The 56918-nt window shown below is 30.5% G+C and overlaps 5 protein-coding genes and 2 long non-coding RNA genes across 20 annotated transcripts; 2 read left to right on the forward strand and 5 right to left on the reverse strand.

The window, feature by feature from the left end:
• Positions 1 to 4570: 4570 nt before the first annotated feature.
• On the reverse strand, positions 4571 to 7879 carry LOC126837313 (uncharacterized). The gene is made up of 9 exons (XM_050571168.1): positions 7726 to 7879; positions 7496 to 7646; positions 7213 to 7289; positions 6963 to 7134; positions 6849 to 6907; positions 6534 to 6690; positions 6044 to 6108; positions 5299 to 5491; positions 4571 to 4829 (listed from the first exon to the last, which is right to left on the reverse strand). The coding sequence occupies exons 1-9, from the start codon at positions 7780 to 7782 to the stop codon at positions 4756 to 4758; spliced, it is 1005 nt and encodes a 334-aa protein (XP_050427125.1). The 5' UTR covers positions 7783 to 7879; the 3' UTR covers positions 4571 to 4755.
• Positions 7880 to 14855: 6976 nt separating this feature from the next.
• On the reverse strand, positions 14856 to 16750 carry LOC126837344 (uncharacterized). The gene is made up of 2 exons (XM_050571219.1): positions 15709 to 16750; positions 14856 to 15117 (listed from the first exon to the last, which is right to left on the reverse strand). The coding sequence occupies exons 1-2, from the start codon at positions 16746 to 16748 to the stop codon at positions 14946 to 14948; spliced, it is 1212 nt and encodes a 403-aa protein (XP_050427176.1). The 5' UTR covers positions 16749 to 16750; the 3' UTR covers positions 14856 to 14945.
• Positions 16751 to 18244: 1494 nt separating this feature from the next.
• Positions 18245 to 21815, reverse strand: LOC126837307 (uncharacterized). The gene is made up of 4 exons (XR_007685499.1): positions 21595 to 21815; positions 20173 to 20263; positions 19974 to 20104; positions 18245 to 19261 (listed from the first exon to the last, which is right to left on the reverse strand). It is a non-coding gene; the product is annotated as an uncharacterized LOC126837307 (long non-coding RNA).
• A 226-nt stretch (positions 21816 to 22041) lies between these two features.
• LOC126837321 (uncharacterized) lies at positions 22042 to 24025 on the forward strand. Its single transcript, XR_007685502.1, has 3 exons — positions 22042 to 22268; positions 22822 to 23271; positions 23364 to 24025. It is a non-coding gene; the product is annotated as an uncharacterized LOC126837321 (long non-coding RNA).
• Positions 24026 to 24448: 423 nt separating this feature from the next.
• On the reverse strand, positions 24449 to 37094 carry LOC126837345 (uncharacterized). Of its 14 annotated transcripts, none has more exons than XM_050571230.1 (10): positions 36824 to 37094; positions 27038 to 27351; positions 26789 to 26939; positions 26542 to 26621; positions 26297 to 26468; positions 26166 to 26224; positions 25802 to 25967; positions 25322 to 25392; positions 25058 to 25226; positions 24449 to 24734 (listed from the first exon to the last, which is right to left on the reverse strand). In XM_050571230.1, the coding sequence occupies exons 2-10, from the start codon at positions 27092 to 27094 to the stop codon at positions 24658 to 24660; spliced, it is 1002 nt and encodes a 333-aa protein (XP_050427187.1). In that variant the 5' UTR covers positions 27095 to 27351; positions 36824 to 37094; the 3' UTR covers positions 24449 to 24657. The 14 variants fall into 14 exon arrangements, with proteins under 14 accessions (XP_050427187.1, XP_050427188.1, XP_050427185.1 ...); XM_050571231.1 differs by having other exon boundaries at positions 24449 to 24910; XM_050571228.1 differs by having other exon boundaries at positions 24449 to 25226; positions 27038 to 27147.
• On the forward strand, positions 29880 to 32897 carry LOC126837347 (uncharacterized). Its single transcript, XM_050571235.1, has 5 exons — positions 29880 to 30193; positions 30551 to 30698; positions 31940 to 32007; positions 32307 to 32463; positions 32725 to 32897. The coding sequence occupies exons 1-5, from the start codon at positions 30107 to 30109 to the stop codon at positions 32790 to 32792; spliced, it is 528 nt and encodes a 175-aa protein (XP_050427192.1). The 5' UTR covers positions 29880 to 30106; the 3' UTR covers positions 32793 to 32897.
• A 7322-nt stretch (positions 37095 to 44416) lies between the features above and the next one.
• Positions 44417 to 51373, reverse strand: LOC126837317 (cryptochrome-1-like). Its single transcript, XM_050571176.1, has 10 exons — positions 51306 to 51373; positions 50854 to 51015; positions 48667 to 48839; positions 48420 to 48581; positions 48223 to 48330; positions 47063 to 47307; positions 46468 to 46741; positions 45518 to 45765; positions 45287 to 45443; positions 44417 to 44687 (listed from the first exon to the last, which is right to left on the reverse strand). Exons 2-10 carry the CDS (start codon positions 50975 to 50977, stop codon positions 44526 to 44528), a joined length of 1653 nt encoding a protein of 550 aa, XP_050427133.1. The 5' UTR covers positions 50978 to 51015; positions 51306 to 51373; the 3' UTR covers positions 44417 to 44525.
• Positions 51374 to 56918: the final 5545 nt, after the last annotated feature.

A 56918-nucleotide genomic window follows, 5' to 3' on the forward strand; every position in this document is an offset into this window, starting at 1 on the left:
TCGTCGAACCTATTAAGAATGCCGACAAAGTGGTTATATAACGTGGTTATTGTAGCTGATATCGAATTGAAAAACGACAGGGCACTTAACATGCGCAACACCAAGATTTCCGGCTCGAATATTTGTCTGAACTTATCCAGACAATCCTGTCCGTCAGAAGACAAAGGCTCCATGCCGACGCACTGGGCGCCTAGACCGTGCAAATATGTATTATATGTCAGAAAAACAGTAACGTACTGACAACTCAGGAAATGGTGGGCTTGCCGGATTTTAACGTCTACGTTTGTGGATGTTACCGTACCGCGACCGTCGGCCCCAAGCAAATCTTTCACCGTGTACTGTGTATTGTTGTCGACGATTTGCAAGGGATGCAAATCGGCCCACGTCGGAAAACTCAAAAGTTTGGACATCTTATCCACGGGGTTTGCCGCGATCGAACCGGATAACATACTGTTGCACAGCACAAGAAACGTCAAACCGTTGAAAAAGCGTCGAGCTACCATTTTTATTTATTTTGCGAAAATTTAAATCACTTGCAAATAATGGACTTTGAACGAACCGACCAGAACCGAACGATCCAGATAGTTTACTAGGTATGACGTGTGTGATGAATACTTTTTGCACGTCAACATCAAAAGTCCACAGACCGACGGTATTTACAAAAAAGAAAACCGTACACGGTGTACAATGTCAACAGCCACATTTTCTGAGTAAATACTTTTCAACGTTTTTTTGCCAACAACATGTAGTAAATTTATTTTTTTGCCGTCCGACACCACAATGATTTACCTACAAAGCGATTTAAGAATATATATATATATTTTTTTTTAGGTATGTAAGACATACCTAAAAGACGGTATGTCAGACATACCTAGACATAGGTATGTTTTGGATATCGCATTTAATTAGAGCTTTCAACAGAATTCGTGTACGATTTAGGATCCGGCATTGTTTATATTATTTGGAGACACTGTTGCAATACAAATGGTCTTTATTAGAGTTATCAAATTAGGCTGCATATAATTTATCTGAGATATCAATAAAAATCGAATTACAGTAAAAAATCTTGTTAGCTATTTCCTACGAAAAAAGTTGTATCGATTTTTTTGTATTAAATAAAATTCTGAAGTTTTTCGACACAGCGTTCGATAATTAACCGATTTACCGATTATACTTAGCCACGTCCTTGAAATATTTAAAATCTAAAACCTGATGAGGTATTTAAAAAAAAAATAAATGGAATTTAAAAGAAATAGTTGCAAATGAAGAGGTATTAGACAGAATAATAGTTATCGCAAACTATTCAATCTACAAGTGATAAGGTGATAAGGTATTATTATAAATACAAAATATAATTTCGAAAGAAACATCAGATGAGGTAGACCAAGTGAAACGAAATAAATGACAAAAATCATGATGGACATGCAAATGCAAAGTATAATTGGCGTGTTAACTGTGATATTTAGTATAGATAATAGAAAGTTGTGCTTAGCTATAGTTTTTTTACATGTGGTAATATAATATAATACATATAAGTATATTATACTTACCTACCTTCTACCTAGTTTTCAACTCGTGAAAATCGTACCTTAAAAAAAAAAATCATTGAGGAGGGGAGGGGGTCAGATCGACCAGAAATACTTTCTTCAGAAATGTATTAGGAATGTTAAAAATGAGAGATTTTATGTTTTCTCTCTCATAAACGAACAAAATCTTATTTCATTTTAAAATATGTACGTTGAAGGGAACCTTTACGGATTTGTTCACGAAAAGTGTATAATAGGAAATTGTTTAGGCTTCGTGTGTCTTTCCCCCAACTACACTCCAATACCGGACCATTTTTTAATGCATTTTTACATAAAGTGTTAAAAATGAGCGATAGCTACTCTGTGCTAAAAACCAAGAACTCTGATATGCCTATCAGTGTAGGCTACCATCAATACTCTATATGTTTTCATTGTTAATAACTCTTATCTAAGCGGGAAAAAAACAATAATTAAAAATATAATTCAGCATACAGCTGAAGCGTTGTATACTTGTATGATGTTAGCAAAAATCATAATACTTTTTATACTTTTCAGATATAATATGCACTATGAAAAACGAATTTCTAGTACTATAAAATATCATAATAGTATTTAGAGGTATACAAAATTGTATTACTATATAGTTATATCCCCGTTATTACAACAACATCATTTAAACCGCTTTAACATCACAGTCATTAAAATTAATGTCTTATGAATAAACGTTTTAGTTTATTTTACAAAATAATATATTTTATACGACTTTAGGTACCATTGAAAATACTTTATTTATTCGACTTCAAAAGCAATTAGACACCTAACAATTGCCATTAAAGGTAAAATGAATTCAGACAAGAAAGTAAAATTAGTCTCAAGATAGGTCTAACTTTTGTGAAAAACAATCTGTAGTCAATTTTTTTTTAACCCAAAAAGTTACTCAACCACTATAAATGCAGGCTTTGAAGACTATTATGGGTTAGCAAATTTAAAATTTAATATACAACTAAGAGTAAGTAATTAGAGTATTATCACAAAATAAGTAAACCAATAAAAAGAAAACTATAAGTATAAACCAGCATACTTTAATCCCGGTACAGTTAGAAGTAAACAAAGGCGAGTCGAAGCAATAATTACAAAATCTGAGAAGGGATTTTATCACAGTCAAACGCTTTGATGCGAAATTGCGAATTTTTATTTTTGTAAATTTCAAGAGTTCAAAAAAAGTCAAATCTGTCAAATATCATTAAAAAAAATGACCTAAACCCGATTTGTGTACAATTTAATAATAATTATTTTTTTTATTTTGTTTTCATGTATTTCTTCGACACCCATTTGGTTATTATAATATAATATATTTGGATATGTGCAATCGCAAACGTTTGAAGTTTTAATAGATCTATTTAGTGTAAATGTACGTCGCGTCGTAGGTATGAGAACGCGTAGAAAAAGTATTATATGTGTAAAAAGACAGCATGCAAAAATTGCATAAAAGGTACATAGTTATAAGTATTATGCGCATTGGTTAAAAGTTTTTTTTTTAAATTAAATATAATATTTTGTTTTGTGAACACTCAAACGGTAAAGCAGTAGAAATTTTTTTTTTTTAACATCTGTGTGCACAAATTCCATAGTAGTATGGCCGATTCGAGAATACCGACAGCTATTGTGGTTTATTGTGACCTTCGATTTTTTTTTTTTAAGTTAAACTGCGAAAAAGAAAAACAACAATTGTAGGCAATGATTTTATACATAGCAAATTCTAAAAAAACAGCTATTTCGAATAAATAACTAAGATTCGTACAATATTTATATGAAATTGGATTGAAATATTTGTATGTAAAAATACCTATACAATAATGGGTTATTTAGCCAGATCGGTGGGCTTTGATCAAAATAATATCAAATACAGAGGAGGGGGACTTTTCTAACAGAAAAAAAAATGAAAAAGATTTGCATTAAGCGTCAAAATTAAGTGTTTCTTCTTCTATTTTTATTTTCAACAAACCAGTATAAATTGTAGCTCTTTAAGACACATAAATAAATTATCATTCAATCGGTCGAGTAGTTTTTGGGGTAATATATTCATTAGAAAAACCACCGAAAAAAATGGAAAACGGTCTCAGTGCCGTATGTATAACATTTATAATTTTACTATGATACTATAAATTACCTATTCATGTCTTATGAAACTTTAAAACTTATTATTTTTTTTTAGTTTCAAGACGGAGCTGATCGTCGTTTTATACTATAATAGATTTTCCAAAACTACTTGTACAATTAGTGCAAAAGTTTGAATACTGTGTGCGTCGTTTTAGATTTAATAATGTTAAGCAAAACGACATTAACTTAGTAATACTGTAGATATCATCGTTAGGTGTATTGTAGTGTTTGGCAAAATCGTTACCGAGATAATAAATTCGAATAACGAATAAAATATTAAAAGCCAGTAATGTGGGGTCGAGGCATAGAAGGGACGGGGGATCGCAGGTCTGCAGGAATTGTTATAACTGAAAGAGATAAAATCACTTTTAAATAAACCCTTCGATGCGAATTTGTGGATAGTAGGTCCAAAGTCCAAACACAATAAAAAAATGTATTACAGGGAAGGGTGCAGTAGTAGTAAGTCAGTAAGTAAGAGATGTCCAGTGTTCACAGATAAAAAAAACAAATATCGATAGAAGGTACATTGTACCTAATGGAAATTATGTACTTAAGAATTAATTTTTAGTAATACGATTTGGATACGATTAGGGTTGATCGTCTGTCAATAAAAATGTACTACAATGGTTGTCATGGATAATTTTTTTTTATATCGTAAATAAAAATTAAAAAAAAAAAACCAACTATAAAATTGTAATTGTTTTCCTAGGAAATGAGTGTGGTGCATTAAACGGATTTTTAGTATGTACACTGGTTTTTTTGTGCTGTTCAGGAACTAGATGGTTTCCAAGGCCTAGAATAAGTGATTATAATAATTTTGAAATGAAAAAATAATTTTTACGGTATTACATTATTTATTTAATTTTTTTTTTTAAATACACAAACACCAACTTAAAAATCGTTAAAATCATTAAACTAAAAGTTATTTGTAAAATTAAAGATGCATATAAGAATCTTAACACATACAGTTTAAAACTGTTTCCCATAATTAAAGCACACTCAAAATATATTCATATGTAAACCATTTAATGTAATTTTTACAATACAGCAAAAACACTTAAATTTGTGATCATTCCTTTGACTCTTCAGAATCTGGCGACATTATCGCCAAGAAGAACTCAGCAATGTCAAAATGTTTGTCGCCTGAAAAGTACAATAAATTTAGTTAAGAATTTTTATTTTGTTTTGTCGCTAGATCTACTTCAACATTTTGGCCACTATAATATCATTTATTGTGGAAAAATCAGCAATCTCCCGATACTTTATATTGTTGTAAAAATACTCCTTTCACGTCGCGTCGAAATCATAAAAATATCCATATAGAAAAAATGTATTTACCGTATCCCTGAAATATTAACCCTAAGAAGCTAACTTTTCCTCTTTTTTTTTATACAGTTTTTGTATTTGATATTTTTTTACCGTGGAAAATAAAAGAATGATTTACCATCGTTTTGTGTAGATATTATCATGACGGTTTCTCGAGATTTAATTTACTACTGCCAATATTGTAGTACCAAGTAAAACACAAGTAGAACCGCATAGAACGCAATAATATGATAGTTATTTAAAAATAACAAGCCGATTTCGTCAACTCTATAATTTGTAATATTACCATTGGTATCGTGTGCTCTAAGTAGAGAGTTGAAGTCGGTAGTTGAAGCCTGGTCCTTGGAATCAAGTGATAAAGTAATTTTCTCAAGTTCGGATTCATCGAGTTTACCGTTTTTGTCTTCGTCGGCCTCAGCGAATTGCGATACAATGTCCCTAACTGTACGGATAGGTATAGATAAATAGTCGGTCCCCACCTGAAATATCAACAAAGCAATTAATATAATAGGCACCTCTTCAGATGCACTTCAGGACATTGCCTCCCCGTCATTAATAATTTCAGTGTGACAACAATCAACATGGTTTGTATGAATAAAATATACTGTATGTGCTGTGATGCTATTGAGTTCACCGGATTTTTATAGTGAAATAAAAGAGCATAACATCTACGGACATTTTTCTGGTGGATCCGATTATTTTTTTTTATGTTTACATTTTTAAAGTTTAAGTTTTTTTCTTATTTTCTAAAAAAATATTACAATTTAATCGAATTCGTCGAAACGTTAGTTTTGATTCGCTCGAAACAGCTATATTAATGTAAAAAAAATATGTAATGTTTTTCAATAAAAATTACTGTGATACCTGACAACAATAAAACTATAACACACAATCCCCATTGCTGTACTAAATGATGTGTACACTATGGTGAGTTTACCAAAAGTGTCCTACACTAAATTCGTTTAATAGTTGAGTGTGCGCCATGTAAAAGCTTATAAAAAAGGCAAACATAATAAAAATGTTAATATTACCTTGTCCTTTTTGGTGTATTCTGCTGAAACAACCAGCAGCTCTTGTACCTCCAAAGCAACTGGACCTTTAATAAAAATATTGAATACATTTTATCAAGACATAAATAATTATAGAATAAGAGTTGCAAAAAGTTTTTAAATAAAAAAAAAATAGAATAAATCTTAGTTAAATTACAGTTATTTTGTAAACAACCGATAACAGATATCGAACGATACATCATTTAAACATTTATTCATTTTATTTTATAGATGGCAAATTTTCTCGATTAATTTAAAAATAAATAAATCGCATAATTTTAAGCATAATATCGAGAAAATATATTTTGAAGCAAACAACTATTGTTGATTAATTTGTTTATAAAAAAATAAAATATAATTAAGTAAAAGGTAATTTTTTACTTCTTGCTTCGTATAGATAAAAAGTTATTTTGCCAAACTTCATAAAACGATATTAATAACAAACGAGATAATATCAACAATAAATTCTTACGAATGGGAGTAAAAACCAAATGGCCTTTGTAGTCTTCTTTAAGTATAGATAACTTTAGGAAAAAGGCTGTTATTGCTTCAGGATTAATGTGATTGCCTATTTGGTTATCTTTTAACTTGACCAGTTCATCAACCTGTGTCTTGTCTAGAACTCCGTCCTAAGTAAAAGTATTAAAATCATGTGAGTAAATTATACGGAAGTATATTGTATTACATACAATATACATTTTTATTAGATGTGTTTAAGCGCCACGGCTGGCAAAATCATAGTATAGGTGTACTTCGTCAAGACTTTAACGAAACCATAAATACTTACTTTTGGTTTTACATTAAAATAGGCTCTCACCAACTCCGCGGCGTTAATTGTTTTGTAATCTAAAAATCATTAACCTTAGTAATATAACTGACTGCTTAGCTAACTCAATAATACCTGTGCTAAATTCGTGTGCTAAATCATTTTTGAACTTTTCTCCGAGACTTAAAGCGGTAATGAGATCTTCTAATTCATCGTGGTCAATTAGACCATCGTGTTTACCCTTTTTGTCAAATTCTCTGAACACTGTCACGATAATTTTTACTTCGTAGGATGATACATTATTTTCCTATGAAAAAAATGTGTATAGTCACAAGAAAATCAGATTAATTTGAAATTTGTCCATATGTTTTTTATTCGTTATTACCTTCCAGCAGTCAGTTTTCTTATCGTTATCGGCCAAAAATATCAAAAGATCTTGTGCTTTACGAGCGTCAGACACATCTATAGTAAAAAATAAAATAGAAAAAAAAATATTCTAAACAATTTTCAATCGAGCTATCAAAGACGAGCGCGGTAAATTGAAAAATCTTTAAATACCTACTGAAATGACGGATATTATATTATTGTACAGACAGCAAATTTGTTTCTAAGTGGGAGGTGGGGTAACATTTGATTACAACCGAAAAGTTTAAAAGACGTTTTATTACCTGTGTTGTATGTAAAACCTGACTTGTCTTTCATGCCAAGTTCTTCTATAACGTCCAAGATAGCTTCTCTGGAAACATGGTTTGTCAATGATTCGTGGTCTTTGAATAAAATAACAATCCTACCGACTTGCCGCTCATTAAGTCCGGCACTCTATAAAATATCATAGGTACAATAAAAATAATAATACATACTGTTAACTGAAGTAATGTTTTTTATTAAGTACTTTTACCTGTGTCACGGTCACGAAGTACAACATGCAAAGAATAACGGCGCTTTTGAAATGCATAATGGTTGTTTTTTTTTATCAAACACTTTGTTGAACCAGAAGTAAGTCTTCGATACCAAAGTCGGATGAACAATGAAATACGATTCGACTCGGGGTGTATTTTATGTGGTGCGATTGATAAAAACAACATAAGTTTAGAAATGGTCAATATTGGTAGATAGTGGTTTTTCGTTTCATTTTATTTACATAATGCACACTTAAAGAGTGGTTTTTGACCCAATTTTACAGTTGTAAACACCGTGTAACCCGGAAAAAACACTGCCTATTTACCTATGCGAAATAAAATAACAATATATATTTATTTGCTTTACATTCGCACAATAACAAAAACAATATAGCCATAATGAATGTTATTAAATCTTCATATAACACGTATTGTTATTCGTTTAAATAAAAAATAATAATTTGCATACGCTATACTTTGCGTTTACATATTTTATTCAAGGGACGAGAAAGTCTTTCTAAAATATGAACAGTCGCCAAACTTGTCTACACAACAAACAAGGTTTCTTAAGGCCTAAGCAGTGTGTACACTGCTCTGGGTAAATTTTCCGGGTCTCCGTCTTTAAATATCCGATAATAAATCTATTGACTGTATGTTCTAAGAAAATAGAACCGGGATGATTTTTGGTCATCACGCCTAACGGTTTTCCTTATTTTACATATTTTTTCCCCGCGTCTTCTTATAAACAGTTATTGTTTTAAAAGCAAAAGACAAATAAACAACACGACTCGTGTGTTTTGAATACGTTTCCGCATTAGAAAACAAACAACACATCTAACCGTGTTTTTCCTTATTTGAACTAATTATTTTTAAAGCACGAGACAAATGAATAACACAACTTTTGCATTATGATTACGTTTCCGCGTTAGAAGACGAGTAAAGTCTTATTTAGAAAATAATACATAATATTTCCAAAAAGTCTTAAATGAATATAAAAAAAAAAAGGCTGCACAGCATATTAGGATGGTGTCTAACAATAATTTTTGTCGTTGTTTGCCATTTATAAAATATAATTAACAAATTCATGGAAATATTTTGCAATTTATTAACGTTAATGACTTTTGATTCACTTTCACATCACAAATTCTATATTTAACCTATAAAAAATAGTCGATGCTTCAGTTTAAATATGGTTTTTGATACCAAAATATGCTTTACAAACATTTTTAAAACATCAGTAAAAATATTTTTGAAATAATGTATATGGTTAGAAATACTGAGTCATTTACAAATTCGATTGTATTAGGTTTGGGGGGGGGGGGTAATTATTAAATGTTAAACCAGCCTAATACAAAAAATACATTTTTAAGCACATTATTGATGATGATTTTGTATATTATGATTTAAGATCGAATTTTCTAAAATACGGTTTTACAAATATACATGATACAGTTATTTTATAAATTCTTAGAAACATTGAACAAAAAAATTAACTGTTTGATGGATCAATCCTTTTCATTTGGAGTTTTTGTTTGTAAAAGTTGAATTTCCAGTCAATGTAAAATATGATAAGCAACAATTGACAGTTTATGTGAAATGTTTAATTTACCACGCCCAATGTATAACAGGCATTAAATATTTAACTACTTTAAGTATTGTAAATACTTTAATCATTTTTATAAATAACGACAAATTGTTACATCTCATTAAAGCAGGGCTATTTTGTTTTTTTTTGTCAAAATTAATTTACTAAGTATTAAATTTTGGCAGATTCGTGTTGAATACTTTCCGGGTTACTATGATTACGGTATCTCGGCAATATTTGTTTGTTGTTTTTCGCTTATTTTGCTCGGTCTGTGGGATCAGCTGTTGGTTTCTAGGTCAATGATGTATTTTTAATCCGGCCGGCTACAATAGTGCGGGGCGCATGGGATTTTACCGGCTGCTTGTTCGTGAGGTATGTGGTGAGATAGTGAGGTGAGGTGGTGGTGTGGTTGTCAACCGGTAACCCAGAAAAACACTGCATATTTACTTGTGTGAAATAAAATAATGTATTTTTATTTTCCATACATTTGCACAAAAACAATATAGCAAACGATGAATGCTATTAAACCTTTATATAATATTATAATTCGTTTAAATAAAAAATAATAGTTTTCATGCACTGCAGGGTGATTCATTAAGGACAAGACACTCCTTTTCTCGGAATATATTAATATTTTGAAAATTTTTATCACCAATCCTTGTTGGCCAAAAAGGGAGATTTTTGGTTTTTTTAAATGGTACCATATGTTTTTAATTACATAAATTTGTAGAAAAAAATAAAAAATATTTTAGCGTTTGAATTTTGAACTTCCATTTATTTGTTCATTAAAATTAATTGGTACAAAATTAATTTATTTGGTAAGTGCGTTAGGGTTTAATAGGTAGGTAATTCAATACAATACGAATTCAACTAGCGATTTAAATTTATGTTGAATGCTTTTTTCCGAAAACATTTCATCATTTTAAAACCAATGTTATGCAAGAGTTATCAACGGCTTAATGGTTTTGAGAATATCAATTACTATGGAAATGCATTTTCAATTGGACTTAAGACCTTATAATTATATATCAAGGAGTAATTTATAAATATAAAGCATTAATTTCGAATAATTATTGATACCTGAATTTGTGTATGTGAGTTAATTATAGTCAATATATCTATTTAAATTATTTTTAAATTATGAGTAATTAATAATTATAGTATGCATTATTTATATTACTACATAGTACTTACAAGTAAACACTTCTTGATAATACCAATATGTTTTTAATTTTACTTAAAAATCTATGTAAGTGATTTGATTAAATTTATCTAAGGTAGTTCTAGGGTGCCTGCTTTCAGTTTTGTTATTTCTAATGACCTTACCAAAATTTTGTATCTCTAACATACATTACGGAAATTTGATCATAAAGTTTTAGCTATAAATGAAAACAGGTATTGGATATCATACAATTATTTTCTCTTTAAAACGTTGTATTGCTATTCATTTGTATTTAATGAATTCAGTAAATAAAATAAATAGTTTTTTAGAAATGTTGAAAAAAAAAATTAAAATCAGTAATATAAAAGCAACATTTAAATCCCATATAGATAAAACTTTATTTCATCATAAACCATTATGAATTAGTTTCATAATGGTAATTTATTAATTTCATTAAAGCTTTTGTCCAAAATTGTGGTGTACAAGTGTAATTGTTCAAAGATTCAAAAAATTATTTTAAAAAAAAACTAAAACTTTAATAAAAATATCAATACTTTTTGAGTAACGAAACAGTTACTACCTTCGAGTTAGATATAATACAATCAAAGAAACTAGATACTTCACACATATTTTCAATTGTTACCGCCAACAGTAACCGCTGTTTGTTGTCGAACATAATAAAGTATTATTTCTAATTGTTTTACCAGAAATAATGTATCAAGTTACCGAGTTAGAATATCTTTGTATGGCAATCGCCTCCATGGCCGAATTAAATTTGTCACTATACAATCTGTATTCTTTGGTGCCTGAAAATCACCACGTATTATAGCCAAAGAAAGAACTATTTGGGTTAATTGACGCGAGGTAAAATATTATTTTACTTTAGAATCATTAATGTCAATTAAAACATATTATAATATTTAGATTTAAGTGATAATATAAATTGTATCTCGATTACCATCATTCTCATTAACATGTTCTTTTCCAAATCTTTCGAAGACTGAATGACGTGCGTCTTTCTCATAAGGTTCAAAATAGTCTGTCAAGTCTTCCAAGACAATATATTGTACATCGTCTTTTATCTTGTCGAATAGTTCCTATAAATAATAGGTAATAAATTAGATTAGCGAACTAGTCAAGACACCCGAGTGGGAGTAACCTCAAGTCATGTAAATAGTGTAAATTAGATTAATTTATAATTAAACAAAAAACATTTTTAGAGTCAATCCATTTATAATCAACAAGCTGTCTGACCTCGTTTTTTACCCCAGAGCTCTAAGATGACCTTAACTGGTTGACTCAGTCTGGTCCTCCAGGTTGGAGATGAAGCGCAGGGCAACCCTGCCTTGTAAAAAACGGAATGTACAGGTACCAATAAATTTGCCTCGGATAAGTGAACATAATGGATAAAAGACAGGAAATTTGCAAAATGCTTTACACATTAAAATATGTAACATTCGCCCATTTCACAAGACAGGAGCTGCACAGGTTGTGGTAGGTACCCAAAACTGTGATGATTTAAATGCGAGTACTGAGAAAGAAGCCACTTTGAGACCAGTAATAGAGAACGACCGTTTACATAACAAAAGTAATGATAATAATTGGCTATGACTTATTGATTTAGCAAAGGAAGAAAGAAGACTTGCAGTGTTTGAGCGAAAAGTTCTAAGAAGAATTTATGGACCATGTATCGACTCTGACACTGAGGAATGGAGGACACGTCACAATGAGAAACTGAAGAACTTTTTCCGAAGACCAGTCATTTTTGAAAAAATTTCAAAAATAGTATTAATGTGAGCTGGTCATGGGCTGGTGGTGGAGGAAAGAGGGCTTATTAATTAAGCAAGGTGCGATTATTAAAATACCGTTAGGTAGGCCGCGCTTACGATGGGAAAACCGTGTCAAAAAAAAAAATGTTAAAGCAGTGAAACCGAGTAAACAATGAAGAGAAGTTGCAAAGGATATGATACCAAAACCCTCAAGAAGAACAATAAAGGAAATAATAGTTTTATTACTATAAGAAAATATTAGTATTAAAGAATAATATCAATAATTATGAATGTAGGTGTGACCAATGTGTGACAAAAAAAGTTCAAATTTCAAAGTTTATTAAATTATAAGCTCAAATTTTTTTTTTCTAATGAAAGCTGGCATTTTCTTTAAAACTTGTTATCGTAACAAAAACATAAATCGTGATATTTCTATGCAATTTTAAAAAAGAAATATGATTTGTTATTCATGCCATTTAATTAACACTAGTTTTACATGACCATTGTACATTTGAACCGGTCGAACGCATTGTTTTATCCAATCCAAATATCATTATTGGCTTTGTACAGACGATAAAAAAAAAATAAACAAAAATTTAAGAACCAGTCCTCATTGAGCGTTTTATGAATTTATTAAAAAAATACTCTGACATTAAATCAATAATGAAATTCATATGTACATTTATATCATCATCATCATAAAATTATAAATATAATTACCTCATTGGTGAGAGGTCTTTCTGTTACACAACAACTTGTTAATGTTATAAAAACAATGTTCACGAAATTCATATTTATTTTTCGAACTGTTAAATGATCGTTCGGGTAAAAAACTTTTAACTAAATGATATTGTGTTATATATAAGTAAATGTATTATGAAAAAAAGCTTTTATTCCGATTGTTTTGATTTGTAACAAAAAAAAAATGCAGTAAAGTTGAAATAATCAAAATTCCATATTGTCAAATTAAGCTGAATAATACGCGATTTTTGAATCGTTATTTTTTTTCTCCTACACGATATACAAATCGCATTGCAATAGCTGAGATTTGTTTGAATGTTTGTTTTTCGGTGACAGTCGATCATTTGTATCAGTTTCATTCGCTTCGTTGTTTATTTAATTTCCACCAAAACAAATGTACATTTTAAGTTTCCCACCCGTTATTTATAATCTTCCTCTTTTTAATATTCACTGTTGTTGTTTTCAGCTGTCTCCTTATTCTCTTCCAATTTTACCGTGTTTTTGTAATTTTATTTTTCTCTCATTGCCATTGATCACTTGAATTTTCTCTTCTTCCCTTCTCGGCAATTACAAAACTATATGTTTTCATTATTTTTTTTTGTTATAGCCTCACTATAGATCTACCTTTAGCTGTATTTGTACACTTTAAGTACCAAAACTACAATCGAATATGAGAAATAAAGGAATCCACCATTGTTCCACATTTGATAATCAATATTTTTTTGTCAATTACCATATTTTATTGATTTTTTTAAATCAAGAAAGTAAAAATAATAATTACTATTATTCCAAATTATTGCATTTCAACTGCGGTGTAATCAATTTTAAATGAAGTGTTTCTATTGTACTGAATTTATTGGATTAATAAAATAATACAATTTTGAAACTATTTTAAAACCATAAAATATAGTTTACGGTTAAAAATTATATATCAATAAGAATATGACATTACCTATTACTGAACATTGTAAATGTAAACTATTATTCCAAATATTTTAACATGTGATATTACCTATAACTAATATACTAAAACAAAATAGCAACTGAACTTGTAAATTTCAGTCATATTACTTATTTGCTTTACTTTCAATATTTAAAAAAAACAACGTTGACTTCATATTTAAAACCACTGTTCGAATAAATGGTCGAAAACAACTCGTTTCATTTCAAACGTACTGTTCCTAAGTATACTTTAAGTTTTGCAAAAATATTTGAGTTTTTCAAAATATTTTCAATTCATTATTTCAGTTGAAAAAAGGTAAAATTTGCAATTTTTTATATTGAAATAATTAATTAACTGAAAATAATTTTAAAATTGTGCCAAGGCCGATGAATTGAAAATATTTTGAAGAACTCAAATATTTTTGCAAAACTTAAATCGTTGTATTCTTAAGGACAGTACCTACGTTTGAAGTAGAAACATGTGTTTTTGCACAAAAATGTATCCTATAGGCGTTATAAAAGTTGAAAAAAAAATTATCAAAATAGATAGGTACTTCTTTCCTATGGTATATTAAAGCTAAGACAAATATCTATCTTCTTATTATTAGTGTGTAGCATTTTGTTGTTTTCCTATTCATAACAAGCTCTATAAATAGTTTCGTTTTTTTTCATATTAATTACCATACTAACTTGATTTGTTTAAATCAAGAAAGTAAAAATAATAATTACTATTATTATTTGAATAATAGATAAGTGCATACCATCATTTTTGAATTTCAACCGCAGCGTTTGATCTATTTAAAGTTATAAAAAAGTAAACCGTGTACAATTTGAAATGAAGTGTTTTTATTGTACTAATTTCAGTGGATTAATAAAATTATACAGTGAATTAATTTGGAAATGATTATATAACCATAAAATATAGCTTAATATTATATATTATTAGATAATAATATGACTTATTGTTGACTATTGTAGATTGTTAACTATTATTACAAATATTTAAACGCAAATGCCTTACTATTCATTTTTTGATAAAATAACGTTGATTGTATCTTTAAAATGATAATAAACTGGGGCTTTTTTATGTTCTTCTTTGTCAGAATCTTCATCTCCAGAATCATCACCGTCGGACTCATTTTCAAATGAGGTGGTGAACGATAATTTCCGGAACGTTGTATTCGCTAATAGGCTGAAAATAATGATTAAATGAAATAAAATATGCAACGTTAATAGATAATTACCTAAAGACAATACCATGATGATTAATATGTGCCTATACTAAGTATGATATTTTAAATTTGGTTATAAAGCTATAGGTAACTAATATAGCTAATATAGTTTGTTTTTATAATATTGTTTGATAGAGAAATAGTGTAAAAAACATGTAAAGATTTTCAGTTGCATACACATTTTTTAATTGTAATTTATGTTATAAAAGTATAAAAAATTGACTCTTGGCAATCACTAATATAATAGCACTATAATATCTTCAACGCGTTGACAGATATAAAATATTGATCAGTCACTCTGTTATTTGAAAATAATATTATATAGTATAATTAAGTTATCCTAGAATTTATACTATCGAATGCGATCTAAAGTTCACATTAAAAAAACATTTTTTTACCAAATATCTTTGTAGATGTGACGTTCTTTATAAGTGTTAAATTTAATTTTATAGAAATGTAAGATTTATTTTTGATTTTTAGCTCATAACATTTCTTTGGTATCGTTACAATTAACATATTAATATTTGTTTGGTTGTTGGTTTTTTTTTTACCTATTTTCTTCTTCTTCGTCTTGGTCACATAATTCCATAGCAACCATTGTATTTCCGTCTGTAAAATGAACTTGTCGTAATGCATACGGGGCGTCACGATGAATGTTTTCCGGCGTAAAGAACAAGAGCATATCGTACAATTTGTCCACGTCAGCATCCAAATTAGAATCTTCATTTTCATCCAAGTCCTTCGTGAATTTGACGAATTCTTCACCGAGTTCTTCTGCTAAAGATTCATATGCCTTACCGTATTTATTATGGTGAGCCACGCACGTTTTTGCCAACTTCTCTTCGGTAGTTGTAAACGCATTAACTAGAATATAGACAATCTCGTACATGTCCACGACGGAAGGCGCGATGGCCGTCCCAAGAGGATTCAAATACGAATTAAACGCGCTTACATTAATGCGGTAATCAATATCTACGGCCGCTACGTTTCGTATGAAATTTTGCCACGCAGGATCCGCTTGTAATATTTTGGTCTCCCCCGATTTGCCCATTCCCCTGAGTTCGATTTTGTTCTTTTCCGATTTTATATTGAAATTCAAACGGTGTTCGCCGTAGACGTTATCGCAGCACACGGCGTTACCGGACGTCGCTGTCGGGTTGTTTGTGTCGACTAAACGTTTCAAGTGAGTCATTAAGTCGTTGATAACTAACAATGTAAACAAGTTGGTTTTCGTCAATCCGGTACAGGCGATGGCGTCTTTGATCAATCCGCGTGCAACGTCCAAACGTACCTCGTCATTCCTATCTCCGTCTTCGTTGTACTTCTGCAACGTGGCGAGCACGTTGAATTGTGTTATGTCGCTGTCGTCTTCAATGCCGATGTAAGTGTACAGAGCTCGATGTTTGTCCACGTCCAATAAAATATTTCTATTTAAAATATAACCCCAACGGTTGCCGTCGGATGTTGTTTCCGTGTCGTTTAATATTTTTGTGATTTCTTCCGGTGTAAATTTATGCGCCGAGGGTATAATTACCGAGCTGTAGGTTTTGGACACGAAGATTAAAAATAAAAAAATTAAATACGTGTTCATTTTTCTACACGACAAAATATTACATATAATGTTCTACAAAACGACAAGACTTGTATTGCGATACATTGTTTTTTTTTTTTTTTTCTTCCACAAAATTTACAAATGTTTTTATTCTATTTGCCATTGGCAAACGCTTATGTTATCTGTCGACACGTGCATAATGTTGTTCTTGTGGTGTAATTAGTGTTGTTGTGGCCAACAAAGTACAAACCGATTAGCGTCCCGTTAACACGCGGCAAAGAGTACATCTGTTTTTTAGCTTCGATAGCTATACGCTATTGGCTTAACAATGACGTGAGCTTTTTATGCACCTACACTGTGACTTGTTTAATACTGGACCAATAATTCTTTCGAGTAGCAACTCTAAATTGTATTTATTTGGCACTGTGGGGGGTAAAAATTTGAAAATGTTCACTTCTTCGCAGTCAACATTTGGAAAAACTAAAAAAAAATCATATCAGTTTTAGTTTCACCTTTCCCTGGCTATAATTTCGAGAAAAAGGGTCACATCGAGTTGAAATTTATTAGAAATATTTACTCGGTATGCCCTTATACGTCAATAGTATACAATTTTAATTATACCCATTTCCAACCCCCCAGGGGGGATGCGAGAATTTTTGTGTTTTTTTTTTACCTATAATTTTAGTTGAAGATTTGTCAGGAATTAGAATTCATATGTATCATAATAAACTAAGAAAAAAAATTTGCACTAGTTTTTTTTTATTTGCCGGAAACTGTTTAAACTTTGTTAAAATCTTAAAAAAAAATTATCAAATCATGACAATATTTTTATGGATATCTTTTTAGAGTGATTCTAGTAAGTTTTGAGTGCTAAAGTATACATTTTATCTCCAATCATTAACCGACGATATTAAGTATAATACAATTAGTTACACAAGGTTACCTTATGCGCAGTTCAAGTAGGCAATCTAAACAATTATGTGTATTTCCATTGGATTTCTCAATCTATGTACATTAATAAACTTTTGATTTAAGTGTGTATTCAGTTTCAATTTCTAAATCTTAAATAATAGACATTATTATTATTATTTTTTTTTTAATTGGAGTTGTGTTTGGTTTTTTTTTTTTTTTTGAGAGAGGATGGGGCTGTTAGTTTTTGCGGACTCAGGCCTTATTGAATCTAATATTTTTCAACTGATCGATACAACACATTGGCGCTCAATATGCTTATATAATGACTAATTTTCTAATAAGGGACTAAAAGCGACTAGTTTCCAACCCTGTATTTGTTTTCAATTGACGCCTCATGTTTGTTTTAAAGGCAGTTTTTCATAGAATATTTTTTAAACACTAAAACAATATAATATACCGTTAACACACTAGGTTAGATTTTTTTTTATTATTATTGTAAGTGGGGTAGAAGCACACACACTGTCGACTGTTGTAAAGTATTAACAATAATCTTAGGCCGCTTAATAACTACTAGTTCCTCAACTACAAAACAAATTGCTGTCACACACACATTTTTATATTATACATGAAAAAATGCTATATAATATTGAGTAAAAAACAAAAACATTTAAACAGATGACAGATCAAATTATTATAACTGACATAATTACATTTAGGTATGATAAATTAAAAACATAAAAATGTACAACACAAAATATCGATAAACAAATCTGGTTTAGCTACAAGTGACATTTTCAATTTTTGTTTTTTTAGATACTATTTTCAAATTTGACTGGTAATACTAAGTTTATGAGTTGGAGCCTTAAAATATGTAACGAGCAGTCAAACAGAAAACACCATCGTGTTCAATGTAAAAAAAAATACACATTTTTAAAATCATCACGCAGAAGCTAAACTAGATGTATTATACATAAATTCTAAAATATCTATAAGCTGTAGTTAGATTCACAACAAATCAAAAATATTAAATTATAAACGGATTAAAAAAAAATACATTTTTTACATCTAGGCCAAGACATCAATTGCAAATTGTTAAATGTAGGTGCCCTGAGCTAACAAATGATGTTAGCCTATTAACACATTGGAGACTAAACTAATTTTATGACATTGCTACGTTCAAGACGGGTGCCATGTCTAACGCGGTTTGTTCGTCCTCAACGTTGTTGCCCGATAATAATATTGCCATCTCATATAGTGAATAATAAAGACCGCGTTAAACACGGCAGTCATCTCCAATGTATTAACTCAAGTATTGGAGTTTGTATACTTTAGGGTAGAAATTTTGAGAAAAATACTAAGCACACATCACACTGGTAGGGCTTATCAAATGAATGTGGCCGAAACCGTATTAACTACCAATGTGACGTGTGCTTAAAGTGTTTTCCTCAAAAACCATATCTGAATTTAGGTTGGCTTATTTTTTTTTTGATTTCGACGACTTTTCATTTATTTATTTTCAACTTTGTCCAACTTTTCTCGTATCAGCCAATACATACATTCTGTGCGTTTCATTCTGATATTTTCAACGAGGTCTAAACATTCCAATTTGTTTGATTTCTCGGTTGCTTTTCTTGGTAACACTAAAACAAATAATTGAATTATAAATGGATTAAAAAAAAAAATTATCTCTTTTTTTTCTACACCTATATAGGTGACCATGAAGCCAATAATTTCAAGTTGTTGACTGTACGTGTTCAACTGACCCGCCGTCTACTGAAGTTTGGTGTTTTACTGTAGGATTTTTGAGGAAAATACTAAGCACACATCACACTGGTAGGGCTTATCAAATGAGTGTGGTCGAAACCGTATTAACTACCAATGTAATTAGTGCTTAAAGTATTTTCCTCAAAAATCACGTCTGGATAGGTTGACTCATTGTTTGTTTTTTTATTTCAAGGACTTCCTACACACATTGTATATGAGGGCTGCAATTTGATTTCAACTTTGCCTAATTTTCCATTACCGACTGTTACTTTTTTTGTTCATTTCATCGTAGGATATTTGGTGAAATCTAAATGTTTAAACAATTTGTTTAATTATTCTATTGTACAGAAATAAGCAACGAGTTCTTTTTTGTCAAGTAGTTTTTTGGTCCTTATTTTTAATTTTAGATTGACCAATATTTTATATAATTACTAAGCACGGCACAAATATACAATTAAAAACCTAGAATATTCAAACTTTTATGATGATACAAATTTAGATTTTTGACATTGTATATCTTATAACTCCAACCCGTTCTTTTCTCATCTTTAAAAATATTATTTATTAAATAAGTTATACAAAAATCACCTGCTTGATTATTTTCTTTGATCGTTTCTCGAGGGCAATTTTGGATTGCCAAAATACAATTGTCAGTTTTTCAAAATGATGGAGCTTATTTTCTCTGCTTCTATTATTTATTTTATCATCTAACAGTTATACTAAAAAACCCGAAACATATTTTAAATATAAACGAGGTGCTTTAAAATTTCATACATTTTAAACTTACTATGATGAATAAAACTGTACGATTTGGTCTTTATTATTTTCGTTTTCTTGTTTTAAGGTCACACATTCTTGTGGTGTATTAGCCGCCTGATCTAAAATATTGAAAAATTATCCATCAGTATACTTATTGATAATATAATTATGATTTCAGTTCTACCAGGAATTATTATTATGAGTGTACCTAATCATTATTATTTAGAATCCCGATTCCAAATAAAATCAATTTTAACATACACTGTTAAAGTCCTTCAGATCTTATAATTTAAAAAAAAAAAACAATAAATTATAAATAAACCTAAACAGACTCCTAAACTTTCAGATTTAAAATAAAATGTATAATATAACAAATTATCATTATAAAAGTCCGCCTTGTTGTATATATATAAAATAACATGTCCTGACTGAAGCTATGAGTATGAAATTTGGTCAGTAGTTTTGTTTTATGATGTAGAGACCCACAGGATTTTTCAATATAAGAAGGTAAAAATGGAAAACGTGAATTCGAAACAACACAAACTCTCCGTTAGCTAGGATCAAATTTGAAAAAATTGGCATATTGCATAATTCCGGGCGAAGCAGGATAACACAGTTAGTTGTATATAAAATAAATTATGATAGGTTGTAAAAAAACATATATCTAAAAAATACTGTTGGTTTGTATTTTATTTTCACAAAAGTTTTGTAATATTAGAATTGAACTATGCATGAAGTGAACCATTAAAAAATAATATTGGAAAACATTTGACTATAAAAATAAACTGGCATTCATTGTGTGTGGCCTACAAATCAGTGGTAACCAACCGAATCATTTGTCATGACTTACATGTAACGATCACAAAAAAAAATAATAACATTGAAATGTTAATATTTATTCATGTATGTTTAGGACTTTAACCTGCTGTTAGTTGTGCTATGATCGCAATCACATTTAGTCACACTGTGACTCAGGTAAGAAATGTACTTTGAGTATGACCAAAAATCGCGCCGCTACGGAGGGTTAAAAATTAAAATATTAAATAACACTTTTATACATAAAATAAAAAAATTCTTTAAATTTATAATGTTTTGACTTAATTTTAAAGTTTTGGCATTTTCATAGACTGAAGGCTGCAAACCTAGGATAAGGTTTTTAGTTTAGCGAAGCGAAGCGACAGGGCCAAATGAGCGAGTGCTTAACACTCGGTGAACTGCCGACTCTATTCCTATATAATACAATTCAAATTTTTAACATATAAAAAACCAAACAAATAGGTTAAACTTTATATTACACCTAACTTTCATCAAACATGAGATTAAATATTGTGTCTAGTTCGCGTAGTAATAAAGCGAAAATATTACTATAGGTCACACATGCAATGAATGCCAAAAAAAAGTACTTATATTTTTAAGTAAATTTAATGATGCTGCATTTACAACTGCTTACATTCGTTAAAAATCACGCCACGCCACTGAACCAGTCGAGTTTTGCTTAAGCCCGTTATATAACCATTCAAATCGAAATGGACTAACGGGCAAAATATGTATTACAATATAACGCTTTGAAAAATAACGTACATAGAACAAATTAATTAAAATAATATTTTAAAATTCAAATTTAATAAACACGTGACACAATACAGAAACTAGCATGATAAATAAGGTGAAATAACTAATAAGTATTGAGTAAACAAAAAGCCGTACTATTATCATTCACAAGAGTTCCTTTGGCAATAAATGATAAAAGTCACCAGTGTTCCCAGAGCGTTTAAAAAAAAAAACTAGAGAAATTTACCGCTGGCCGGGCCCTTACACTGTGATTCTACCGCAGAATAGATTATACCATCATGATAAAAATTCTTTGATAACGGTTTTATTTTTACATAATTCGGTAAATGGATTGGAAATCGGAATTTTTAGTCATTGATAGTAGTCAAAGAAAATTCACCGTAAGTTATGCAAATGACTAATTAGCTACGATTTGAACGAAATACAGTAATTTGTTTGCTTCTTGTGTCACAAGTAATTTACTTCTAAAAGGGTAATAAATTGTCAAATACATAATATGAATTCATTAACCCGGGAAAGTTTTCGAATAAATGTTGCCAGAAAAAGACTAGGGTGAGTAAAATTTTCAATAATGACATTAATAGAACAATTTTCTTGTCATTCATGTGTGACATCCTCAGTATTTCATATTTCACTGTAGTCCGCACCAAGTTCTGACAAAAATCAAAACAATTTCTCAAATAAAAAAATACACTATTAAGTTTGGGAGTTTTAATTTTTACCATATAGTAAATGAGTTTAAACATACTTAATGAGTTTAAAACAATCACTATCATCAAGTTTAACGGGCCTTTAAGGCCCAACGCTGCCATCATGAGATGATGGTTTCTAGATGGATTCGCCGTCCGGGACGGGTCGTCAGTCCGTCGCCAGTCAAAAACAATAAAAAATATCAATTATTAACATCTCCTGTCAAATTTATTGATTTGCTAAGACATTTGAAATGCATCATCCTTATTGCTAGCATAACTTTTAAGTTATAAGACTTATAAGTAGAAGCCATGCTTAACTAAAAAAATATTTTATTTTTTACTAGTTTGTTAACTTTTTAAGTATTTTTTTTACTTTCACTTTGTATAATTAAAATATGTTTTGATTTTTACAGACAATTTTGCAATGCCAAATTACATAGCTTCATTTTCTTCAATTTTCAAATTGAAGTTTACAGCTAAATTTGAACTATACTAACTTGCAAATAAGAGTTAATTTTTAAATGGGATTTAGAACAGCAATTGAATAAATTCTCTGCAAAGTCAACCTCACAAGTTGTTGGTTTCGTATTGTTCAAGTATGCATTTATTAGTTTAACAAATTGTGAGAAGTCAACCAACTTTTGAATTTATTGAGATTAAATGAAAATGCAAGAAGAATATTGTGTATAGTTGGTACAAACAGTTATTATTATTTTTACATTGTGCACCCACAAGAAGCAAAAAAAAAAAAAATCCTCACAGTAAGAAACACCGGATGAATAATAAATTTATAGAAAGCGATTATTTTCAAGCGAGTCTTCTGTGACTGATGGGCGTTCATCAACAACTCTCCTAGTTTTATGGTAAATTTTTAGATTCTTATATGTTACATTTTGATCATTAGCCCAAAATCATAACTACACTAGTATTAGTACATTTTAATTTGTTATTCTAGATCATTTGAGAACTATACATCAAGGAAGGATATATTAGCTTGTAGCCATTCAAATCCTTCGCCGCAACAATTACATCTCTCTCAACGTCTTCTCTGTTTGCTGCTGCTTCCACGCGTTTATTGTGCCAACAATTTGCAAACCACTTACTCTATCCACTTGTTAATGTTTCAGGACTTTCCTGTTTATTATTGTTATAATATGTAGGCATATGTATGGAACTACTTTTTTAATGAGTTAGTGCATCAAATACCTTTTATAGCATTAATCATTCTCACGAGTTCCTGAGTTTTAGCTTTTAATCAACAAAACACCAATACTGTTGCGAACCGTGTTGTTTATAAATCACTAATAAGAACTTAAAATTTCGGCCGAAGTAAATGTGTATAATAATATTATAATTTTGTTTATTATATATTGACCAATATCTTGTCCATACATGTAAATTGTCGAACACCTATTTTGTGTCACCATAAACGATTACTGGTAAAACCGGGTTGTTTGGGATTTACAGTTAACATGGGTCATATTTAAAAAATTCTGAATTATGCCGTTTGGTAGCATTCATTTACCTTTTTTTGTAATTTTAATTTATTCAAAATTGAGTCCCAAGTTATTATCTCTTGAGAGTTAAACGTGACATTTTTTACTATTTAATATGGTTATCCCTGGTAGTACCTATCCAAATGTCTTTTTTTTATATATAAAAAAAAAAATGACTAAGTAATTATAATTCAATTTTGACAGTTAGCTTATTATAAATAAGATAATATGTATATTTCTGTGCAAATCACTAAAATTATTATACTTAGGTAAAAGGTTTTACGTTATAGTGTCATACTTAAAATAAAACTTATTTTGAACACGTTCAAAGCAACTGACCAAAATCGAGTAAACCCCAATGATGTTTAGTAACTGGTTTTTTTGTACTGTTCAGGAGTTAGACGGTTTGCAAGGCATAGGATTGATAATTAAAACGACTACCAAATAAATAACATCATTTTTACAATAAATAAATGAATTCAATCGTTTTATAAAGAGACAACAAAAAAAACTTAAAAATCATAATATAATCAATATGGTTTAATATCTTTGTACATTCATTTACAGCATTGACCCATCAACGACGATAAACCATTGTAATCTAATATATTGTCGTCGTTGATGGGTTAAACTAAATAGCTTTGAAAAGAAACACAATACATCAATAATTACTCAATATTGAAGCACCCTTAAAAAAGTTATTGTAGGTTTGTAAATTATTTATTATATTATTATTTAATTCAACAAAAATTCTTACGCATTATGGCCCGCTTCCAAGTATGTTGTAATTATGGCCATGAAGAACTCTGCAATGTTCAATCGGTTGTCATCTATAACGTACAATACGTTTGGTTAAGAGGTTAATTTTTTATGTCTCTAGATCCACATTAATATTTGAAGTTTTAACCGCTATCATGAAATATTAAGTATGCAACTATAAGACATTTTTTTCTTTATAAAATTGTAAAACCACTCCTTCCTAGTCGCGTTAAAATCATGAAAATGTCTAAAAAGAGAGAAAAATATGTATTTTCCTTGTTCTTAAAATGTAAACCTTAACAGCTAAGAATCTATCTTATCAATAATACCCTAAAACTTATGGGTACGTAAGAAATTAAGCTAATTTCGTTAACGTTGTGCTTTGCAGTATTACCATCGGTATCGAATTTCCATACTATTAAACTACCATCTTCGTTTGGGAAATGATGTTTTGAAAGTTTTTTGAATTCGACTGTACCAAGTAAACCGTTTTTGTTATCGTCGTGTGTATTGAACTGCCATATCAAAAATCTAACTACCGCAGTAGTCAATACACTGCCAGCCTTAGAAATTATTAAAGTAATTCATATTTTAATGCCTCATTAGATTATGTGTAGTGCATAAAAGTCGAATCGTAAATTAAAATTATTAGTATTACTTTTATGTCGACATCTTTATTGTATTCTGCAGACACAACCGATAGCTCTTGCAACTCAAAAGCAGAGGTTCCTATAAAATTAAAATATTATTTTCTATCAAACCATATTCATAGTCAGAGTTAGGAAACATTTTTAAACATAAAATATAATCGATTGAATTTAAATTGTTCCATAAATAAGAAAAGACAACGAACAAAAACATTATTTGTAATTCTTTAAATAAATTATGATTTGTCTAATAGATTAATAGATTTTGATTAATAGATGACAATTAATTAAAAGTAAAATACATAACAAATAGTTTTAAACAATCGCAGCACCAAGTGTGGATTAATTTTTTGTAATAAAAATGATAGATAGGTATAATATAATTTTTTTCTCTATGCTTCATGTAGATAAAAAGTTATTTACCAACTCTGCACAGCAAAATATTGATAGGAATCGACGAGATAATATCAATAATAATAATATTTCCTTACGAATTGATTTGAAATCCAATAGCTGGTCTTCGTGGTCGTTTTTAACTATAGACAACTTTTTGAAAAACTCCTTTATTTTATCAGAGTCAATGTGATCGCCATGTGTTCTGTGATTATTATGTAAATCAATGAGGTCCTGAATCCGATCCACGTCTAGACCTCTGCCCTGAGTACAAGTATTAAAATCGTGTATGTTTAATAAAAGTGTATCTACGGCTAGAGTTTGATTTAAAACCAATGATTATGCTATGATGCGCTATAATTTACAAATATTTTTCATAGACTTGTTAAAATTCCAGCCAAACGCATGTAGCAGTAGCTCTATGTGTAAGTTGTCTAGCCTTTAACCAAACAATATCCTTACTTCTGTTTTTTCTCTCATAAAGCCCAACAAGAACTCCGAAGCGTTGATTGCAACGTCACCTGGAATTGCATTTGAAATTATTAACCTTGGCGACAATATAATAAAAAAACGCTTCGTTAACTCAATTATACTTTTGTCAAATGCGGCTGCTAAACGGTTTTTGTCGGCATCGTCTAGATTAAAAACGTCAATGACTTGTCTTACTTCATTGAAGTCAAGTAGACCATCGTGTGTGCCATTTAGGTCGTATATGTTGAACGCACCCATATAAACTTTTACTTCGTAAGACGATAAAATTGATTCCTATGTTAAAAAAAATAATAAAAAATGCAGTATAATTTTAAACTTATCGATACTTGTTACCCTTATTAGGTACCTTCCACCAGTCATCAAAGCGCTTATCGTAATTGGCCAGAAATACCAAAAGATCTTGTACTTTTTGAGCATAGGTCATACCTATAGTTAAAAAAAAAATGTCAATTGAACCAACCAAGATTGGAGGGCATTAGGTAGAAAAATACTAGAAGACATAGGTATATATATTTTTTTTTATTTAAAAGGGGAGAGGATACCATTTGATTACTACCGAAAAGTTAAAAACCTGTTCAAAGATAGTTTATTACCGTTGTTGTAATTCAAATCCGAAAAATTATTCATGCCGAAATCGTCCACCAATTTTTCGATACCTTCATTGGGAATTTTGCTAATAGGTTTTCCGTGTCCTTTGAAAAAAATAACAATCTTTTGGACTTGATCCTTATTGAGTCCGACGCTCTACATAAAGTATCCCAAATAAAACAACAATAATACTCTTAATTACCGATAGTTGTTTTGTTGCAATTGTATAAATATTATTAATGTTTTATATTAACCTGTGTCACCGTCACGAAGTACAAGGCGCAAAAAATAACAGCACTTTTGAATTGCATGATGGTTTTTTTTTTCCAACACTTGTAGTTCAGTGAGAAATAGGTCTTAGTAACTAAAGTCAGATGAATAAATTTGATTCGATTCGGAGTGCCTTGTATGTATTTGGTGCGATAGGTAAAAACAACGTACCCAGACGTAAAAATGAAAATGTTGTTTTTTATTTTATTTTATTTGCACATAATATTTCAAACAGTTGTTTTCGACCAAACGGCAAAGTTGTGAACACAATGTAGGTATGTAAGTAATTTAATGTTTTCTGGAAAAATACTGAGTATTTACTTGCGTGAAACAAAATAATACCTAATATCTTATTATTTGCTATAGACCGCACAAAAAATGGTGGACGATGAATATTATCAAATAATATTATTCGTTTATATGAACAAGAAAATGTCCGTACACTCACGAAAGACATATGGGATCCTCAATCGCACCCTTCCCCAAAATTCGAGCACTGAACTTTAGAATTACTAGACTGATTTCTTTGATCATAATATCTATAAAAATCGATGAGAAGTAAACCTAGGAAGTATTTTACAGTGCAGTAAAGCCAGACAAAATTAGGAAAACTACTATCAAAATTTAATCTTTATACAGTGAAATTTAGCTAAATTTTACGGCAAACAAGGTCGGGTAATGTTCAAATCAAAAATTTAATTTTAAAATTTTGCAAAGGATCTTATAGCATTAGGTGAGTTTAATTTGACAATAATAATAGAATGTCAGAACATTTTCGTTTTGCTTAATCACTAAGGAATCATCTGATTCGTCTGATTTGAATCGATCGCGCACCTCCCGCTTAGGCCTCTTCACAATATTATCTAGTTACAACATTTTAATAAATACATAAAAAAACAGCATAGTCCAAACCAGCACAGTAATAAATTACCAAAATGGGGTCCAGTGTCCACAGATTTACTTCGAAGCGTTTTGTCGGACTTTGCTTGGTTTAGTTTTTGCTTTGCTCGGACTGAGCTGGTTTATAATTTGCTGGTCTGGACTATGATTAGTTCAGACTATGCTCAGTATCTATGATAGAATCTTGCCATTTCCAAATTCCCATCGAATCGTTTGATTGTGATAAAATCCCCTTTTTTGTTAATAATTGCTTTGACCCAACTTTGCTAACTTCTATTGGACTGATTTATACTGTATTTAGTTTAGACTCTACTGGTTAATACTATGCTTAATTTTGATGGCATTAACTTTATGGTAAAAAAAAAACAATCTTAAGAAAAGTAAATTTCTTTTTCTTTTAAAGATAATGACCCAAATTTCTTTTTGAAAAAAATTATGTTAAAATTCAAACACACCTCAAAAAGACTCATGGGCAGAAATCGTGGCTAATAGAGTTTGAAACGTGTTTCTAATTTGTAATTGTTTGTTTTTTTTATAATTAATAAAATGTTAAAATATTATTCTATTTAAAAATGAATAAAATTTATATATTTTTTATTTTAACCATCTAATTTTTCAAATAAATTCAGACTACGCTGTTTTTTTTAACACTAAATTTAATTTAAATAAAACTTAGCTTTAAAATTAACAGTTTTCATATTAGCACTTAATGTATTAATAATTAAATATTAAGTGTACAATTATTGTGTACTAAACTAAACTTAACACTAAATAAATACTAAAAAAACCATAACTGAATCTAGAAAATATTATTCCCTCACTTTTTCCCTATAGTAAACTATTAAACTGTTCTTGAGAAAACTTATTTTCTTCAAAGGCAAAACACACCAATACTTGGAAAAATGTCTCGCAAAAATTTAAATAAACCAAATGAAACCACGGAGAAAAAAAACATCTCGCAAATAAAAATTTAAATACACCCGGAAACCGTCTAGGCAACAGTTCAAAAACACACGCAAATAAAACTGTAGAACAATTTATCACAAAAAACCGAAAAATATGGGGAAAATTTCCCATTAAAAATCGCACAAAAACCTTGGAGAACATTATCTCTTGAAAATTGAAATCTACCCGCAACTCTAAGGGAATATTTCAAAAACACACAAAAAAAAACCTTTTTTTCCCTAAAATAAAAATATAATGTTTGTTAAAACAAAGTTAAAGTAAAAAAAACGATATCAAAAAAATTTAAAAGCTTTAATTTAAAATTTTTGATTCACTCACACATAGCAATCTAGAAATTAACTGTATTTAACTAGTGTGATCTTCCCCACTTTTATTTATTTTTTTTTTTTTGGGGGAGGGGATGATTTTGTTATACTTTTTTCTTTTATTGTTATTTTTTTCCACTATGCGTTTTTAATATTTTTTAACTAATTTAAGGTAACTAAAATATATCAATTAATGTTAAAAAAGAAACTTAAGACTGTTTTTAGGTATTTTACAATTTATTGTAATAAAAAAAAATACAATAGTTTATAATCTGAGTGAATAATTTAAGTGAATACGGTTTTTTGAAATCGTAAATAGCTTATCAAAAATAACTCAATTACATTGTCTAAAGTCTTTGTTTCCAAGCAGGTAGTTAAATAAACTATTTAAATACAATTATAATAAAACTTTTAAGTTATATGACTAATAGTCGAATTAATTCAAAATTTGTATGGATATTTTACCTTTAGACATACCTAGTACTAAAGAATTCCATTTAGGAGTATCTAGCAATTATTTTAATATTTATGTGTTTAAATTCATATTTAAGTACATACGTGTTCATTTATTATTTGTGAGCAAGGCAGTTTTTTTTTATTAAAAACGACATAGACCGCAAATAAAAGAGTTCTTAAACATCTGTTGCTTATCTATAGCAAATGACAAAGCTGAATAGTTACAAGCTTGAAACTGTTTTCATTCCTCAAGTTTATTTTCGTATAGTAAGTCCTGTGGTAACTCACAAAGACAAATTATTGTAATACAATATTTCCATTACACTATAAAATTATATCGCAAGTACTATTATCAAATATTTTAAAACAGTTTTTTACATCCGAAAATAATAATTTAATACACTGTATCGAAATTTATTATTTAAAATGTTTTCGAAGATCATCATACTGTTTTTTTGGGTGGTATTGTACTTTTTGCAATGTCAAGGTACTGGCCCTAATGAAGAAACACGTGTAAGCATAACGAGAACTTATTATTTATAATTAATAGAAAAATGCTAAGATTCGTGGTTAACTATGTACATAATGTAATACATTTATTAGAAAATGTATTTAATATTTAAACTTTCTTCATTTTCGCATCGAAGTGTTTATTTTAAATGATACTTGCACTTAAAACCCAATTATTGATTACAACAATTAAAATGGCTTTAACTACTATGAAATGTATGGTATTATGCTAACAAAAATTCGCAACCCATATAAAATGCCTAGTAATTAAGTATTTTTTATTTCATTAAAGAAGGATCAGTTTAATTTGCAAATCGTTGTATACAATCTAATGACTAATTCATATTCTTAAAACAATAGCAAATAATAGAAAACATAGTCCGTGACCATTACAAGCCAAATGGTCTAAGCTACAAAGAGTTAAGGCATGTAATTGACGAAGTAACACGGAAAACGGGCGCAAAGGGAAATATCCCCAGCCGTGATCGATTGGAAAAGAGATTAGAAGGTAATAAATATTAACATAATATTCAATAAATGTGTCGATAAAATGTACAAATCTATTGAAAAGACATTTCAACAATCAAATCTATCATTTGTATAATGTATAACTTGTAAACTAGATAAATAACTGACAAAATATGAGACCTTTTTTCGATGATGTACAAAAGAAATTCAGAATCAAAAAAAAAAAAAAAATACAAATCTCACTAAGAACGTACAGTTAAATATTACATCATTGTTCTTTCGTTATAATAATTAAAAATGAAAATATTATGCTAGTGTGAAACAGTATGACTCTCCACTCCCCTTTGCTGTTAAATTTGCCTAATGTTATTTTTAGCTTCGATGCTATTGGTTTTACAATGATGTGGGCTTTTTTTTGTCTGTTTACACTTTTTTAACGCTGGACCAATTCCTTCGAGTAGCAACTCTACAAATGACAAATTTCATCTAGTTGGTACTTGGGTGGGAGAAGGGGGAGTAAAAGTTGAAAAAGTTTATTTATCACGGTTGAAAAAAAAAACCATACTAGTTTTAAGTTAGAACTTTTACTGGCTATAATTTCAACAAAAAAAAGTCCCCACAAATCAATAGTCTGAAATTTAAATTACATCTATATCCCTCAGGGGGTTGCAAGTTGTTTTTTTGGGTTTTTTAGCCGTAGTTTTAGGACCTTTAAGTCGAAAATTTGTCAGGAGTTAGAACTCATGTGTATCCATAACATATTAAACGAAAAAAAAAAATCGGGACTACAGTTTTTCTTTAATTACTGTTAAACTGTGTTTTTCGCAGATTTTGTATATTTTGACATAAACACCTTAAATCTTAAAAAAAAATTATCTCAAGATGATTTTATCACTTTTATTAATAATAACTCCTGTAGACCTGTGACCTCTCCGTCCTCTCTATGCTTTGATTATATTATGCCTCGATCCTACTGTACTAGTCCTCTCGGATAAAATCACTTTCAACATAACGCTTTGATGCTTATTTGTAAATACAGCACCTCAATTTAATACTTTCCAACTTTGCTGGTTTATACTGTGCTTGATTTGGACTGTACTGGCATGGAAATACCAACTACCGATATGCATCAAAGCGTTTTTTCGAAAGTGATTTTTATCACTTTCAGTTGTAATAATTCCTGTAAAGCTGTGACCTCCCCATGTCCACTATGCCTCGACCCAACCCCCCCCCCCACTGTACTGGCTTTTTAAATATATATTTATTGTTTTGTTCTTTCAGTCGATACATATTCAAAAGCCGAAGTTGTAAGCATCGTCCGATATATTGTAGGTGACGATAGTATGACGGTAAATAAAAAAGTACAATACTAATTACAGCTTAAAGGTTAGTTGTTTTTAAGAGGGATTTTTAAATTTCAATTATTCTGTGTAAAAATGGTTTAATTTATTCTTGTAAGTATAACAAGTACTTAATATTTATGATTATTAAAAAATCTGAGATTTTTGCTGTTATGTGCAAAATGTATGAATTGAATGTATGTAATGAATTACTGTTTAGAAAAACATTTTTTTTTTTTGCTAAAAAATTTTTTAATTGTAAATTTGAATACACATTTTAACGTCTGTTCTTATTCTGATAACAACAGGAATTGGTAAGAGAATTATTCGAAAAAAATCAATATCCATCTAGGATAAACTTTGTACATTTAGGTTATATGGTTCAAAGTGTAAGAATGGCAAAGGGTATGGATACACCCACTGATAATACTGCCCAATTGAAAATGGATATAATAAACAATAGAAGTAATAAACAATAGAAAAATATTCAATAAATATGTTGAGAAAATATTCAAAAACTATTAAAAAGACATTTTAAAAACAAATTATTAATTGTACAACTATAAAATATGATATGATTTTTTTATAAAAATGAAATGTATTATGTAATTTTACATTATTATTTTGCAACTACAATAATCTTCTGCAAATAGATGACATTTTCTCAAAATATTTGCTGTTGAATTAGCCTGATTCGTTTGATTAAAAAATGTATAATACTTTCAGAACGCATGTTTCATACTATGGACGAATCTGATATCATTGACTTCATTATCAATAATTTAAATTTTTGATTATATTATTAACTGTTATCAAATGAATGCATGTATGTACTAAGTAATATGTCACATAAAAATGTAGTTTTGATTGATTAATAAATCATTTTGCTCTTACATTTACGTTAGTATTTATTTTATTACATGTAAAATATTAGCTTTTGTAAACCGTAAAAGCTATTATAAAACCTACAGTGCAAACTGTGTTGTTGATGTCCTGCATTATCTGTTAACAAAACCCCTCCAAAAAAAAGATAATTATTGGGTAATTTTTTATAGGAATAGAGTTCCAGGCAGCAGTCAGTATTAGAAATGTTAAACTGTTAGTTGGGTTTTCGATGTCATCACAAATTTTAAGTTAAATACTTAAAGTTAAATTTGTATCAATAATGTTGCTAAAAGTTTCCCAGTTTGTGTTTTTATTTGTTGAAGTTACCGGATTGGTGCGGATTGGAGGATTGGTATTTAAAGCAAGAAGGACCGGAGAGTGATCAGAACAAGGGTCGAATATATTTTTAATTGATTTTTTAATGTTACTTGGCATGTTAGAAACAAAAATGTCCAGGATATCAGGAAATTTCTTGTTTGATGTTGGCCAGTAAGTTGAGCAGTGAGGAGTAATTGAGTATTTTTAGGCATGGATTCTTGGTTTAAACACATGCCTTTAGAGTTATGGAGTGACAATCCCAGTTAGTATTTTTTGCATTTATAACTTTCCGTGAGAACACAGCTGAACGACTCGTATTGGACTATTAAATAAAAACCAGACTTCAAGTTATTATAATTTATCCGACAGCATCGAGCACGCTGAACTGAATTGTTAAGTTTCCAGGCACTGCGTATAAGCTTTTCAAGGAACCGCGTCTAGATCCAATTATTCTATTTATCCAACAGCATTAGTATACGCTCAATATAATTGTTGAGTACCAAAGGCTGCGTTTTTAAGCTCCCTTGGGTGACGTATTTAAATTAGCTCTTATCGGACTGTTTGAAATAAAAACGAGAAATATTATGTAGATAAAAAAAAAATAATTAAAGACAAATTTGTTTGTGTTGTCGAAACAAGTACATATACACTGAGATGAGTAAAAACAAAAAAAAAATTGTGAAAAATTGAGATCACATTGTATAAAAACAATATGAAAAAAAACATTCAGTTATTAAATAAACCCAGTGGGATATTGACTGGTTCATGATACAAGAATCACCCTGTATGGTTAAAGACTGGACGACTGTGGGTTTATTACAACAGGTTATTAAGGGGAGCGTTGACGCTTTCGTTCAGCGCTAATGAGTGGAGCTATGGTGTACGTCATTTTCTAGTTCTCTGATTGGTCTACTCAGTATATAAGTATTTTAATTTTATTTTACGTTATTTGTATGTAACATCTTATAGTCTAAGCAAGTATATCGTGTGCATACAATTATGAAATATCAATGAATCATATTACATTTATTAAATAAAATAATATAGAATGTTTACACAGTGGTAACAGCTTATAGTAGTTTAATTCTTCCCCCAATTGAAGAATTAAATTTTTCAAGTATTATTATTAACAAAGAGAATATTTGTAAATAACAAATGCTCTAGGCATGTCAGATTTTTTTTCATTAGTATTTTTCAAAAATCGTGTAAGCGATTTTTTTATTAATATATTCTAAAAATTATGGCAAATTATTTTAGTCTACGTGTACATGTATAAAGTTATAAAATAAAAAGCCACGTTGGCACATTTTGATATCAAGTGGTCAATACATATTTGTCATAATAAGAAAGGCAGATATACACAATATTATGTTAATTAATCCAGCTAATAAATGAGTATTTCGATGGAAGTACAATTTTAAATAACCCTTATTGCAACCTTATCCTCTTCGCCGTATGCGAAGCCCAAATTGTAGAACCAATTGTTTAAAATTTCATCAACGTAACAATCGATTTCGTTTACTATATATTCCACCATAGTCGTTTCCTGGGTTATAATCTGGTTTATCTTTTTGCACTTAAAATCTTCATACAAATTCGACCTAGTCCATTCTGCGTGTTTTGGAATATCGCAATGCTGGTAGGTATAGTTGTACACGTTTTCCCTGTATACATCCGACATAAATTTGCTTATGGATTTTATTTCCAGATCGATCACGTTCACGTCGATAGCGTGTGCGGACAATTTTGATGACGTTTCCGGTCCTACAGTTGAAGTATACTGGGTCAATCTCTCGGTGGCGATCATAACACTATGTTTAAATTTTGATTGTGGAACTAGCGAAAACATGAAGAACAACGCGTCTTTCATGCATTTAAACCTCGATGACACGCTGTGGAGTTTGATCAGAAGCAAACGAAAACAATCGTAATACTTTTGATGTGAGGGGTCGTCATATTTTTCTTTTCCGCATACCCATATAAAACGTTGAATGAGAGACTTGTACATATAAATTATCTCGCTGTACTTACACATGAGCAATCTCCAGATCTCCTTGTATCTTTCTAGTACGTTGGATTCGTCGACCGGATTCCGGTTCGATGATATGGCTTCGAGTATTACTGACGTGGCATCCGAGATATCATTGTCATGTTTTAATCGAATTTTAACATTGTGCATGCCATCCCGCCATCCCGAATGACGCACCAAAATGTTTAATATATTAGCTAGTTCCGATTTTTGTAATTGGTGTGTATCATCTGGCACAACGCTTGTAAAACAAAATAAAGCAACCCAAACTAGTATTGAAAACGACGTTTGCGAATGCATTGTCATAGCGACTAATTAACAAACACGGCAGCACGACACAGTGTTAACAATTCTAATGAAATGTTTAATAATTACATTTTTATTTAAGCACACACCATATTGTTCGCATCGGTCTTTTGATTTATACGCTACGTCTCGCTTATTTATTAATTTAAACGAATTTTTAGTTGACACGGTGACAGCGGCATGAATCCGTAAATTTATATGTTTTCAATATTTTTTATGTATTAATAAAGTGGGTTACAAGGTATAAACAATACTAAAGAGCAAATCCCCATGGGCTAAGTCACTATCTCGCTTCTGTAACCATTTAGTATTAATAGATACAACATACTAGTATTGTAACAACACAGAATTAAAATTACAATAAATGAATAATGTTTACAAAGTGGTAACACCTTATAATAGTTTGATTTTTCCCTCAATAGAATAATTTTAATACTAGAGTCTTAAATGACAATGAGAATATTTATAAACAACAAACGCTAGTGGTGTATCATATTTTTTTTTTTAATATGAGAGTCTTATACTTACTAATAATCTCACCGTACTTACACTTGACCAAAGTTCAGATTTCCTTGTATCTTTCTAGGACGCTGGATTCGTCGACTTCCTTGCTCTCAATTCTACCACTGAACTTTGGAATCACTAAACGGATTTCTTTGATCATAAAATTCGAAGAAAAGTTTACATACGAAGGTACTTTGTCAGTCAAAATAAGGAACACTACTATCAATTTTATCTTACATAAACTGTGCTGGATTCTTATTATTTCCTGATTTCCATCGAATCGTTTGATTTCAATAAAATCAGTAAAATCATAAATTATCCCAGCATAGTATAAAACCGAGCACAGTCCAAACCAGCACAGTAAGAAATTACCAAATTGGGGGCCAGTATTTACAAATTCGCATGGAAGCGTTTTGTTGATTGTAATTTTATTTCTACCTCTAAGTCACAGGTCTTATTATTTTGGTTTATAAACGAGCTACATGATTAAATACTGGTTCCCTGTTTCAAGAACCTTACATCATATGCCAAATTATATAGTTTAGACATCATTCATTATTTAGTTTACAACTAGTTTAGGTATATTTTCAGTTTTTCTAGACCTGGGATTATATTTTTGCATATAATATTATTATATATATATGATACCCAAAAAATAATAATTATTCTCTAACTATTGAACCATGCGATTTGCTGTAAGAAACAGATGTCTAAGAACGTTTTTTATTTGCGTTGTCTGGGATTCTTAATACACGCACTACTGTTATTTTTTTATGTACTTACCACATTTGAAACTGTTTACTCATGTGCAAAATATATGCATCAATTGTTAATGTTAATCGATAATGCACCATTTAAAAAATATTTCGTAGAATTTCACTTTACAATTGGCCAAACCAAAAAAACGTTCGAAATGACGTTGTTTTCTTTCACATATATTTTTTACGCCAATTTTTAAAAAAACATGTTTTCGAAACAAATTTTGCCTCTTAATTCAATGATTACACACAAATGGTTTATAATTACAAAAAAACATAGCATAAATTTGTAAATTTTAATACTATTAAATGTTTTTGTAAGATGTTCGGTTAAAATAAATTCCGTTTAGGAGTCTAGCAATTTATTATATAATACGTGTTGATTGTTCAACAGTGCACACGTGATCATTTGATATGTCTAAATATTAGGTACGGCCGTTTTTTTTTTAAATATTGTTTTCTCAAGTCGTTACATTTTAAAATGACGTTACCTACACATTGTGGGACACTTGTATACACAAAAAATTATGCATAGATTGTCGAAATCGAAAAAAACCAACAATTTTACATATATTTCAACATAACGTAAACATAAAATTACGGCATTCTATACGTTTTTAAAATTGTTCGAAATATAAATGGAATATTTTTAAGACGTAGTACTACCAATAATCCAAAATCATAAAAAAAACCTTCCCTAGATAAGGTGGATCCTTTTTCGTTATTCCAAATTTTTAGCTGAAGCTTTAAGGATTAAGTGTTGAAAATTAGACCGTAGGTAAATCTAGAGGAATCTATTCATAAGTTTCTTTATTTTCCAATGTAAGTACAGTACTAATTGTGTTTCGCGTCCTGCATTATCTGTTATCTTATATATCAATATATCTAATGAAATATCGGTTTAGTACAGAAAGTGAGAAATTTAAAAATAGGCGTTGTAAACAGAACCCGGAGAAATGAGGGAACCTTAGTACACTCGTTGTAGTCCATTGGTTAATTTATAGTTATAATAATACATTGTACACAATATATTCAAAATAAACTATATTTAACAGCTGAAACATACTGAAATAAAGTTTTATTTTGAAGCAAAATATGTAAATGCTTCAGTATGCGGGTCAAGTTTTTTTATGAAGCGATTTTATTCCACCTATACACAAGGAAACTGTATGTCTCTTGAACCTCTCTCTGGAAAAACTCTCCCCTCAACTATGTCCAATTTGACAAATCAAATATCACCTATAATTTTCAGTGGCCTAAATAAATAACTCCATAGCTGAATATTTCACCACTAGAATGCGCTAAGAAAATTGGCAATTGTACTTATATACATTGTTTCAAATAGCTTTCACTGCCCTAAAATTTCATTTTATGGAGTTAATCAGTTTGGCTTCTGAGCGCCTCATATAAAATTGTGGATTCATGCCGCTGCCAACGTGTCATTAAAAAGAGCGTTTAAATTATGAACAAGCGGGACGTTGCGTATAAATCAAGAGGTCGATATGAATATTACTGGCAAATAGACATGGCACGTGATTAAATAATAAAAATGTAATTATTACAATTACTCATCAATTTTTTTAACAGTGCTTCCTTCTGTTTATGTTTTTCATCGAACCGTGCTACCGTGTTTTGCGTTTGAGTCGCTATGAAAATCAATTCGCAAATGTTGATTTCAATACTAGCTTGGGTTAGTGCACTTTGTTTTAACCGCGTTGTGACGGTTTATATGACCAAATTACAAAAAACTGAACTCGCCAATAAATTAAACATGTTGGTGCGTCATTCAGGATGGAAGGATGGCATGCACAACGTTAAAATTCTAATAAATAATGGCACAGATATCTCGGATCCTATGTCCGTAATACTCGAAGCACTGTCGCCGAACCGCAATCCTTTCAACGAATATAACGTCCAGGAAAGATACAAGGAGATCTGGACTTTGCTCATGTGTAAGTACGGTGAGATTATTTATAAGTACAAGAATCTCATTCAACGTTATATATGGGTTTGCGAAATCGACAAAGGTGACGGCTCTTCTCATCGAAAGTATTACGATTGTTTTCGTTTGCTTCTGATCAAACTCCACAGCATGTCATCGAGGTTTAAATGCATGAGAGACGCGTTGTTCTTTATGTTTTCGCTAGTTCCACAACCGAAACCTAAGCATAGTATAATGATCGCCACCGAGAGATTGACCCAGTATACTTCAACCGTAGGACCGGAAACGTCATCGAAATTGTCCGCACACGCTATCGACGAGAACGTGATCGATTTGGAAGTAAAAGCTATAATCAAATACAACTTGAGGGTATATGACGAGAACGTGTATAGTTTTATTCATCGAAATTGCTGCTTTCCGAGACAGACAGAATGGGCGCATATATATTTTATTGATTTTGATAACAAGAAGTCCAACAAGTTGATACCGCAGGAAATGACTATTCTGGAATATATAGTAAACGAAATCGATTGTTTTGTTGATGAAATTTTAAACAATTGGTTCTACAATTTGGGCTTCGCATACGGCGTAGAAGAAAACGTTACCATAAGGGTTATTTAAAATTGTATTAGTATCGAAATACCGGTTTATTTTGTAGATTAATCAATATACAGTTGTGTATATTGGCCTCTTTGTTTCAAACAACTTGATATCAAAACGTATCAACGTGTCATTTAATTTTATAACCATATACATGTACGCGTATACTAAAATAATTTGCCATAATTTTTGGAATATATTAATAAAAAAAATCTGATATACCAATAGCATTTTTTATTAACAAATGTTCTCTTTGTTAATTAAGACTTAAAAATTTAAATTCTTCTATTGAGGTAAGAAACTCTGTTACCACTCTGTAAACATTATTTATTTTACTTCAAATTTGATTTTGCGTTCTAACAATAACTTATTAATTTATTACTAATAATTAATTAATTTATAGTTTATAAGTTTCTGTTGAATTGTTGTATAATGTTTACTTCACTGATGTACAAATATGCATGTATATGTATATATATATATATTAGACTATATTAGACTAGTGGTTAAATGAGGTTTTTGCAAATTTTAATGAGTACACCCCCCAAGAGGGCTCTAAATATAAATCCAATTTTTATTTTGTATCATTTTTGTGCTTACTGACCATGAAAACCCCCAATTAACGAGTTTTGAGCGTCCTAGAAAGATACAAGGAAATCTGAACTTTGGTCAAGTGTAAGTACGGTGAGATTATTAATAAGTATAAGACTCTCATATTAAAAAAAAAAATATGATACACCACTAGCGTTTGTTGTTTATAAATATTCTCATTGTCATTTAAGACTCTAGTATTAAAATTATTCTATTGAGGGAAAAATCAAACTATTATAAGGTGTTACCACTTTGTAAACATTATTCATTTATTTTTATTTTAATTCTGTGTTGTTACAATACTAGTATGTTCTATCTATTACTAAATGATTACAGAAGCGAGATAGTGACTTAGCCCACGGATATTTGCTCTTTAAAATTGTTCACACGTTGTAACTCACTTTACTAATACATCAAAAATATGAAAACCCTACAAATTTACGGATTCATGTCGATTCTGCTGTCACCGTGTCAACTAAAAATTCGTTTAAATTAATAAATAAGCGAGACGTAGCGTATAAATCAAGAGATCGAACAATATTGGCAAATTTTCTTGGTGTGTGCTTAAATAAAAATGTAATTATTTAACATTTCATTAAAATTTTTAATACTTTGTCGTGCTGTCGTGTTTTGTTTATTAGTCGCTATGATAATGCATTTGCAAACGTTGTTTTCAATACTAGTTTGGGTTACTTTACTTGGTTTTACAAGCGTTGTGCCGGATGATATATACCAATTACACAAATCGGAACTAGCTAATATATTAAACATGTTAGTGCGTCATTCGGGATGGCGGGATGGCATGCACAATGTTAAAATTCGATTAAAACATGACAATGATATCTCAGATGCCACGTCAGTAATACTCGAAGCCATATCATCGAACCGGAATCCGGTCGACGAATCCAACGTACTAGAAAGATACAAGGAGATCTGGATATTGCTCATGTGTAAGTACAGCGAGATTATTTATACATACAAGGCTCTCATTCAACGTTTTATATGTGTTTGTCAAATCGAAAAATATGACGACCCCTCACAACAAAAGTATTACGATTGTTTTCGTTTGCTTCTGATCAAACTCCACAGCGTGTCATCGAGATTTAAATGCATGAAAGACGCGTTGTTCTTTATGTTTTCGTTAGTTCCTCAACGAAAATTTAAGCATAGTGTAATGATCGCCACCGAAAGATTGACCCAGTATACTTCAACTGTAGGGCCGAAAACGTCATCAAAATTGTCCGCACAGGCTATCGACGTGAACGTGATCGATCTGGAAATAAAATCCATAACCAAATATATGTCGGATGTATATAGGGAAAACGTGTATAACTATACCTACCAGCATTGCGATATTCCAAAACTCACAGAATGGACTAGGTCGAATTTGTATGAAGATTTTATGTCCAAAAAGAGAAACCAGATTATAACCCAGGAAATGACTATTGTGGAATATATAGTAAACGAAATCGATTGTTACGTTGACGAAATTTTAAACAATTGGTTCTACAATTTGGGCTTCGCATACGGCGAAGAGGATAAGGTTGCAATAAGGGTTATTTAAAATTGTACTACCAACGAAATACTGATTTATTAGCTGGATTAATTAACATAATATTGTGTATATCTGCCTTTTTGATTAAGACAAATGTATATTGACAACTTGATATCAAAACATATCAACGTGTCATTTCATTTTATAACTATGTACATGTACACGTATACTAAAATAATTTGCCATAATTTTTGGAATATATTAATAAAAAAAATCTGATATACCAATAGCATTTTTTATTTACAAATGTTCTCTTTGTTAATTAAGACTTAAAAATTTAAATTCTTCTATTGAGGTAAGAAACCATAAGTTTTTACCACTCTGTAAACATTATTTATTTTACTTCTAATTTGGTTTTGTGTTCTAACAGAAACTTATTCGTTTATTACTAATAATTTATTTATTTATAGTTTATAAGTTTCTGTTGAATTGTTGTTTAATGTTTACTTCATTAATGTACAAATATGCATGTATATGTATATATTAGACTATATTAGACTGGTCGTTAAATGAGCTTTTTGCAAATTTTAATGAGTGCACCCCCCAAGAGGGCTCCAAATATAAATCCAATTTTTTTTTTGTATCATTTTTGTGCTTACTGGCCCTGAAAACCCCCAAGTAACGAGTTTTGAGGGATTACAAAAAAAAAAAATTTCAGGCGGCCATTTTGGTTCCGCCATTTTATTCAATTGTAACTTATATGGGTTTACTTTTATAAAAGCCAAAAAAATATACTTTTAGTGAAGTAGTACATTTTATTTTGTCGCTAGATGTTCTTCAACATATTTATTGTGATAAAAATCAGTTTGGGTCTAGAGTAACTAGTAAATAGTAACTAGTAGAAATCAACGTTTGCGTATGCATTATCACGGTAAAACGACGCGCGACAGTGTTAAAAATTGTAATAAGATGTTTAATAATTCATTTTTTTTATTTAAAAACACCTCAAGAGTATATGCCTGTATTGTTCGCATCGGTCTCTTGATTTATACGCTACGTCCCGTTTATTTATTAATTCAAACGCATTTTTAATTGACACGGTGACAGCGGAATCGACATGAAGCCGTAAATTTATATGTTTTCAATATTTTTTATGTAATAATAAAGTGGGTTACAAGGTATAAACAATACTAATGAGCAAATCTCCATGGGCTAAGTCACTATCTCGCTTCTGTAGCAATTGAGTAATAGAAACAACATTTTTTTTATAAAAAAGTTATATAATTTATAGTTGTACAATAAATGATAGACTCTATTATACATTTTTTTTTACTGTAGTCCACAATTCAGTGCTATAAAAATGCAAAAGCTAACCGTTTTTCTTTAGGCCCTTAAATAATAATTTAATTACCAAAAAATGAGCACTGCACACCTAAGAGGCATGGAATAAAAATCACTTCGAATAAACGAACAATTCATTTTATAGTGTCATATTCATGAAATGCAGTTAATGTAGAAATTACAAATATTAAATACAAAAAAACATTTAATCATTTGCACACAAAAGTTTCTTGTAAATGTATAATAAAATGGGAACTTAACATTTCCCCACTTTGCACCGGGTTTTTTTTCTTTTAAATGTATTATAAATTATATTTTTTTAAGCAGATAGTAAGATTAGTGTTTGGAAAGTCGTTGTTATGTTTGTTTTACAATCAATCTCTGTCTAGAGTTTACACTCTGTGAGTTTTTTATTGGTTGGTTATTATTATTGGAATCTAATATTTTTTGTGCCAAAGTGGCAAATTGATATTTATTTCACTTATTGAGCCAAAGGGGCTATTGTTTAATTTTGTATTATTTATTTATTGCAGTTTTTTTTATATATTTAATTTTTTATTGATTTATGATTTCTATACACTTTGTGATAACTGCACTCTAGTAAATTTGTTTATTTATTATTTGGTAGCTTAAGTTTATCACCTGTTACCTGTTTGCTCATAGTTTAAATTTGATTAGGTAAAATGTTTAATGTGTTTGTAGTAATGGATAATAACAGATAAGAATTTAGAGCCATACTATAGCAGGTATAGTTTAGACTACAGCTGAGTTATAAAAACAAACTTCGTGTATTATATTGTTATCAGTTGACAGTTTCATATCACTCAAATATTCTTATTGGAATTTCACCATAGATTTGGTCGGATAAAGAAATTATTCGAATAAATCATCAATTCTGGTCATACATTTATGCATGCAATATAAAATACACATAAAAACATCAATCTTTTCATTATTTGTATAATATCAATAGTTTTAAAATTAAATCAGTTGTTGTCCTTGTCCACAAGTGACATACGTAAATATGTATAATTATATGAAAATATAATTATTAAAAAACATTTTGCTATTATGAAATTGTTTACATTAAATTTACTGCACTTTAAGGAAGTAAAAAATAATCATACAACAATGTCGTAGATAGATGATTATATTTTGTTTTAAGTCACACAATTATAAACTCCTACAATTATTTTGCTGTCAACTCTTAGGCGACAATTTTGGTTATTTTTAAATAAATAAGTTTTATAAATATAATATATATATTTTTTAACTTAAACATTAACGTATACAGTTGAAAATATTAAAAAAAACCACAATATCAATTTCGAGTAATTACATTAAAAATATTGGGTTGCCTGCGTAACTCTTATGTTTGAATTTTTTATGGGGGGGTGGGCGCCCTTGCTAGTCCCTAATATATTGGTTTAATTAATAAGACCCGTGTATAATAGCAAATGTTATATTTTACTCACAAGTAGTTGCTTTTATAACTGCACTGGGTAGATGTAGTGTAATTCATTCGTTCAACCTTTAATAATAATATGGTTTGTAATGAAAAATTAAGTTAAACCTAACACTCGAAAACTTGGGAATTTTTGATAAAAAAAAAAGAACTAACACTGACTACATAATGCGATTAGTTTGATTTATCCGTCGAAAGATCACAAAAATACTAAAATAATTACTACTATTGAGATACGTAGTTATACTTTTTATATCTTGAAATTATTATATCTGATAATATAAGACTATGGCTTAATATAGCATGCCGACGTACTCGTTGTGCAAGTCTGCCATCAATTCTTGCATACTATCGTTGCTCCAGCACATAAACTTTTGCACTTCAGCCGCGTTAGCCGGCCGACAGTGTGGCACGGGGCCTTGGTTCATCAACGAAATTCTCAGTTCTTGCATTTTCTAAAATCAGAGACAAAAAAACATGACGTAATTTTCGAAAAACATTTTTACAAGATAGTCAGCTAAAGCTAGAAATTAAAAGCCACCCATGAGAACAGTTTTTATTTGGCTCTACTGTAAAAGGTACAAAAATCTGTTGTACCTTTTGGTTCTCACCACATCAAGTTTCGAAATCTTATTTTTCCTCTTTATCTTCGCCTTACCCTCCCAACAAAATGGGATCGGCCACCCTAGTCCTACATCTCGTTTAAACCCCCTAGCTATTCTCATATCACTCTCCATTCCATCAATCCGCCTTTTCTTCGGTCTTCCTCTCTTCTCCTCTACATTCATCTTCATAACAATTTTCACTATATCTGCTTTATTTCGTCTCATAACATGACCAAACCATCTCAACCTATTCTCTCACATTTTCCCCATAGTTGATGCAACTCTTTGACTCCCCCTTTATTTAGTAATTTTTTGTTCTATCCTCCCTAGTCACTCCGCTCATCTTCAAGTTTAGAAATAAGATAAAAAAATCTACTAAAACCCGTCATCGCCCTCTCGAAGCGTTAAGAGTTAATGCTATAAAAATTTTTTAAATAATTTTCATTCACCTTTCTGTTTTGGCTCGACGCTTTTGGATGGTCGACGCAACGTTCCGGATAATGTTGGCCAATAACGCAACCGATTTGTTCTTGGATTTCTTTGGGACACTTCCACGGTTCAAACAAATAACGGCTGGGTAATTCTCTCAGCTCGGGAACGTATTGCCTTGCGAACAAACATAACTCGATGTTTATTTATTGTAATAATGCGAACACCGTTTTTATCTTAATGTTATGTACCTTATGTACTCGCCCGACGGGTCCAATCGCATACCATTGTTGACAGGGCACACGGACATAGGACAGTCCAACAGCTGTTCAAACGTCGAACTGGAAACCCAAATCCAATTTCCAGAACAAACCGCCCAATCGCCGTCCAGTAAATACTTCAAAAAGTGTTTCAACCCTTCGGTCCAACTTATCCAGAGATCTCCTCGAGTCAGAAAACACGCCACCGCGTTCCTCATCGCGTGATGAATCCATCCTTCCTAAATTGAAATTTCATAAATTCCAAAGTATTATTCAACGCCATGTGCCGTGCGCCACTCGTTTCCGTTGGCCTGACACACTGTTTCCTTATTTATTCGTCTGGAGTTTTTACCACATGTCCAATATGGTATAGTTTTAAGAATAAAAAAAGACAAGTGGATGCATTTATATATTATATACCCGTAAAAAGACGACCGTCAAATAAATGTTTTATTAGTATGAAATATTATTTTTACTTTTTTGATTTTCAAAAAAATCAAGTAAGTATATGGTAATTGAAATGAATAAAAATTTGATGTTGAGAACATTAAGATGGTGTTGTGAATAGAAAAAAAAACAAAATGCTACACACTAATAATAATTGGAATTATTAATTGTCTGTAATATAAAAATTATATAACGCTTTTTCAATTTTCTCTTAAACTATAAGAGTTAGAAAGTTGATCCTAATATCGTTCTTTATTTGCCCTAATAAAATGTGCAAACGTTAGTAGGAGCTTGTGTGTGAAATGTTTTGAAATTACAACCCCACAGTTGTTTTTACATTCTGGGGCTTAATAATATTCTTCGGTGTCCAAGCCTTCCCGGCTTCTCCTCCCACCCATCTCCACGATTATTTTTTTATCCCAATTGCGCGACAGCCAGTTTTAACGGATTTTCGAGTGTTAAATTTAAAAATGTAATCAAGTGTTGCAAAATACCTGCTTCAACTGTCTCATCCCGGCGTCGATAAACGGATATCCAGTTTTACCGTTTTTCCAGCAATCCAAAAGCTTTCGGTTGTGACCCTGGTCCAAGTCATTCCACTTTATGGCTATACAAGCCGGATTTTCTTTTACCTTGTTGAAATTTTCGTTGTTCACTGACATCACGTAGAAGTAATCCCTCCAGAGCAGCTGGCTGGTGGCGCTGTATTGGGGCAGCAAGTTTGTTTCGTACGACTGCGTGAACAGCTTGGACAGGTCCCAATAGAATCTGCCGGTCGATAATAATATGACGGGTTCGTTTAATACGACTTTACCACCCCACGCCCGAGTTTCAAGTTTTTTTTTCAATGCTGAAAACGATGGTGCAAAATATCCCAAAGTTATAGCTACTAGAAATTTGCATATTTCAAGTACAAGCAGCTGTGACTTTAAAACTAAGCGTTTCCGCAATTTTTTTTTGCACAATCTTATTCAGTATTGAAAAACAAATTGATTGATAAAAAAAAAAGTGAAATTCGGGCATGGGGTGGTTGAGCCGTTTTGTTCCAAAAGACGGTTGACCGTTTCTTCTTTTTTTTTTGGACCTTACTTTCTGATCGAGACACATCCCAAGCGCAAAGCGGCGCTCATGCTGGACGGCGGTACCAACATTTCGGGAACAATTTGGTTCGGCAAGTAAAACCCCTGGATGAACGAATTGGCTTCGACTTCCAAACGGTTCTGCAGTTGCTCTAAAGCCTTAGTTTCACCGCCGTACCAACGGTTATGCGGATTAAGCACCTCCGGGATTTCCGGATGTATACTAAAGTACTCCGGCGTTAGATCTTTTAGTTCCTGCGGAAAAAAAGGAACATTGGCTCGTTTTAGTTGGCTTAAACCGCTTAACTCATTACAGAGTGTGATCATTTTATCGAGAACCACTCAATACCTCATAGGGTTAAATTAGAAATTCAATTTTTTTTTCCATAATATTTTTATACAACGTGGTTTCAACTTTTCAGAATTTCGTAAGTTCCCCCCCCCCTCCCGACTTAGTTTTTTTGATAGCAACTTTTGAAACATAAACGTTAACGTTTAATTTTGATTAACTTTTTAAATTGAGAATAATGTACTGAACATTTTGACTGGTCGCTAACCAGTTTTGGATAACTATTTTTAAAGTTTCAGTTTTAGGGCAGCAGGAAGGTGGAGTGTGTTTCTTATTAAATCTCATGGGATATTGAGTGGTTCACGATAAAATGATCACCTTGTATAAGGTACGCGCATTGCCTATATAGCTGTGTTATCACCACTGAAGTTGGCCAATTTGAATTTTGGAGATAACGTTTTAATATATTTTATATTTTATCGTGCAAAAGTAAAGTAGCGTTTTTATTTTCCATAAATTGTAGTGAACATGGCTATAGCCATATAGTCCTGACATACAAGGTGTCCCACAAAGATTCGACAAATGAAATAACTTTTGTTCTAGTGCATATTTTTAAGATTTTTTTTTTCAAGTTAATTTATACACATTTTCGCTATAATCGCCATTTTATTAAGAACAATTTGTTGAACATTTTTAATGGTCATCAACCACTTGTGGATTTAAAACAAATTCTTAAAAAAAGTTATTTTGTTTGTCAAATCTTTGTGCGACTCCCTGTTTATTTTTTAGGGCATTCCGTGACGTATTGAGTTCAGTTGCCTCGTACGAAATAACTGGTCGAATTTGGTTAAATTATTTTCTAAAAAAGCGAACCGACCAACCTTGTTGAATTCGTCTAGTATGTCCAACGGGAGTGGCTGGAAAATTACCGATGACCAATCGACGTCGGGCACGGGTAACGGGGGTTGACCGATTTTGCTAACAACAGTCTAGAAGATAAAAAAAAAAAAAAAAAAAAAAACATTAGCCGATTGCCAGTTTAATCGAAGAACTTTCAAAACTACTATGCGCCACACACTTGAAAACTTTCAAAAGTCAATGGTGGAGTGCCTCCGTTTCTTTCGATAATCAGCTTCGGGTCCCATAACGTGTGCGAAACCTTTTCGATCCATTCGATATTGTTCTCCTCGCAAAACGCTTTGACCGATTCGTCTCGACTCTTCCAAATGGGTTCGCAGTCCTAATAATAAATTATTATATTACGACCAGGCGGAACGGACGCGTGTAAAATAATAGGTGTTAATTGTTTTAATCGATTTGTTTACCTGTTCGAAAGCTATCCAGTCCAGACCGACCTGTTGTTGTATTTTTTTGAAAATCGCCAGGGCATTACCTTGCAAAACGTACAAACGTCCGCCGTGCGATTTTAAATTTTCATCTAAATCTCTCAGACTTTCCAGTAAGAAACGCATGCGGTTGTATCCGGTTAGCTCGGGATCTAGTAATTGGAAAAAAATATAAAAAAAATACCAAGAACCCAATCAATTTTTTTTCAAAATGGATTTTAATAATTTTTTTTACTAAAAAGTGACTTACAGTTTTGTGATAAATCACAAAACTGTAACACAAAAGTAACACAACATAAATGTTGTGTACTTGTAATAATAATAATAATAATTTTTATGCAATATTAATTATAAAGGGTTACCGAAAAATAATAAAAGTACCAAAGATATGGTTTTAAAGTTCAGTGGGATTTTACCTGAAAAAACAGCCAGGGGTATTTAAAACATAGAGTAAGTTTAGCTCGGTTTTTTTTTGTCAACCCTATAAAACGATATAGATATTACTTTCTTGAGTAACTGGAATATATATAACATCTCATAACAAATGTCCGAATTAAAATTAGGCCTTGTGTATTCAATGTTTAAAGTTGAGCTTGGATAATCAGCTTTAAATTAACTTATAACTTTGCTGTTCTTTCTACTACTTCACCTTTGTTACTCTAAATTTGTCATCTAAGATCTCCTTTACTATAAAATATAATTAATCTCTTTATATCAGTCTTATCGTATGACCTCAATTATAATAAATAGTCAAATTTGCAACTTTTTATTATATTGTTAAACAGGTAAGAGAAATTCCTGAGAACGAAAATGGGTCAAAATCAACTAACCGGCTTTGCAAACTTTGCGAAGCATCCATCTTATAATATATCATCAACAAGATGATGTTATAGATAAATTTGCAATGATCAATAAAAGAAAAATTGGTTTTAAATTATAACATAATTATTAGTGTTTGGTTTTGTATTATTTTTCATACTAGTACCTATAATAATATATTATCCAAATGAAGGGTGCTCCATACAGACCATTTTTTCAGTCAAAACACATCATTTTCATTTCATTGTACAGGCCTAACCAGTGATTCGATAAGCAATCTAAAAACAGATTTGAATTTGTCATGAAGTTTACTTAGGATCGGTCGAGGTACTTTTTTCAATTTTTAATTTTAACCCTTTCTAAATTTTATTTTAAAATGTTGAAATTTTATAAAATGTTCAAACGTGTTTTATACATAGTAGGAATAAGATATCAAAAAAGTACGTCGACCGATCTCAAGTAAATTTTATGACGAATTCAAATCTGTTTTCATATTACTTATCGGATCACTGTTTGAACCTGTGCGATGGAGCGAAAAATGTACGTTATTTTGACTAAAATGGCTTTTACTCACACACAAAATGATTTAAAATAAAAATAATACCTTGAAGCTTATACAAATTAACCGGTAAATTTATTGACATGATCGAAATTGATTTAAGCCAATTTTTTCTTAAATATTGCCTATACAAAACTCCTTAAAAATGGTCTGTATGGAGCCCCCTTAATGCAGATATTCAGTATATTGGAAGATATTATTTTTATTATAATACAAAGAAAAAACAATACTGAACGAGAAATCTTTAAAATTCGAAAATTCTCTATTCGATAGATTTTTTTTTATTCATTTTTGACTTTTTACTATATTGTTTTTCAGCAACAATTTTTAATTTTGATAAATATCTAAAAATTGTGTAAATTGTACAACACTTAGGAAGTTCAATACAATTAAAATATACATACAATGCTTGGGGACAAAGAAAATAATAACTGGGTTACAATTTTTCTTGATCTTAAATAGTTTAGTGGACTTTATCAACTTGTATGATAAATAAAAAACATAATAGTACAAGTTTAAGTGCAATTAATAACGGGTACAAGATGTTAAAATAAGAAATCGCAAATAAAAAAAAAGGTGTCAAAACTGTTCCCAAATGTTTACCAACTCGAATTACTTGATTTTTAAATTGTTTTAATTTCAACGTACATTCACTATGTTACTATATAAAGTTAAACGCCAAATCAAATGGTGATTATTTGTTGTCACTTAACGTTCAAGTACATTCGGTTGACTCTTGATGTTAACGTCTGTGTCTAATATACGTTTTTAATATTATGAAGTTTCACCTTCGTTTATGATGTCGAATATGAAAACAATGATGAGCTTTCTGCTCCTTTTTGCCGCTTCTGCCAAAGCCGGGTTATCGTGTAGCCGCAACCCATGCCTATACCAGTGCACGCCGACCGACATGTTTAAACACGTGTTATTGGTACTCGGCAAGACGTTAACTGAAATATACGCCAACAACGGTCAATTTCCACGACGTGCTTAGCATGACATCTTAGTGTGCTCCAGGAATAACTACCTACATTTGGGGTCTACACTGATCGTCGGAGACACGATCAAAATATTATTATGCACGGTGTAAAATATAACGGCTTAATAAGTAGTTGGGCTGACATTGTGTAAGCAACAGTCCCCAGTTATCGTGTCCCCGTGTATTAAAATATAATGATGTACAAGTTTTCCCGGTGCACACTATTTGATGTGGGGATGCGACGAAAAACAAAATACTTACCCGGATACGTGGATTATGGACAAGCACAAACGGGTATGCTCGTGGAACTACCGGCGACAAGAACACGGTTTCCACTAATGAGATTGCACGGCCGCCGGTAAGGCATTTAAATAGAAAAAAACGGCAGACCGACCGGGTGGAAGTTCCAGAGCAATGGTGCGGAGGCGGAGGAGAGAATATTGGATAAGGACACGCGGTAAACAATGTGTCGCGCGTCCCGAGGGATGAGAGTGGGAGACCGTTGGATCACGTGTAGTTATTGTATTATGATTATGTAATTAATTATTGAGTTTGCCCGTTCGAACAATTTACACACTCACTCAAGTGTGGGACGAGTGAATTACCTACAGCATCACTAAGGCGTGGGGTGCAAAATTTTCGGTTGAACTTTACATAATACCATCATATATTATGTAATGTACCTACTATGATGGCGTTTAGTCGAAAATTCATCAAAGCCCGGACAATAAAGGATTCCTCCCTCCTTCACCAAAGGTAGACCCCAATACGGACCGGCGGTGTAATTAATTGAATTTCGAAGCCTTGGAGGAAGTTATATGCTCAGTTTATTAAGATGTTCGGTATAGGTGTTAATTTTAAAAAGCTTAGAACGAGTAAAACGCATTATGCGCGGTAGACACGTATATAACGCTTTAAAACCAGAGATCTGAAAGGTATTGAAAGCAGTCTGTTTTTTGACGTTTTAGACCGAATAGTCTGACAAACTGTCGCCTAATTGGAATAGACCAATCTTAATTATGTAAAGAGACATATGAGCTCATTGACTACTTTGCCAGGTCCCGGACAATGATAAAAATTAACACGGGAAAGATACTTATCGCACAAAAACGTGGCGGTCATGTTCTAAGTAATGTTCATAATAAATTATATTTATGCATTATTATTTTCAGTTGTGTACAGTAATGATTTATTATGATTATAGCAGGTTAAAAACATGGCCGCCACGTTTTTGTTTACATTGAAACTGTCCATTGTGATTTCGTTTATTTTGTAACTTTACTAAGTTATGTCGGAAACGGATATTTGCATTTTTTTATGTAAGAAAAACTTATATATTTGAAATGTTTAAACAATAACTTCTGTCATTCTGGAAACATTTATTTTTATAACATTTATTTAACTGTTCTTAAAGGAACAATTCCATATTATTATTATCTGTTCCAAAGATGACTTTTAAAAATGGAATCTGTTGAAAAAGTTCTAGGACTTTTTCGGACGCCGGTAAAAACTAAAATAAAATAGTGCTTTTGGTTTTATTCAGTTTTTTAAGGGTTTTGTCTGGTCATGCGGACTAGAGCCTTGCCAAATTATGTCCCATAAAAGTAAATATACTTGTCGATTAAAAACGTCATTGGAATAATGAATAGTAAATGGGGCCCTAAAATTTGAATAAATTGCATACATATAATTGTTGAAGGTGTAGACGCCTAGAATTTGTGTGTGCGCCACAATATCCATAAATCCTAGATCACACGAAAACGAGCAGCTTTAGTATAGGAATTTGTTGAAGCACAAACAAACAAAAATAGGTAAGTACATTGTTGTGCTCGTTGATTTACAATTTATTCGAAACGGCCCAGCCTTGAAATTAGTATCATCAAAATAACATAATGGTATTTACCGATATTCGATCAAGTATAAAAATAAACTAGTATTATCTGTATGGACGTTGTTCGATTAATTAAATTCACGCTGGAAAACTGAAAATGATATTCCAAAACGGATCAATTAAGTATACATAAAATCTCAATGTCAAATAATATGCATCTATTATTATTATTGTTGTTGTTATGCTTTTATGAAGTTACAATGTTCAACGCCATTGACCACAATGTGTTTTTTTTTTATTTATTTACGTTTTGCGCTCATCTCAAAACATTAATACTGGTTACTTGTACCAAGTCAAAGTACAAATGATCAAGCGATCAGAATGTGTTTCGGCCTGTCTTCGAGATGCGTATATAATGCACTCCCGATGATAGATCATTTATGTTTAGACATTATGAAAATGTTATAATATTAAACAACATGATTATATAAAACAAAAACTTAAACTTTGATAATTTATCATAATTTCATTAAAATAAATAATACACAAATATTTGTACATATATTATATACCTACTGTGAATCAGAAATTTTGGTGAATAGGAAAAAAAAAACACAATAATAGTGAGAATTTGATTTTTAATATAATATTGATAACTTTGTTTATGCAGGTAATAATATTTATTATACACGACACGAACTTTATATATTATTATTATTATTACATTTACATATTATAAGTCATGAAACAAATTCAACAATAAACAACAACCTATTGGTCTGGGTAATCTTAGCAATGTTACTATTAAAATGACTGAATAAAAAGTGAGTGAAAGTAATATTTTTGTTAAAATTTAGATCTTATCATAATATTATGAATCCGGATTAATACCGCCATACATTCATTGAAACATTAAATTAAAAATAGTCTTAGAAGAATACATTATAGAATGAAATTTATTTCTCATTATTAAAACACACTCAAAATAATGATTGAAAGATCTTTTAATATATCAGTTTGTGTTTTTTTGTGAATTTATAAGTAATCGGTAGCAAACCATGAAGTACTCTGCAATATTTATATATTTATCATCTAAAAAGTAAAACATTTTTTACTTAAGAATTCTTTGTCTGGACCAGTTCAAACATTTTTACTACCAATGTGTAATATTTAGTTCATGAAAACATCAGCAAAGTATTTAAACTTTATCTGAAGATAAATTATGTTTTTATAACAAGATACAAACCAATGTCGTTAATTTATTGGGTTTTCTCGAAATTCACTTTTCTAATATTTCAGCTATGGTAAACTGTATTGGCCCGAGACCACCCCAGCCCTACTCTATACTCTATAATCGTCCTGTGATAGTTATTAAAAGATAAAAACTAAACTAATATTGTTAACACTATTGTAATTTGCAATAATATTACCATCGTAATCGAAATCCGCAATAACAGTGTTATGATTTCTTATACATCCTGTAAATTCGGCTTCCCCGAGTAAACCACTTTTGTCGTAGTCAAGTTTAGAGAAATCAGATATAATAAATCTAACTGCATACATGTTCCATATAAACTTAGCCTGAGGAATCGTCAAAGTAAATAATATTACAGTACCTCGTTATATTATGCGTGGTGCATAAAAGCATATAAAAGCCAATCGTAATAAAATTATGATTATTACATTTATGTTGAGCTCATTGTCGTATTCTGCAGTAACAACCATCAGCTCTTGCAACTCCAAAGCAGCAAATCCTATAATCAAAATATATAATATTATATGTATAAAATTCTATAAAACTATTACTACTTTTTTTCATAACTATATTTATATATAGAATAAAAATTGAGAAATATTTAAATAAAATTAACAGAATCCTCGAAAACTTTTAGACAAAAATGTCATAAAAATCAATTAAATGAAAACGAGCGAAAATATTAATTGTAACTATAAGTAATACCAATTAAACACTCTTACGGATGGACGGAAAAACCAAAAGTTTTTCCTGGTCTTTTGTAACTATAGAAAACTTTTTGAATAACTTAGTTATTTCTTCAGGTTCAATGTGGTTGTCGTTTGTTTTGTGATCTCTATATAAATCCATTAGGAAATGAACCTGATTCAAATCTAGACCCCTGTTCTAAGTACAAGTGTTATCATGTAAATAAAAAGTGTATGACTCGGTTTTTTTTTAATACTTAGAGCTATTATTTACAAATATTTATTTTTTTTAGTCTTGTTTAAATGTTTTACCAATCAAAAGCATAGCTATATGACGTGTATATTATCGAGCCTTAGACAAACTTATATACATACACGTGGTTTTATGTTCAAAATGCCTTGCAAGAACACCGAGGCGTTAAATACACCGCCACCTAATAATTAATTTAAAATGATCAAACTTGGCAATATATAAATAACATTTTCGTTTAATTAATAATACCTTGGCCAACTAAGGTCAAAACATTGTCTTCTAATTTTTCTTTGACGAACTCGTTTAGATTTAAAGAGCTAATGATCAAGCGAAGTCGTGCGTTGAGTGGTTTAACGTTATCGAATTGTTTATACAGGCCTACATACATTCTGACTTCAAAAGACGTTAAACTTGGTCCCTATGTAAATAAAAAAGTATAAAAATATATAAGCAAATTAATTCACAATTTATTAATATTTTTTTTTTTGTTATTACCAGTATCAAGTGGTTGATATGCTTGTCGTAATAGGCCAGAAATATCAAAAGTTCTTGTACTAATTGATCGTTGGATAGATCTATAGTTTAAAAAGATATTAATAAAATTGTAAACAATTTTTAATCAAACTATATCCATCAGATCGATAGATGGATACTAATTCTTACAAACAAATTTTTTGGCTTACATTCGGTAATTACCCAAAAGATTAATACCTAGTCAAAGATAGTGTATTACCTTCGTTGTATTTAAAACCTGAACAACTTGTCATGTCAAAATATTCCGCCAATTTCTCGATATCTTCCATGGTTACTTTTTTTATAGGTTTTTCGTCTTCTTTGAACAAATTAACAATATTTTTTTTGCAATTAATCGTCAATTCTTTTAAATAAGGAAATTTGCTTATAGGTTTTTTATTTTCTTTGAACATAGAATTAATCCTTCGGACATGACCGATATCGATTCCAATGCTCTACAAAGTATCATAAATTCAGTGACAATAATAATCTTGATTACCCACGGTTTTTTTTTTTTTAATAATTGTTTATATTATTATTAGTGTTTTATATTTACCTGTGTCACATTCACGAAGTACAGTGTGCAAAAGATAACAGCACTTTTGAAATGCATGATGGCGTTTTAACTAACACTTGTAGTTCATCGAGAAACTAGTCTTTGTTACTAACGTCAGAATACACATTCGATTAGATTCGGAGTGCCTTGTGTGTATGTGGTGCGAGTGGTAAAAACAACTTAAACGTACAAATGTAAAATGTTGTTTTTCGTTTTATTTTGTTTAGATGGAATATTCCAAACATTTGTTTTCGACCAAATGGCATAGTTGTGAACACAATATCATCTTATGTTTTTAGGAAAAATATGCATAATAACTTGCGTGAAATTAAATAATAATACAATGTTATTTGCTATAGACCGCAAAAAAACATAATCAAAATAATAAACGATGAATTTTATTAAATCCTAATTATTCGTTTATATATAAAAACAAATGTCCATGTATTATACTGTACGATTATATTATGTTAATGAACTAATTACTTGGGATGAGAAAATAATTCTAAAATACACATAGTCACTAGAGATATCCATACAACTATTATCGTAGCTCCTAACCGAATATAAAAATTAATATTTTTATTTTAAATCCCTTTTAAATATCAATTATCTGTGATCATGAATTACCAATGCTAACTTTAAATCAACAAGACATACTTGACTGAATAATTAAAAGAATTATAGTTGGCAGTCCTAGGTGCGAAAAACAAGCTCGTGGCCTTGGAGTAAGTTACGTAGATATCGCCTGAAAATGATTCTATGGTCAACACTTATTAT

This window comes from Adelges cooleyi, unplaced genomic scaffold (assembly GCF_023614345.1).
Source record: "Adelges cooleyi isolate 19-005CV unplaced genomic scaffold, UGA_ACOO_1.1 ACOO_flye_CR_arks_rails_tigmint_CR_PRNA_248, whole genome shotgun sequence".
NCBI classification, from domain to species: Eukaryota; Metazoa; Arthropoda; class Insecta; order Hemiptera; family Adelgidae; genus Adelges; species Adelges cooleyi.

Coding starts and splice junctions, on each gene's coding strand:
- LOC126837317 (XM_050571176.1), bottom strand. CDS start 50,977: ATGTCGGTCGGCGTGCACTGGTATAGGCATGGGTTGCGGCTACACGAT. Junction 48,840..50,853: donor ATTCGACATCATAAACGAAG/GTGAAACTTCAT, acceptor TCCAATTACTAG/ATCCCGAGCTAACCGGATAC. Junction 48,331..48,419: donor TGACTTTTGAAAGTTTTCAA/GTGTGTGGCGCA, acceptor TTTATCTTCTAG/ACTGTTGTTAGCAAAATCGG.
- LOC126837313 (XM_050571168.1), bottom strand. CDS start 7,782: ATGCATTTCAAAAGCGCCGTTATTCTTTGCATGTTGTACTTCGTGACC. Junction 7,647..7,725: donor ACTTCGTGACCGTGACACAG/GTAAAAGTACTT, acceptor GATATTTTATAG/AGTGCCGGACTTAATGAGCG. Junction 5,492..6,043: donor AATACACCAAAAAGGACAAG/GTAATATTAACA, acceptor TTGATATTTCAG/GTGGGGACCGACTATTTATC.
- LOC126837345 (XM_050571228.1), bottom strand. CDS start 27,094: ATGCAATTCAAAAGTGCTGTTATTTTTTGCGCCTTGTACTTCGTGACG. Junction 26,469..26,541: donor GCTTTGATGACTGGTGGAAG/GTACCTAATAAG, acceptor TTTTTAACATAG/GAATCAATTTTATCGTCTTA. Junction 25,393..25,801: donor ATTGGATTTCAAATCAATTC/GTAAGGAAATAT, acceptor TTAATTTTATAG/GAACCTCTGCTTTTGAGTTG.
- LOC126837344 (XM_050571219.1), bottom strand. CDS start 16,748: ATGAACACGTATTTAATTTTTTTATTTTTAATCTTCGTGTCCAAAACC. Junction 15,118..15,708: donor GACGAAGAAGAAGAAAATAG/GTAAAAAAAAAA, acceptor CATTATTTTCAG/CCTATTAGCGAATACAACGT.
- LOC126837347 (XM_050571235.1), top strand. CDS start 30,107: ATGTTTTCGAAGATCATCATACTGTTTTTTTGGGTGGTATTGTACTTT. Junction 30,194..30,550: donor GCCCTAATGAAGAAACACGT/GTAAGCATAACG, acceptor TTAAAACAATAG/CAAATAATAGAAAACATAGT. Junction 30,699..31,939: donor ATTGGAAAAGAGATTAGAAG/GTAATAAATATT, acceptor TTGTTCTTTCAG/TCGATACATATTCAAAAGCC.